At 44.5% G+C, this 72,089-nt stretch overlaps 1 protein-coding gene across 1 annotated transcript; it reads right to left on the reverse strand.

Moving 5' to 3' along the window:
• Positions 1 to 6,365: 6,365 nt before the first annotated feature.
• Positions 6,366 to 14,791, reverse strand: LOC309816115 (protein FAM170A-like; the record flags this gene model as incomplete). The annotated part of the gene is made up of 2 exons (XM_082646784.1): positions 6,366 to 6,953; positions 14,762 to 14,791. Coding segments are annotated over 2 exons (618 nt in total), but the record flags the coding sequence as incomplete, so codon positions are not given.
• Between the last annotated feature and the right edge of the window lie 57,298 nt (positions 14,792 to 72,089).

The following is a 72,089-nucleotide window of genomic DNA, read 5'->3' on the forward strand; positions in this document are numbered from 1 at the left end:
CTCTAGAACAAACAACATTTCCCAGAATATCCCTGAAGATGTCTGACAGTCGAGAAGGGCCAGGCTGCCCGAAGGATTGCTACTTGCTTTTAGCCACCTTCCAACAGGCCGTCTCCAGCCAGCAATTTGAAGCACAGCTGAAATGAGAACTGCCCCAAATGTGAAGATCTTAGGAGCTTCCTAGAAGGTGGGAGGTTAATGATAGGCATCCTGCTGGGATCCCAGGGGAGTCTGAGCTGGCCTGAAGCTCATCTTCCTCCTCCACCTCCCAAGAGAAATGTGGAGGAAAGAAGACTTCAAAAACTGTGAGCAGGCAGAGGGAGAGATATTGGGGGCCGAAGCTGTAACTGAGGTCTTGGAGTGGGCTGTGAGCACGCAGAGCCTCTCGAGAGCCAGGCTCTGCCTTCTGAGGACTTCTCCCCTAAGGCTGCTCATAATTCACGTGATACCAGCCATATAGAGCCGACTTGGCCCACACTGTCACAGAAAGCCTTATCAGAATCTCTTCTTCTTCATACACTCTTGTGTCTGTTACTTGGTTATTGCCTTTGGTACTCCACTGATGTGAACCACAGTCGCCAGGGGATGGAGGACACTAGTGACCCATCTTGCTCTGTGGCCTCAGTCCACAGCTGGAGGGTAAGGGAAGAGGCCAAATGAAGGTCAAGAAGGAAAGATGGAGTTTGAAGAGAAGACCTGAGTTAAGGGTGTCTTCTCAAGTCTTGATGACTGAAATGTAGCTCCAGTACCTGAAGTCCTGCTTGTTCTCAAGGCTGACCACGGGGCTGGGTGCACTCAGTGAAGGAACCGTATACACTTAGTATTTCCTTGCTTGCTCACACTTGCCCTCCTCTGATACACCCTCTGCAAGACTGATCTTCCCCTGAAACAACTTTCCACCTGCTACTGTCATCTCAGGAACATTTGCTTCACCTTCCTAGTGTCCCCCTAGAATGCCATTGCAGCCAATTCATAATTTGATAATCATGCTGCTTACCATATTCTCAGCAACTTCTGAGAAATTTTATTCACTTTATTCCATAGTCTTCACCCATCAATAATCTTCCTTAACTTCCTAGCTGCAGGTTAACCCATTCGGAATCATTTCTTTTTCCTTCTCTTCTTTGGCAAATCCTTTCTATCTTTTAAGGTCTTTTTCTTGTCTCTCTACCATCTTGCCTTCCTGAACTTCTTTTTTTTTTCGTTTAAGTAACCTTTCAATCTCCTTCCGCAATTTCCTCATAAACATTGAGAGTTTATTCCTCACACGTTAGACAGCGGTTTATGAATGGCCAGGCATAATGGACTCAGAATGAGTTGGCACCCCCGAGGTACCTGTCTTGCTGGGGAGCCACAGGTGAAGGGCTGTCTGCTGGACACATGTTTGCATGGAGTCAGGCTGAGTGGCCTCAGGGTGTTTGCTCTGCACTTGTGTGTGTTTCTCCCTAGTTGGTTTCCTTGTCCAGCCACCTGTGACCTCCCTCCATCCAGCCCAGGGAATCCTTCTCATCACAGGGGTAGGATGTTTGTCTCATTTTCCATCACATCCTTTCCCCAAAGTTTGGTTGTGAGTTGTTCCCATTCCAAAGACCTTTCCTCTTTGAAGAGAAAAGAGAAAATCTTGTCTCTCCTTTCCTCTCACTTCACTTCTGCTCTATTATCTCCTCCGTCCAGAATGGCCCACTGACTCACATGGGTGTAGATCCGAAGATGGCAAGAACTGCCAGCAATTCTGAGATAATAATATGGATGGATCAGGAAAACTTGAAAACCTTTATCCCGCCACATTAAAAAAATTTGCACTTCCAGTGTATTCAGAGTCTCAGTGTAGAAACACAAATGATAGAGAAATTGAATTACACTCAAGTTTTTCTTTCCTCCTTTCCTGATTTATTCTAATCCTCCAAGTTAACATGATGAGCTCTTTGTTGTGTAAAGTTTCAGACATTTTCTACCCATGCACACTTTTCTTCTTTTCACATAAGAGTGTGAACTAGGTCACTTTCAACATGCTGTGATTCTGTGATTCACTGTCTCCCACCGAGTCATCCACTGATAAAGTCATCTGTTTCACGGAGAACTATTTCCAATAGCTAATAGCCAATGTCTGTGGAGTGCTTACTCTGTGTCGGTTTCTTGTAACTACTTTACAGATCATTTGTACAGCGTACCCATGGACCAGGTACAATTATGACCCCCAAGTGACAGATAAGTGCAGATAAGTACAAATAAATACAGAGGCCAAGTGACTTGCCCAAGATGCTGGAGCAAATCAAAATCCATGCCTCTGTAATCATTTTGCTCTATTGCCTCTGTCTGGGAGGCTTGATGATTTGGCAACTAAAATCTTAAATATCATGTTCCATTTTTATATCTGTGACACAAGCGTGGGGCTGTGATACGGGGTAAGTAACCTGACTACTTTTGAAAACCCTTATGCACCTGGATGAAAGTAAGCCAGGGACTGCAAGCCATAGATTTAAGGTTTCCTACCAACTTTTAAAAATAGCTTCTTGAATGCAATTTATGTAGTGTCAAGTCTAGGATGTAGCCCAAATAGTAACAGAAAAATGGAGATATGTAGGAAAATACTTAAAGTTGACAAGTATTGGGAGTGTAGTATTTTTGGGGCCAGCGTGTAGACCACAGGAAAACTTGCTGTTTCCATCCCAAAGGGAAGAGCCCTACGTTGCAACTGCCAAGGTCCCTGGGGCAGCAAGTGTGCTCACTGCTTAGTAAAGAAGCATCCTCAGTTTGATAGAATCATATGGGAGCCTTACATTTGGTTAGCAGTTCTACATTCTTGATGTAATAATATTTTCAGGGTGTGGGAGGGTATCAAGCTCTGAAAATACCCTTGGAGAGATCTGCTTATTAAGTTTGGCTATTTCAATCTCCCTACTACTTCTTTAATAAACACCAGGCGGTTTCCTTCACTTTTCAGAACCATGTTGTTTTTCCCTTGTCTAATGAACTTTGAAATACTTTTGGATGAGCTATTAAGTTTGGGGAAAAATAAACATCTCTTTAAAATAAGGAAGATAATAACAATGAGAAGTAGAAAAATCTCTAAAACAGAGAATATCCTCCATTCTAGCCAATGACGGAGTGGAAGGTTCGTGCTCGCTGTCCAGGACGTAGAAATAAAAGCTGAGGAGGCTCTGAGGCGTCTCCTGGATCTCTATGAGCCTCCATCATTTCTGCTGAGTAGGGTGGACAGATAAAATATAGGCTGTTTAGTTAAATATGAATGTTTGAAAAACAACGAGTACATTTTGAAGATAAGTATGCCCCAAATAGTTCATAGGATCTACTTATACTAAAAATAATGACTTATTATTCATGTGAAGTTCAAGGTTAACTGGGTATCCTGTATTTTTATGTACTAAATCTGACAGCCCTACTGATGATCCACAATGAAGGCTGTTGAGGAGCGGTACATGCTGGCTCTCGGACAGTCAGAAATGGCTTCAGCAGATCCAGGTACAGTATGAAATTCTTTTTGGATGTAGCTCAGAAGCCATGGCCAGCCCTTGACTGCAAGTACTGCCTCGGGTTTCCCTGAGGTGGGGTAAACCTTCCTCTTAATGGCCTTTTGGTAAGTCTGGAAGACCATATCCAAGGGGAGCCCCAAAGTCAGTTTCATCCTCACAACCATGTTTCCAATTCCTGGCATTGGCTGCATGTGACTCACAAGAGCTGAGGAGGTTTGTGGAAATTGGGAGTGTCATAGCTTGAACCCTTTGTAGGTAAAGTTTTGCTGTTGTGAGAGTTTTATCAGGAGCAATGTGAAAGACTCCATGTCCCCAGGTAGATAGAAATAATCCTGTTCTACCTGTGTGTATGTGACAAGTCTCTAATAGTTCAGAGAGCAAGTATCTGGTCTTAGAAAGACTGATACAAGCTTGGATGTTTCTGGTGACAAGGCAAGGTCCTGAGTTTCAAGTTCACCTTTTATGGTTGAGGAGACAATAAGGTGGTCAGAAGGGAAATCATGGAGGAGACCTTGGCTTCATCCATCGTGCAGGCTTGTATATGTGGTTCTATGTAGATCGTGTTTCAAAGGTGGAGCTTGTTTACATCTATGAACATTCTCCGATGTGCTTTTTGGACCTTCATTCCCAGAGCGAGAGCAGTGCCGAGGCTCTAGAAATGCCATGGATATTCTGAGCTGTCAGTGGCATTTCCCCGGTACAGTTCCCTTGGTGCCGCTCCTTGAAATGTCCAAAGGGATTATCATGTGTCTTGTGGCGGGTCCTAGCATTGTGAAAGGAAGCTGCTGCACCTGGCTCAGAGGATTTCGGATGTGGTGGGAGGAGGAGTAGTACTACGACTATAAATTGTATCACAGCATATCGATTCCATCTTGAGAGTGGGGTTGGGGGTTTATGAAGGGGGGCTTTTATTGTACTTTTATACATTGTACCCTTGAAACTAATTCAATTTTTTAAAATTAATTTATTTATTTGGGGCTGCATTGGGTCTTTGTTGCTGCTAGCGGGCGTTCTCTAGTTGCAGTGAGCGGGGGCTCCTCTTGGCTGTGGTGCACGGGCTACTCATTGCAGTGGCTTCTCTTGTTGCGGAGCATGGGCTCTAGGCACGCAGGCTTCCGTAGTTGTGGCACGTAGGCTCGGTAGATGTGGCACGGGCTCTAGAGCGCAGGCTCAGTAGTTGTGGCGCGCGGGCTTAGTTACTCCGTGGCACGTGGGATCTTCCCAGACCAGGGCTCGAACCCATGTCCCCTGCATTCGCAGGCATATTCTTAACCACTGCTCCACCAGGGAAGCCCGATAATTCAGTTTTTTATAAAGAGAAGATTCCTAATATTATTCCAAAATTTTAAAAATATGTAGTTGGATAACACTATGAAAAATTAACTGATATATTCTTTTATTATTTCTCTTTGCTCCCTGGATCTTTTTCCCCATCCAGTCAGCTAGGCACTCTGAGTTCACTACATTAGGAAGGTAAAGACTCAGCAGAAATGAGGGAGAAAAAAAGAAAATTCTCAGCTTTGGAATGTTCACAACGGAGGCCACAGTAGAACAGGTGAGAATTCTGTGAACCAAAAATAAATGTCGTCTCAAATGCAAAAAAGTATTCTCTGCACTGGGAGGCAGGAGAGGGAGGGAGGGAAGGACTGAAGGAGAGAGATCAGTGTGGCCAGGGACATGGAGACTGTGCTTGAGGACGATATGCCCAGGAAGAGAATCAGAATCTGGAGAAGATTCAGCCTGCACGTGATCATTGCCTCCAGCCAGCACCCTCATCTCAGACGTTGGGAAATTCAGAGAGAGAGTGGGAGTACGTCAGGAGGGCCACGCGCATAGTCTGTGTGGCAGGGGTTGTGGCCGTTCCCTATTTGTGAGGAGTCCCCAGCAATTTGCAGGCCTCTTCTGGAAAATGCTGGCGGACGTCTCTAGTGCTTATGTGAAAGCTTGTTCACAAACCTTGAAAGATACAGATGTAGATGACAGATAGATGCATAGATAGAAAAATGTCATTAAATAAAAGCTCCAGGAAAGGTTTGGAAAATGCCCTTTATTGCATAGGACGCTTCTATTGTCATATGATGTTAGACTGAGTGCCGGTCCCTTCATCCTCCTTCAGACCACGGCATTCTGTCTGCTACTCTCCCGAGGGTCCTTTCTTCTCCCTGGAAGGGATAAAACAAATGAGGTAGGACAGGAAGAGACAAGAAGCACTCCAAGCTCTGCTGGTCAGGGTTACCCTCCAGCATTGCCTTAATGCTCAGAGCCACACACACCACAGTGAGCTTGGCTCCAGATCAACTACCACGCAACGAAGGTTCTGGAACATTTCCATATCTCGGGGGACCTCATTTCCACGTGACTCTCTTTCATATTCCCCTTTGTCACAGAAGGCTCGGTCCAGTGGTCAGGGTGAGATCTCGGCTCAGGCCCAAGGCTCTCAGACCTCAAAGTTCTGGTCCTGCAAGGGCCCCTGTCCTCTCTTGAGACCACTCCTGGCTCTCTCTGCCGAGAAGGAGCTGCTGGCAGTACGTCCTCTAAGAGTTGAGGTCCATCGTGCAGACCCTGAGAAAACTCCTAGGAAAAGGCTCCACCTTCTTGTTTACGTCAACAGAGGTCAATGCCTTTGTTAGTGCTGGGTGTGTCCCATTTGATGCAACTGCAGAGCCATTAGGTCAACCAGCACATGTGTGCGGCCCCTTCCCTTAGACTCCTCTGGGCCCTCGTGACATAGGCTCAGAAGACTGCCAGCCTCAAGCCTTACCTCTTCCAAGGGACGGCCACACCGTCTTCCAGGATCTTCTGTCCCATGAATCTCAGTTGCTGTTTGGAACTCAAAGGAGAGAAAAGACCCTGCCTGCGGGGTCTCTTTGGGCTGGGGCCTTCCCCCGTGGGCTGCTCTCCCTCATTCTCCTTTTCTTCTTGCTTCTCTTCCTCCTCCTCCTCCTCCTCCTCGTCCTCTTCCTCAGGTGTGCTCTCGGATTCCACATTGCCCATCCACTGGGCCATGTTGAGATGAAAGACACGGCAGCTGAAGCCCTGCAGGATGCCGCCCTTCACGTGCTGCTGGAGGATCTCCAAGGTGGGGAAGACCCGGCAGCAGGCCATGCACCTGAAGCCGGTCTCCATGGTCACCATCCAGTCCGGTGTCTTGGCCCTGGGTCTCTCCTCGACGGCAGGTGACCCTGAAGGGCTGCCTGGCTCTGCCCTTTCCTCATACTCTTTCTCCTCCCCAGTGGGCTCACTGTCAGACAGGAGGCTTTCGGTGGACACATCAGAAGAAGTGTCCGTGGCTACTGTGCACACATCCTCAGGAAGGGTCACTTCTTCTATCGTCAGCTGCTTTTCAGGCAACTCCAAGGGTTTCTTTGTCTTCCAGGAGACAGCGACACCCTTGTTCACTTGTACCTGCATGTAGTATATTTTCATGCCCCTTTCCTCTTTGTCTGGGTGCAGATAGTCCTTACAGGGTGAAGAGAGTGAGGAGGAGACACAGTGTGATGGGGGAGCGGTCTCCCCTTCTTCCTGAACCTGGGCTAGGGGTGCTGTAGGCCAGGCAGTGTCTCGAAATCTCCGCATTGCTGAAAAAGGAAATTAAAACCATAATAACATGCATGGGCCGTGCCGGAAGCTGAGGGAGCAGGTGTGGTAGACGAGAGAGGGACATTTGCATGACGTAGCTATGTCGTGAGCTTGGTGTCTGTTGGCCGTAGGATGGAGCGGTGTATCTGGTGTCATCTGTGGGCTTTTCATGTGTGTGGGGGGGATACTGGAGCGGTGTCTGTATACAGGGGTGTGGAGTATGGTGGTGAGGGCTGTGGTATGTGAGGGATGCGGCTGGATGCGTGTATGACAAGGAGTGTGATTTTGGTAATATCGGTGGTGCATTACATGTGGAATGGGGCTGTGGTGCTTGGGGTTTATGTGTGCTCTGAGAAGGGCTGTGCCTGGAGGGCAGATGTATGTGTGAGCTGTGTGGACCTGAGCTGGATGGTCCTGCTCTCAGTCTGGAGGTGTATGATGCAGAACTCTGTCCTTCTCTGGAAGCAAAGGCAAAGACAAAGCCTACATTTTCCTCTGAAGATGCTTAATCTGGTCCCTCTTCCCTCCACCTCAAGCCCAGACATTTCCGGACCCTGCACCTTGACTTCCCCACCATGGTAGTAGCAGTATTCACACCGCCCCCCCAGACTCAGCTGGCATCCACGCCCTCGGAACAGCTCAGCCATCCTGCCCAGGCTCCTCCACAGAGCCCTCATCACCTCTGATGACCCTGGATTTCCTCTCAGCCTCCCTGGGATCTGTGTGCCTCCTGCCTCACAGCCAAGCACCCCCTCACCTGAGGAGCCCCGCGCCCTTACCAGCGTAGCTGAGCTTGCGTGGAGTAGAAGTACAGAAGAAGTACTTAGGGGCAGAGGAGACCTCCACTGCCCCTGGGCTGCAGCCTTGGGCCACCACAGTGGATCCAAGCCGAGGGGGATCCTCTTGTGACTTCGAGATTCCTGAGGGAGGAATGAAAGGCTCAGGGTGGGTTCATCAGTTCTCTGTCCACAAATATTTACTGAGTGTGTGACACGTGTCAGGTGCAGTGAATACACACAGTTGAGAGTGTGATTCCCAGTGTATACTCCAGGATTTAATTCCAATCAGTACTTACTCTGTCACTGTTTTGTTGGTAATGTAGGCCTCGGTGGTGACTGTGAGTATGTGGGAAGAGTGAGTGATGTGTATCTGTTAAGTCTGTGGTAAGTGTGGGGTTAGCATGGGGAGCACGGTGCAGCTGTGTCTTATCTGTGTCTTTTGCCTTTGTGTGCATGGTTTCTGTTCACAAGTCAGGAATTCTGGGACATGTAACTTTTCCTCATTACATGGTGTGGCTTGTATTTATGGTGTTTGTTCATTCATTCATTCACCAAGATTCAGTAAGCAGCTACTCCTGTGTATCTGGCACTCTTGCATTGTTGTAGTCTCTGGTAATGCTGCACATTCTAGTAGTGGAAGACACAGACTAAACAAAACTACAATAAATATATAATACCTGAGCTGGTGGTAAGTATATAAGGGTTTCCAGACTAAGCGAAGAAAAATACAGGGCACCCAGTTAAATTTCAGTTTCAGATAAAGCCAGAATAATTTTTTAGTGTAAGTATTCCCATGCAGTATTTGGTCTTACTTACTTTTAGTGTAAGTATGGCCCATACAATATGTGGGACATACGGATACTGAAAAATTACTTGTTGCTAATCTGGAATTCAAAATGAACTGGATAGCCCATATTTTCTCTGGCAACCCTGACATGGGTTACTGAGACTGTGGCTTACTCTGGTTTGTACAAAGCGGGTCTGGCATTACTCAAGAATGTGTTATAAGTGTTGTGTGTATGACACGTGACTGGTTCTTATAGAGGTATTTAGCGATGGCTGAAGTTAGCTGTGTTTGTGCGAGAGTTGATCAGATACATATATATATAGTGTGTGTGTGTGTGTGTCCTATATATATAGTGTGTGTGTCTATATACATATTCATCTCCAGCGTTTGGTGTTGGAGGACAGGATTGTGGTACAGATGGGTTGTATGATAACGTAGTACAGGAGGGATGCGTGTATATACCTCCATGTGCTGTGTGTGGTTTACTAAGGAAGTTATATGTGGGGTGTGTGATATTTTTGCTGTATCAGAGTGCACATGGGTGTATGAGTTACTGTCTCATAAAACACCCCTAACAAGAGTTCTGTATACACTCTTACATACAGCGAGTGTCAGCCAGGTCCAGGCAGGGTGACAGGAACTTTACCACGCAGACTTTATATCTGATAAGCACTCTATCCCCATTCATCCTGCTCATCTCTGCACTACAACACACACACACACACAGACACAGTCACACACACACACACACAGGAACATAGAGAAAAATATTCTGAATGGTCAGGGGCAGTCATTGCCTTCCCCAGCCTGTCCCAGCCACTGCCTGAAAATTTACCTGCTGTCTAGACCTCCATTGCCAGGGCCCACCCTACAGTCTCCAGTGTCCTGGGCCTGGTAGGAGCTACTGGGCTCTAATCTGGGGCAGAGACGTCTAGGTGGAACTCTGGTGTGTCCACCCCCGCCCAGGGCAAGCTACTCGCCTACATTTAATGCACGCAGGCACCCCGTGGCCCGTGGCTCTCAGAGCTCCCTGCAGGACCCTGAGGACATTTCTCACCCCCGCCCACGTGGTCTCAGTCTCTGGAAAACCCTTCCCTTCCCTTGATCTCCTTTGGGCAATTCATCCTGTTGAAGGAATAAAACCTCCTTGCTTTCAATATGACACCATCCCTAGACAAACAATCTTCTTTCGAAATGCATTCCACTTGTCAAGATACTTTTCAACAGGGCCTTCAACTCATGGGGCTTCTCTTTCCACTTTGGTAAAAGAGGCCAAGCAACTCATGGGTCTCTCTCAGCATCCTTGCATCCTTCACATCCCCCACCTCATGACCCCAGGGAAAGATCCAAGAGCATAAGAGAGAAATCGGGGACTGAGAAAAGCTGCACCTCTAGGTCTGTGCAAGCAGGATGCAGCCTGCTGTGAGTCCGACAAAGCTCCAGGCCCGGCAGCCCCAGGAGAGAGTCCCCAGACCAGCGGAGCTGACCTCCCATCTCCCAGGGGGCATCTGGCCGTTCTGTGCCATCTCACACCACAGGGACCCTCCGGATGGATACGGCAGCATCAGTGAGACGAGGTCTCTCGCTCCCTGCTTCACAGGTGACACGTTCTCAGTCCCCCACATCCTAGAGAAGGTTTAGTTTGGCAGAAACCCATGTGCCCCAGCAAGTTGCCCCCGACATACCTCCTCCATTCTCGGCAGTTTCCTGGGACTCTTCATTTTCCAGATGTTTCCTCTTTTGTCGCCGTTTCATGGTACCTACTAGAAGTCTCCCTTAGAAGATGCCTCAAGAGATGTCCAACTCCTCCTCTTCCCTACAGGTTGGCCCTTGTTGCCTCTTGGGCAATCTGTTCAAATGATTCAATACAAACAAAAATAGTCAAGTCTCCTAAATGGCTGAAAAACTTGTACCACTTAGTGAACCAGCAGTACTGCCTAGTGCTCACCAGGGCTGTTAAGTTTACAAGGTTGCCAGGCGCACAGCAGGATTCTGTGACCTCAATGATGACATCGGAGCATTCTGTGGACCTAAGTTCAGCACAGTGTCTGCAATAGCACAGGCCCCATTTTCAAGAACAATTCCTGTTTCCCAGCCGAAGCTTTCCCGTGAAAGGGAAAGGTTCATACCATATCTATTATAAGTTGTATGATACCATATCTATTATAAAATGAACCTTTTGATTGGAGATCTTTTAATGCCTTTTCTAGAGAGATTTAATATGAATATTTTAAATGGTCTCCAGTTTCCCTGTGGATTATTGACATTTTAATCTCTGCACTTCAATTTTCCCTCAATACGTGTAATTTTGTCACGGCTATTTCTGTACTTAAAGATGAGTAACTATATAATTGATTTCTTCATTTTTTTCCCATCTCTTTCCAAGGTACTGAATTTGATTGTGTCTTACAAATGAGTGAAAAATGCGAGTCCTTGAGTCAGGACATTGGGCCCTTTACCAAGTAACTCAACCTGTCTGGGCTTCAGCTTCTGTCTGTGCGATCGAGAGGCTTGGCCTAGTTGACTTTTCAAATGCTGTGTTTCTTTGATTCACTCTCACGTACTGATCTGCTACTTAGGAAGAGGGCGTGTTCTCATAAAGTAAGAACAGTCGTTTTCTAATCCTTGGGTTGGGCGCAGTTTAAGTGGTCGTACTCAGTTTGTCAGTTTTATTTACTTTTATGTATGCTTAGTTCTAAGTAATTTATATGGCTCTTGTGACAATTTTTAGATCTTCTTTTTTTCTTATTTTCTTTTACAGTTTCTAATTTGCTATCACCAGTATAGAGGAGCGTGAGTGACTTTTAAAATTTATTGATCTTGTATGTGTGTGCTTTGTTGAACCGTCTTATTAGTTCCTGCTAGTTTATCTGTGGGTTATTTTGAGTTTCCTAGATAAATGAACATATTAAATGTAAATAATGTGTTCATTGGATAAAATTTATTTTCTTGCATCTATATATATAGAAGCAACATGTTGAATTGATTTAAATATTTAAATACTTACATACCTGTTATCATAATCTAAGATTCTTTATCTTATTTTCTTTCAAACAATATTATGTTTTCAAGATTTAGTGACATCCGTCCATATAGATCTAGGTCTTTGATTTTTGACTGTTTGGTATTATTTCGTCACATTCGTATAGCATCATTTATTTTCCATTCAAGCATTATTGGACAATTGGATTGTTTCCCTCCCTTCTCTAAAACAAGCAATGTTTCCCAGAATATCCCTGAAGATGTCTGACAGTCGAGAAGGGCCAGGCTGCCCAAAGGTTCCTACTTGCTTTTGGCCACCTTTCAACAGGCCATCTCCAGCCAGCAATTTGAAGCACTGATGAAATGAAAACTCCCCCAAGTGTGGAGACCTTAGGAGCTTCCTAGAATGTGGGAGGTTAATGATAGGCATCCTGCTGGGATCCCAGGGGAGTCTGAGCTGGCCTGAAGCTCATCTTCCTCCTCCACCTCTCAAGAGAAAAGTGGAGGAAAGAAGACTTCAAAAACTGTGAGTAGGCAGAAGGAGAGAGATTGGGGTCCGAAGCTGCAACTGAGGTCTTGGAGTGGGCTGTGAGGACGCAGAGCCTCTCGAGAGCCAGGCTCTGCCTTCTGAGCACTTCTCCCCTAAGGTTGCTCATCATTCAGGTGATAGCAGGCATATACAGCCAACTCGGCCCACACTGTCACAGAAAGCCTTATCAGAATCTCTTCTTCTTCATACACTCTTGTGTCTGTTACGTGGTTATTGCCTTTGGTACTCCACTGATGTGAAGCACAGTCACCAGGGGATGGAGGACACTAGTGACCCATCTTGCTCTGTGGCCTCAGTACACAGCTTGAGGGTAAGGGAAGAGGCCAATTGAAGGTCAAGAAGGAAAGATGGAGTTTGAAGAGAAGACCTGAGTTAAGGGTGTCTTCTCAAGTCTTGATGACTGAAATGTAGCTCCAGTACCTGAAGTCCTGCTTGTTCTCAAGGCTGACCACGGGGCTGGGTGCACTCAGTGAAGGATTCGTATACACTTAGTATTTCCTTGCTTGCTCACACTTGCCCTCCTCTGATACACACTCTGCACGTCTGATCTTCCCCTGAAACAACTTTCCACCTGCCACTGTCATCTCATGAACATTTGCTTCCCCTTCCTAGTGTCCCCCTAGAATGCTACTGCAGACAATTCATAATTTGATAATCATGCGTCTTACCATAGTCTCAGAAACTTCTGAGAAATTTTATTCACTTTATTCCATAGTCTTCACCCATCAATAATCTTCCTTAACTTCCTAGCTGCAGGTTAACCCATTCGGAATCATTTCTTTTGCTTTCTCTTCTTTGGCAAATCCTTTCTATCTTTTAAGGTCTTTTTCTTGTCTCTCTACCATCCTGCCTTCCTGAACTTCTTTTTTTTCGTTTAAGTAACCTTTCAATCTCCTTCCCCAACTTCCTCATAAACATTTAGAATTTATTCCTCACACGTTAGACAGCGGTTTATGAATGGCCAGGCATAATGGACTCAGAATGAGTTGGCACCCCCGAGGTACCTGTCTTGCTGGGGAGCCACAGGTGAAGGGCTGTCTGCTGGACACATGTTTGTATGGAGTCAGGCTGAGTGGCCTCGGGGTGTTTGCTCTGCACTTGTGTGTGTTTCTCCCTAGTTGGTTTCCTTGTCCATCCACCTGTGACCTCCCTCCATCCAGCCCAGGGAATCCTTCTCATCACAGGGGTAGGATGTTTGTCTCATTTTCCATCACATCCTTTCCCCAAAGTTTGGTTGTGAGTTGTTCCCATTCCAAAGACCTTTCCTCTTTGAAGAGAAAAGAGAAAACCTTGTCTGTCCTTTTCTCTCACTTCACTTCTGCTCTATTATCTCCTCCATCCAGAAGGGCCCACTGACTCAAATGGGTGTAGATCTGAAAATGGCAAGAAATGCCAGCAATTCTGAAATAATAATACGGATGGATCAGGAAAACTTGAAAACCTTTATCCCGCCACATTAAAAAAAATTGCACTTCCAGTGTATTCAGAGTCTCTGTGTAGAAACACAAATGATGTAGAAATTGAATTACACTCAAGTTTTGCTTTCCTCCTTTCCTCATTTATTCTAATCCTCAAAGTTAACATGATGTACTATTTGTTATGTAAAGTTTCAGACATTTTCTACCCATGCACACTTTTCTTTTTTTCACATAAGAGTGTGAACTAGGTCACCTTCAACATGCTGTGATTCTGTGATTCACTGTCTCCCACCGGGTCATCCACTGATAAAGTCATCTGTTTCATGGAGAAATATTTCCAATAGCTAATAGCCAATGTCTGTGGAGTGCTTACTCTGTGTCGGTTTCTTCTAACTACGTTACAGTTAATTTGTACAACATACCAATGGACTAGGTACAATGATAACCCCTAAGTGACAGATAAGTGCAGATAAGTACAAATAAATACAGAGGCCAAGTGACTTTCCCAATACACTGGAGCAAATCAAAATCCATGCCTCTGTACTCATTTTGCTCTATTGCCTCTGTCTGGGAAGCTTGATGATTTGGCAACTAAAACCTTAAATATCATGTTCCATTTTCATATCTGTGACACAAGCGTGGGACTGTGATACGGGGTAACTAACCTGAGTACTTTTGAAAACCCTTATGCACCTGGATGAAAGTAAGCCAGGGACTGCAAGCCATAGATTTAAGATTTCCTACCAACTTTTAAAAATAGCTTCTTGAATGCAATGTATGTAATGTCAAGTCTAGGATGTAGTCCAAATAGTAACAGAAAAATGAAGATATGCAGAAAAATACTTAAAGTTGACAAGAATTGGGAGTGTAGTATTTTTGGGGCCAGTGTGAAGACCACAGGAAAACTTGCTGTTTCCATCCCAAAGGGAAGAGCTCTGTGTTGCAACTGCCAAGGTACCTGGGGCAGCACGTGTGCTCACTGCTTAGTAAAGAAGCATCCTCAGTTTGATAGAATCATATGGGAGCCTTACATTTGGTTAGCAGGTTCTACATTCTTGATGTAATAATATTTTCAGGGTGTGGGAGGGTATCAAGCTCTGAAAATACCCTTGGAGAGATTTGCTTATTAAGTTTGGCTTTTTCAATCTCCCTAATACTTCTTTATTAAGCACCAGGCGGCTTCCTTCGCTTGTCAGAATCATGTTGTTTTTCCCTTGTCGAATGAACTTCCAAATACTTTTGGATGAGCTATTAAGTTTGGAAAAAAACATACATCTCTTTAAAATAAGGAAGATAATTACAATGACAAGTAGAAAAGACTCTAAAATGGAGAATATATGCCATTACAGGCAATTAATGGGAGTGGGAAGCTCGTCCTCACTGTCCAGGACATAGAAATAAAAGCTGAGGATGCTCTGAGGCATCTCTTGGATCTCTATAAGCCTCCATCATTTCTGATGAGTAGGGTTGACAGGTAAAATATAAGCTGTTCAGTTAAATATGAATGTCAGAAAAACAACGAGTACATTTTTAAGATAAGTATGCCCCAAATACTACATAGGATCTACTTATACTAAAAGTGATGACTTACTATTCATGTGAAGTTCAAGTTTAACTGGGTATCCTGTATTTTTATTTAGTAAATCTGACAGCCCTACTGATGATCCACAATGGAGGCAGTTCAGGAATGGTACATGCTGGCTCTCGGACAGTCAGAAATGGCTCCAGCATATCCAGGTACAGTATGAAATTCTTTTTGGATGTAGCTCAGAAGCCATGGCCAGCCCTTGACTGCAAGTACTGCCTCGGGTTTCCCTGAGGTGGGGTAAACCTTCCTCTTAATGGCCTTTTGGTAAGTCTGGAAGACCATATCCAAGGGGAGCCCCAAAGTCAGTTTCATCCTCACAACCATGTTTCCAATTCCTGGAATTGGCTGCATGTGACTCACAAGAGCTGAGGAGGTTTGTGGAAATTGGGAGTGTCATAGCTTGAACCCTTTGTAGGTAAAGTTTTGCTGTTGTGAGAGTTTTAACAGGAGCAATGTGAAAGACTCCAGGTCCTCAGGTAGATAGAAATAATCCTCTTATACTTCTGTGTATGTGACAAGTCTCTAGTAGCTCACAGAACAAATATCTGGTCTTGGAAAGACTGATCCAAGCTTAGATGTTTCTGGTGACAAGGCAAGGTCGTGAGTTTGAAGTTCACCTTTTATGGTTGAGGAGACTATAAGGTTGTCAGAAGGGCAATCATGGAGGAGACGTTGGCTTCATCCATTGTGCAGGCTTGTATATTTGGTTCTATCTAGATTGTGTTTCAAAGGTGGAGCTTGTTTACAATTATGAACATTCTCTGAGATGCTTTTTGGACCTTCATTCCTAGAGCGAGAGCAGTGCCGAGGTTCTAGAAATGCCCTGGATATTCTGAGCTGTCAATGGCCTTTCCCAGGTACTGTTCCCTTGGTGCTGCTCCTTGACATGTGCAAAGGGATTATCATCTGTTTTGTGGTGGGTCCTAGCATTGTGAAAGGAAGCTGCTGCACCTGGCTCAGAGGATTTGGGATGTGGTTGGAGTAGATGGGCCAAATTTGGTAACTGGTGTTACTATAGATAAGGACAACAAATTATTGGAAGTGGCGTTGTCTGGGATGGGAATGATGTTGCAAGTTCACAAATGTTCCAGGACCAAGGAAGACAACCAGAAGTACTGGGATTGTTTTAGGTTGCAGGTAAGAGACAGAGGCATGGACTAGAGATTGAGCTCATACAGCTGGTTAGTGTGTTGTTCATTCGTTCATTCATTCATTTATTCATCCAACACGTATTTACTGAGTTCCTATCATGTGTCAGTTAGTCTGTTAGGTTTTGTGATACGATAGTGAAGGAAACAACTTCTCGGTCTTTAAGGAGTGTATAGTTCAGTCAGAGAGACTGATAAAGAAATAGGTAATTACAACATCGGAAATAAGTCATTTGATAGAGGAAGTAGGTGTTTGTGGGTGTAAACAGGAGGGTAAATTTAACTAAGTCCAGTTGTGGTGGTCGGGAATGGGAGACCCAGAGGGACTTCTTGAACGAAGTGATAGTGGAGATGAGCAGGGTGAGTAGCAATTTTCCAGGACCTTCCCAGGCAAAGATGGAAGGAAGGAAGGAAGTTTCAGGCAGAGGGACCACTCTGTACAAAATCCTTAAGATAAAGAGAATATTGTATGTTCTTCAGCATGGCTGGGGCATGAACTCTGAGAAAGGGGGTTGATAGGAGATATGGCTGGAACGAGAGCCATGGCTCTGTCATTTAGACTTTGTTCTGTAAGCAATGGGGATTCATTGAAGGTGAAGGCAGAGGAGTGCCTCCATCAGACTGTGTCCTAGAAAAGCCACTTAGGTGACTGTGTATAGGGTGGGTTTAACTGAGCACCAGCGTGGACAGTAAGCTCAAATTTTTCTGTGTGGGACCAGTGTCACACATGGGACTATGTAGGGCACCAGATTCAATGGGGCAATGAATGTTTTTTGGTTTTTTCCTCCTTTTTTATATGAGGCTAGGCAGATGATGCCATGCCTTCGTTCCATTAAGAGCAATGTGAAATCAGTGAAATCTCCTAAGATTCTGCAAGGCAGATTTTTCTTTGTATGATTTTAAATTCCCTCAAGACCTGAAAGGGCCATTGCTGTAGAAAAGGGGTCTGGTACATGTAACACCTGGATGGAAATAACAGCTTATGGGAAAACATGGAATTTGAGGAATTCTGGGGCAGGATGCTGGAAGTAGATGACTGCAAAAGGCCTTTCCAAGTCACAGCCTTATAGCTCCTGGTCCTCTTTACCTTCTCCTCTTCCTGACCCCAACCTCATGAGGATGAAAGTGTACTCTAGAGACCTTTGATCAAATCCTGCCCACAACAGTCTGTGGTTTGAAAGTTACAAAATTCCCTGAGAATTGGTAAGCTCTCTATCTTCCTCATTAGTCATTTAGTACCATTTATAATTTCCAAAGAGCTACTGTTTATAGAGCCCTTGCTTTCCATGTCTGAGTGTGTTTTATCATTATTCTTTTTGATCTTGGAAATGTAATCTTTAACAAACCACCAATTAACCATGAAATGTCACTGCAGCAAAACATCAGTATTCTCCATGGGGTTTGTTGTACTTGGATTTGACCTTCATTGTTCATTCTTGGACTGTCTTCCTAGTTTGTGGCTTATTTGGATTCGCATTTCTTCTTTTTGTTGATTACTTGAAAGCTTTTGTGTAGAAATTAAGCTGGTAAAATAACATAGAAGGCTTTTCCCCTATGATAGTCCCTTTCTTTTGATACCAGTAATTAAAAGTGTGCTGTGATAGCATTAGAGGACTTAAAGTTTGAAGGTTTTAAGAATGACTTGGAGACTCAGGAGTGAAAAGGGACTAATACAAGTGAGCATGAATTATTATTTTGCTCAAAATACTATTTAAAAGAGATTAGAATTTAGGTTTATTGAAGAAAATGGTTATATTTGAGCTATTTGAAGTTCTAACAGTCAGATATTCTTTGAAAATCTATTTTAAAGTTCTAACTGGTGATCGTAGAATAAAATTGCCACTTGATGGAATGTGGAATGTGAAGAGGTGAAAGAAAAGTCAGACTGGAATGATGCTACACAAAAAGAAACTTCCCATCATGACCAGGCAGAGCAAATGGAAATCAGGTGGGAAAGGACATAGAAGCAGAGATGGTTTTGTGATTCCTGGAGCCTGCAGCTCTTTGAAAGTGCTAACCACCATGGGGCAGGTGCAGAGCACCAAATGAGAGCCTCTCGTAAAAGTCCACGCGGCAGAGATGACAGGGGCACCAGGTGGGAAGTCTCTCCATGTTTGGTACACAGGCTGGAATTTCCAAGATATGAAGACACAGGTCTTTCTCTGAAAGGGGCGGACTGTGACGTTTTTTAGATAGAATTTCCAGAGCTAATGACATACTCAAGCTAAAGAAAATATATCTGTCCATCTAGGGACGCTGAAAACAGTGGGAGGCAGAAAGAGAAAATATTTTGGCAACTGAGAGACCTGGGCTGGTGTCTGTTACTTCAGTAAATTACTTAATGCCTCTGAGTCCAGCTTCCTCCTCTATAAACTGGTGATGTACTAATAAGATTGTTGTGGGCATTAAATGAGATCATGGACGTTGGGCCATTGGTACAGTACCTGGCACATAAGAACTGTTTAATAAATGGAAACCAGCACTCATTATTCAAATGATAAGAATAGTGCATCTCAGGCTCCTGTTGAGAGAGGTTTCTTATTATCTATTCTAATTGCTAAGATGACTTGTGAAGCCCTCTGAATTTGCATTTGCCGGTTGCCTGCTATTGGCAATTTGTTCAATGTCCCTCCTATATTTCTTAGACCCTACCATTTTGTGCATGTGGCAAACTTTCAATTGCCATTATTTGGCATTTTCCAGCCCAGGAACTTCTGAAGCTGTTGAAGTCTGCTCTGTCTGTATAGATGGCAGGAAGGAAGTGAGGGGAATTAATAGCTTCCCAGCAGCAGTCCTCAACCAAGGACTGATGGGAGTGGGTATCTAAATGCCCCAGCTCCCTGGCCCTTCAAGTTGGAAGCTTGTGTTTCCCAGAGTTTCTCTGTGGATTACCTCCACTTTTCCACACTCTTACCTGGCTATAACACAGTATTTAATGCTTGCCTTCTCTTCCCTATCTCACTTTCCTATTGGCGTTTCTTCCATTTCTCATATTAACTATTTGAACTGGAATGTTTATGACTGGGTTTGATTCTGGGAGAACCCCTAGGAAGTCATTTTCTTGAGAGAAAACAGTTGTCAAGTTGCCTTCTATGAAAAGATATTAAATAATAGAAAAACTTAAGCTTTCTTTATGGTCGATTGATTTTTCCCTATGCACATTAATTGGCTACAGTATTGTTTAAATAATGATATAATATAGAAGTGATACAAAAAGCAAAAGGACACTGCTGATTTTAGAATATTTGTTTTCATGTTAAGCATCTAAGACACATCAGTTATGTGAAATGAAAACATGATGACCCAAAACCTATGGGATGCAGCAACTGCAGTTCTAAGAGGGAAGTTTATAGCAATACAATCCTACCTCAAGAAACAGGAAAAATCTCAAATAAACAACCTAACCTCACACCTAAAGCAATTAGAGAAAGAAAAACAAAAAAGACCCAAAGTTAGCAAAAGGAAAGAAATCATTAAGATCACATCAGAAATAAACAAAAAAGAAATGAAGGAAACAGTAGCAAAGATCAATAAAACTAAAAGCCGGTTCTTTGAGAAGAGAAGCCAAATTGATAAACCATTAGTCAGACTCATCAGGAAAAAAAGGGAGAAGATGCAAATCAACAGTTAGAAATGAAGAAGAAGTAACAACTGACACTGCAGAAATACAAAGGATCGTGAGAGATGACTACAAGCAACTCTATGCCAATAAAATGGACAACCTGGAAGAAATGGACAAATTATTAGAAAAGCATAACCTTCCGAGACCGAACCAGGAAGGAATAGAAAATATAAACAGACCAATCACAAGTGCTGAAATTGAGACTGTGATTAAAAATCTTCCAAGAAACAAAAGCCCAGGACCAGATGGCTTCACAGGCAAATTCTATCAAACATTTAGAGAAGAGCTAACACGTCTCCTTGTCAAGCTCTCCCAAAATGTAGCAGATGGAGCAACACTTCCAAACTCATTCTACAAGGCCACCATCACCCTGATACCAAAACCAGACAAATATGTCACATTGATAGAAAACTACAGGCCAATATCATTGATGAACAGAGATGAAAAAATCCTCAACAAAATACTAGCAAACAGAATCCAGCAGCACATTAAAAGGATCATACACCACGATCAAGTGGGGTTTATCCCAGGATGCAAGGATTCTTTAATATACGCAAATCAATCATTGTGATAAACCATATTAACAAATTGAAGGAGTAAAACAATATGATCATCTCAAGAGATGCAGAAAAAGCTTTTGACAAAATTCAACACCCATTTATGATAAAAAGCATCCAGAAACTAGGCATAGAGGGAACTTACCTCAGTATAATAAAGGCCATGTATGACAAACCCATAGCTAACATCGTTCTCAATGGTGAGAAACTGAAACCCTTTCCTCTAAGATCAGGAACAAGACAAGGTTGTCCACTCTCACCACTATTATTCAACATAGTTTTGGAAGTTTTAGCCGCAGCAATCAGAGGAGAAAAAGAAATAAAAGGAATCCAAATTGGAAAAGAAGTAAAGCTGTCACTGTTTGCAGATGACATGCTACTTTACATAGAGAATCCTAAAGATGCTACCAGAAAACTACTAGAGCTAATCAATGAATTTGGTAAAGTAGCAGGATACAAAATGGGCAGAAACCTCTTGCATTCCTGTACACTAATGATGAAAAATCTGAAAGAGAAATGAAGGAAACACTCCCATTTACCATGGCAACAAAAAGAATAAAATACCTAGGAATAAACCTACCTAAGGAGACAAAAGACCTGTATGCAGAAAAGTGTAAGACACTGATGAAAGAAATGAAAGATGATTCAAATAGATGGAGAGGAATACCATGTTCTTGGATTGGAAGAATCAACATTGTGAAAATGACTATACGACCCAAAGCAATCTACAGATTCAGTGCAATTCCCATCAAACTAACAATGGCATTTTTCACAGAACTAGAACAAAAATTTTCACAATTTGCATGGAAACACAAAAGACCCTGAATAGCCAAAGCAATGTTGAGAAAGAAAAACGAGCTGGAGGAATCAGGCTCCCAGACTTCATACTATACTACAAAGCTACAGTAATCAAGACAGTATGGTACTGGCACAAAAACAGAAATATAGATCAGTGGAACAGGACAGAAAGCCCGGAGATAAAGCCACGCACATTTGGTCACCTTATTTTTGAGAAAGGAGGCAAGAATACACAATGGAAAGAAGAGAGCCTCTTCTATAAGTGGTGCTGAGAAAACTGGACAGCTACATGTTAAAGAATGAAATTAGAACACTCCCTACACCATACGAAAAAGAAAGTTAAAATGGATTAATGACCTAAATATACAGCCAGACACTATAAAACTCTTCAAGGAAAACATAGGCAGAACAGTCTATGACATAAATCACAGCAAGATCCTTTTTGACCCACCTCCTAGAGAAATGGAAATAAAAATAAACAAATGGGACCTAATGAAACGTAAAAGCTTTTGCACATCAAAAGAAACCCTAAACAAGATGAAAAGACCACCCTCAGAATGGGAGGAAATATTTTCAAACGAAGCAACTGACAAAGGATCAATCTCCAAAATTCACAAACATCTCATGCAACTCAATATCAAAAAAACAAAGAACCCAATCCAAAAATGGGCAGAAGGCCTAAATAGACATTTCTCCAAAGAAGATATAGAGATTGCCCACAAACACATGAAAGAATGCTCAACATCACTAATCATTAGAGAAATGCAAATCAAAGCTACAATGAGGTATCACCTCACACCAGTCAGAATGGCCATCATCAAAAAATCTACAAACCGTAAATGCTGCAGAGGCTGTGGAGAAAAGGGAAGCCTCTTGCACTGTTGTTGGGAATGTAACTTGATACAGCCACTATGGAGGTCAGTATGGAGGTTCCTTAAAAAACTAAAAATAGAGCTACCATACGACTCAGCAATCCCACTACTGGGCATATACCCTGAGAAAACCATAATTCAAAAAGAGTCATGTGCCACAATGTTCATTGCAGCTCTATTTACAACAGCCAGGGTATGGAAGCAACCTATGTGTCCATCGATAGATGAATGGATAAAGAAGATGTGGCACATATATACAATGGAATACTACTCAGCCATAAAAAGAAACAAAATTGAGTTATTTGTAGTGAGGTGAATGGAGCTAGAGACTGCTATACAGAGTGAAGTAAGTCTGAAAGAGAAAAATAAATACCCTATGCTAACACGTATATATGGTATCTAAAAAAAAACAAAGGTTCTGAAGAACCTAGGGGCAGGATAGGAATAAAGACACAGGTGTAGAGAATGGACTTGAGGACACGGGGAGTGGGAAGGGTAAGCTGGGATGAAGTGAGAGAGTGGCATGGACATATATACACTACCAAATGTGAAATAGATAGCTAGTGGGAAGCGGCCGCATAGCACAGGGAGATCAGCTCGGTGCTTTGTTACCACCTAGAGGGGTGGGATAGGGAGAGTGGGAGGGAGACACAAGAGGGAGGAGATATGGTGATATATGTATATATATATAGCTGATTCACTTCTTAATAAAGCATGAACTAACACACCATTTTAAAGTAAGTATAACCCAATAAAGATGTTAAAAAAGAAAAGAAAAGAAAAGATTGAATCTGACCAGAACCCATGTGTAATCACAGCTCGGCATTTAACAACTGGTTTAATTCCTTATCATAAATATACAACCAGGCCAGAGGCATCCAATATTTATAATAAATATCAGTGACATGATAGTATCATCATGAGACCTCTGTGTATTCTTTCTGATTCAGATGAAACCCAAATTTTCTGTCTCCCCACAAAACTTACTTTTTCTATTTTCATGCATTGACTGCATAATTGATTTTGGAGAGCTGTTCCATCTGTGTTTTGAGTTGGGCTGAAGTAAGCAGTCTCCCTCTCAGGGGGTATGCCTACTCATAACTCAGACAAAATACAGCATGGAATACACGTTGGATGTTTTGGTTTTATCTATCAGGTTGATTTACAAATGACGCCAGCGGTTGTGTCGTCAAAATATCAGCTTTCAAACTTTTTTCCCCCCAGTGATTGATTCCTTTTACAAATATAATTTTCTCTAGAACTCCAAAGTATAAACTATATTATGAAAATACTGATTTGACAGGCAGGTAGCTGAAAATGGTAATGGACTGCTGTGTGCTCTCAGGACACTCTGCAGTTATTATTTACCCAGAAACCCATGGGAGGTATAGTAAGAAATCCCATTTCAAAATTGCATCACCAACAATGCCTAACTACTGCTTGTATTTTTTTTTTTTTAATTTTTATATTTTGCGGTACACGGGCCTCTCACTGCTGTGGCCTCTCCCTTTGCGGAGCACAGGCTCTGGACGCGCAGGCTCAGCGGCCATGGCTCACGGGCCTAGCCGCTCTGCGGCATGTGGGATCTTCCCAGACCGGGGCACAAATGCGCATCCCCTGCATCGGCAGGTGGACTCTCAACCACTGCGCCACCAGGGAAGCCCTCGTATTTCTTATCATAAGCATCAAAGTCAGGGAAGAAGCACACAAAACTTCTAATAAGTACTAAAAGATTTATAACTAAGTAATATTAAAACATTATCTGTTAGAAATTAGTTATTGAGTAATTGACTATTATGTGATAAGACTGGGTTCCAGGTAGATGAGTCTGAATTTTACATGGTATAGAAATTGGAGGGGCATGTTATTGTAGAAGTGGGTTACTGATAGGGGAAAACGGAATTCTCTTATTATATAAATCTTAGAGAAGGGACAGTTTACCGTGATAAACTTAGATGATATGTACTTAGCCAATTGTACCAATAGGCCAGTCTGTGCGATGTTCAAGGAACATGGATTTTCCATTCTCTGAGGTCCTATCCAGTTGCATGAAACCCAGAATGGTGTCTCATCTAACCCTTTGGGATCCTGAAAACTGTTTGTCACCCTGAAAATCCAGCATGATTCCCCAACATGATTGCAAAATCTGCCATTAATCAAGCAGCCCTTGTAACCTGGCTCTAGCAGTTTCTCACTATACCACTAGCACCATCTTGCCTCATTGCCCAAAGGTTGCATGCTAAGACTAGGTACTGCACATGCCCAATATGGACTGGTTTAGCATGTAGGCTTTGACAAAGGCTTTCACAGACATGAGGACTTGATTACACATGTTTAGAAATGAGAGCAAAGCAGGTACTGCTGTTTTAAAAAAATGACCAGGGCCAATCTACACACTTACTAATAACTAACATATTTAAAGTAAGGTCATTTATATACACAAATTTGGTAGGAGTCTTACACTGAGATTTGCAGACAAGAATGAGTTAACCAGACATGCCTTGCAAGGGGGTTCACCAAAATGTGTTAAAACCTAATATATATCACTTGTGAGTCAGTGACTCCTAGAATATTCCCACAGTGTTAAAATATACATTAAAAATAAAAAATTTGGACTAAATTATTTGTATGTAACACCTGAAACAACTATGCAGAATTTTAGGGCTTCTAGAAACATAGCTTAAAAATAAATCCTAAAATGAGGTCCCTGGCTTGGAGAATTTGGATTATTGCCATTTTACCAATGGAGAAAAAGCAAACAAATCAAAAAATGACTTAGGCATGATTACATAGTAACTCAATGGCAGGCCTGAAGAGTGGAACTCAGGGTTTCTGTGCTGAAATCCAGGAATCCAATGAGCTAAACTTCCAGGAAGTAGAGTATAGCACTGAAGTTCCAGACGACAGCTATATCATTGAGTTTGGTGTAAAATAAAATTCATTTCATTCAAGTGAGAACTGTTAGTTGCTCAAAAATAATATTGGGATATAACCTCCTATTACTTTGACTTTGCTCCTAATCCATGTCTGATGGCTTGGTAATGATAAAAAATCAAAGTGTAAAGTTATGTGCAGGAATACTCATTAGACTTGGAGGACAGAACCAGTAATGGGAAGGAATTGTAGGCTACTGTCTTAGGCTGTGAAGTCATTCATAATAAGCTTCTTATTAGCTTTTGGGCCACCATGTTGTACTGAATATCAAGCGTTAATCACCTCAGCTTGTAGACTGTAAAGTGTCTATAGGAAACAGAGTGTCATTTGATTTTCCCTAAAGTGATGCTGAAGCATATTGGCAATAGATTAACATTTTAAAGGACCATCATTTAAAGAAATGCTTTTCCTCAAAGAGTGAAATTCAGAACAACCTATTGTAGCCTTAAAGTTCGGATGGCTCTTTGTTTGCATCCAACTTCATTCTGATGGGAAATTTTGGACAGTCCCCTTCCCTCATTGTGGAGAGTCAGGGGGAGCTCAGATAAGGTGCTTGCCTTGAAAATGCATGATGAAGTTTGTGTAGTGAAGGAAGATGTAGGGGTGAGTATTCACTAAAGGCATTTAGTTTTCTCATTCAGAAGATAAGTTCAGATTTTCCCAAAAGGTAGGAAAAGATCTAGAAATGGAAGACAAAGCTGAGAGTAGAAGTAGGACAATGTGAGATCAGGTGGGCATGGAGCATGGAAGGATCTCTTTTTCTCTTTGTTGATTTTCAACTGGTTTATTGGCTTTATTGGTGTATTAGTTTTGGAGAGAAGGTGTGAACGTAGGCTTTGTGTATGTACAATCTTCTCGTTTCCTTTTACTGAGAATCTCTGGTACAGGGTGGGATTAGGATCAGTGATAGCGGGTATGAGTCAGCAGAGGAACAGATCTCAAGAAATAGTTCAATTGAAGAATTTTAATAACGAACTAATAATTTCATAAGAAGATAGGGCATGTTTCAGCCCACAAAGGGAATATTTTATTGAAAAATACACTCTCTCCATAGTATGTGCTTGTACCCACTGGGGTAATTCTGGGAGTTAGATAATGCTTTGAAGTTAGTTGGGTGGTTTGAAGGTTTCTACCACTCTGTTCCTGAAAAGGTGTTTTTCATCTTTCTTTTTGATAATAATGCTTACAGGCTTTGTAGAGTAGATACAATGATGCAGAATAAACTCAATAGATAGAACAAATAGGTAGCTAAAATACCTCTCAATGGAAGGGGACCAAATGCATTGTGAATAACCAAGTGTTCATTTTATTCCAAGGAGGGGGGTGGGTAAATGACCCTGGTTCTGTGCCAGATGTTGTTTCAAAACTGGAGCTAGTGGCGATGGAGTCTTGCTGTGTCATTTCAGAAAGGACGTGTTGACTACCATTGTCAGTCTATCTGGTGGCAGTCTTTGTCGTCATTCGCCACAGCCGAGAAGGCAGGCGTCTCACACAAAGTTGTTGAGTTGACAGATGTTTCTTGCGTGGAAGCTCCGAGTTAGCTACCTTTGTAGAGTTTCCTATCCAGCTCAAGCTGGGACTAGAGGAACCATTCAGCAAATGAACACTGACTCTACCAGCTGTTCCATCTACAGCACACGGAGGCTTTTCAGCTTGTCTGAAGCCTGGTACAATTTGTCTGCACAGGTGCTGCAGGTGGAAAGGTATATTAGACTCTCATTAACGCTGGCATTTCACTAGAGGCATTCAAGCCTCCCAGAGCTGGAAAGGGTTGCACTCTTAAATGTTAGGATTCAAAGGACATTCAGATCTTAAGGAGAGAAGCAGGGACATGTAGGCAATGGCCCTCTTTGTTTATAATGTCTCCTTGGTTTCTGAACTCATTCAGTGTTTTGTCCTCCCCTGCTGCTCTGGATGCTGCTGTGCCAGATTCATTAACTGATTAACCCCCCTTTTCATTTTCATGTGAAATGATTCTAACGTTTAAGTAATGAACCCTGGTCTCACTGGTGTGCTGCTGACCTTGGGCTTGTTTTGAATTTGCTAGCTGGCTGCAGTTTACTCTTCAAGCCTTGCCTAAAGTTATCATTCTGTGATGAGATATGAAGAAAATCGGTTAGAAATGGTCCAAAAGACTGAACCAATACAGGAATGGATGATTTTTTTCACCCAAACAGAGATGGAAGAGAGGGAAGTAGGATAACTGCATCTTGGTGGGACATGGCATGTCTGAAGTGAGTGGGAAAGGGAGACGAATATGGAAATTCTTTAGCCCTTGCAGTAGAGACTGGGGGTAGAGGGATAGCTTTAAGTTCCCTTTAGTTTATTTAAGAAATGATTTTATCCTCACATCTGAATGGTCTGAGTACAAATCCAAGTTAATTACAGTGGAACCCGTTGGACTCCTGATGTTATGGTGGGAGTCCTATACCTGCTTTATGAGTTGGCTGCATAAGATGGGTCTTCGATTCTATTCTGTGTTTCTGTTAGAAAGGATGTTAGGATAGTGACGTATCTTAGGGGTATCAGTGCATTGTGCTGTGATACTCCTTCTTTTCTTTCCTTCTCTCCCCACCTTCTTCCTTCTCCTCAGCACATATAGAAGCCAGAAATGTCCTAACCTCTTTTTACCTTCAATTTTTAAAACATTGACCATGCCCCTGGCTCTGTGCCAGGTAATGTTGATTCATTACCCCATTTAATATCCTCAGCAAGCAGCAGAAGTAAGCATTATCAGCACCATGTTACAGACAGAAAATTGAGGCTCAGAGAGGTAACGACACGAATGTCAGGTCATGTAACTAATAAGTGATAAGGCTGAGATTCAGATCCATATCTCACTACAAAAGCCGCCTTTCCCCCACATGACTGATGTGCATTGACTTTCAATCCGTGTTTTCTTTAAAAAAACTTTGGAGAGAGACCAAGTCCTTGACTTGGGTTAGAAAGGAGTTTCATAGACCTGAATCTCAAAATGCTTAAATTACTGAAATAACAAACAGTAAGAAGTCCAGACCTTCTCCACATTTGGAATCGTTGTTCTTCCCATAGTCTTGTGTCTGTTTCATCAAATATGAGTTGATTATGTTTCAATAAAAAAGGCCACTGAAACATAAAGCTGGGTGATTTAAAGTCATCTTTCGAGGCTTGACAGTCAGTGAATGTTTTATTCTCCTCTGTTGCTATGTCACAAGGACAAACGTAGATCTGATTATAAAATGCAATTGTGTTCCTCTCCGTATTCTACACAGAAAGTGTTATTAAGCCGTGGTGACCTTTACTCACAAGAAACGTGGTTGGCGAGTCACAGAAAGTGTGAGCAATTGCTCCCCCATGAAGCCCTGCTCCTGTGAATGGAGAGACGTCTTTTGGTAAAATGTAGCCATCTGGGAGGATTTAGGAAGGTTGAATACTGAGAAGTAAAGTGATGTGGGTCTTATGGATGGTTGTTGTGAAGTAGATCATTTGTCTAAATCCCAAACCCTGAAATGGCTATCTCTATGAAATGGAACATAGCTTTTATGATATGAATATTCAGTGACCTGACATCAATAAAAAGAGGAATAAAAAGAAGAAAAGCACATAGGTCAATTACATTTTTCCCACCTGGAGAGGTCTTTGCCGCTGAAGCTTGGCATGTCTCTGGACGCAGAGCATCCTTCTGGTGTGTGCTTCAGGCATTGTGCGCAGGTGTCTGGTTCCCATTGTGCTGCCAGTGGGCTGGGGGGCCACTTGCTGATGGAGCTCATTGGCAGCTCTTTGTGTATCTTCCTGCTCCCACGAAGCATCATGTCTTTATCTTCTTCCTTCACTGCCTACCTCAGGCACAGCAGGGGGATTGGATCCTCTAACACCACCATGAACTTGAGAGCTTTGCCTCTGCTCTTAAATCTTGCCAAAAGCTTAATTGACACGTTTTCTTGAAAATTCTTTTTTACGTTATAACTCAATCTTTTGGAGCTTTTTCCAGGTTCCTTTGTTGGAGTTTTCTCTTACTTGCTGTGAATTTGCTCTTAGTTCTCAATTCGTGGAAGTATCAAATTTGGTCTGTCTTTTACTCATGGTTAATTTTACGTTATTCATTATCCGTTGATATTGTAACTCCTTGAAGCATATTTAATGGTGGTACACGTCATGCCAAACACGTCTGAGTTTCTCAGATCCATCTGAAGCAGAGAGGATGAAAAAAAAAATCAGCATCTTCACTTTTCCAGAGGAAGGGGGGCCAGACCTTCTAATATTGTAAAATGTGTGAAATCATTGCTGTCTCCAACCGCAAGATTGTTTCAGCATCCATGAGGCAAGTTTATGTGTTTTTGGAATGAGATCCTTTAGTTTCTCTCTGTATTACATTTAGTGTCTGATAAACAATCCCTACTGTCTACACTTTTGTCCTGTTAGTAGTCTAAAGACTTCATTCTCACAAACTGTACCAGTTGACTTTTATCTCCCCTGTTATAATAAGTAGTTTGATGTCTGTTATAAGTAGCCTTGCCAGTAATGTTCGAGAATCATCAGGTTCACTAAAATCCCTTTGGGCTGAAATGTTTTCAGTATTCCTGCTCACCTCATTGTGTTCAACCAGCCCTTCTAAGCTTTCTTTAATGTTTCCATTGATTTCCTTCCTAAGTCACAGTCCCTATGACCAGTCCTGCCATTGCAGGTGCACTCAGAGTTCACCCTGATGGATCACAGCTTCTCATGTCTATCAAATGAAGTGGGATGATATTGTAAAGAAGAAATACGTTAAGTCCGTGTGGCTGGCATCTCATGAAACTCACTTGGCATGTGGGCTAACATGCTTTCATGATTTTATAGTCTTTGTTTTTAAAAAATGTTTGAAAACATTGTGGTAAAATATACATAACATGTAATTTACCATTTTAACCATTTTATAAAAAGGTATACACTTCAGTGGCATTCACACTGTTGTGCAACCATCACTACTGTCCACTTCGAGGACTTTTTTCATCTCGTAAGATGGGAACCCGGTACTCATTAAATAATAACTCCTCTTTCCTCCCTTCCCCCAGCCCCTGGCAACTATCATTCTACTTTCTGTCTCTATGAATTTGACTATTCTAGGTATCGTATATAGGTGAGGTAATATACAGTATTTGTCCTTTTGTGACTGGCTTATTTCACTTCACATACTATCTTCAAGGTTCATCCACGTTGTAGCATGTGTCAGAATTTCTTTCCTTTTTAAGGTTGCATAATACTTCACGCTAGGTGTACACCACATTTTCTTTATCCATGCGTGCGTTGATGCACAATTGGGTTGTTTCCTCCTTTGGGCTATTGTGAATACTACTGCTATGAATGTGGTTGGGCAAATATCTTTTCACATCCTTGCTTTCAATTCTTTTGGGTATATATCCAAAAGTGGAATTGTTGGATCAGATAGTAATCCTATTTTTAATTTTTTGAGGAACTGCCATACTACTTTCCACAGTGTTGCACTGTTTTATATTCCCACCAGCAGCGCACAAGAGTTCCGATTTCTCCGCATCTTCACCAATAGTTATTTTCTGTTTTTTGGATAATAACCATTCTGACGAATGGGAAGTGGTGTCTCACTGTGGTTTTGATTTGTATTTCCCTAATATTAGAGATGTAAAGCCATCTCTTCATGCGCTTATTAGATATTTGTATATTTTCTTTGAAGAAATTCCTATTCAAGTCCTTTGCCCATTTTTAAATTGAGTTGTTTGTTTGTTTTGTTGTTGAGTTGTAGGAGTTCTGTTTATATTCTTGATATTAACCCTTTGTCAGACATATAATTTGCAAATATTTTGTTTCATTCCAAGAGCTGCCTTTTCACTTTGTTGATAGTACAAAAGTTGGATGCATAAAAGTTTTAAATTTTGATATAGTCCAATTTACCTATTTTTTTCTTTGGCTGCTTCTGCAGCCTTTGTCTTTTTAGATTCAATCTTTTACAGTGTTTTTATCTTGAAAGAATAATCTTGGTTATTTTACTCTTTCCTCAAGATTCATGTTATAGACCTTTACTTAACCTCACTGCTAAGCATGCTTTTCACTCTCACAGACACTAAAATCTAGCCTGGAGTGTTGCTCCACGCGGAAGGTGAGTGGGCAGGCTGCAAGGGACCTTACATCCCCATGCTTTTACTTAGGCTTTCTCTAGGTTGAAGTTGTGTTATAAACAATAACGTATGATTTGGTTTGTTGGATAGCCTCAGAATTCCACTTTCTTTTCCATCCATGTATTCACTGTTCATTGGTGCTTGTATTTTCTATTTGTGCAGTTACTTTTCTATTAGTGTTATCTGAAAAATTAATGAGTATTCTAGATAGCCTCATCTAGGTCAGGGTTTTTTTAACTTCTTTCTTTAAAGCACTTGAACCCCTTTTCTAACAAAAGCTTAAGTAGAAGCTCAGTACAGTGGGTAAGAGCAGTGGTTACTCAGGAGCAGGGAATGAAGATGTTCAGCTCACTGCTTTCCCTCCTCCAGCCCTTGAACCTTTCCCTTTGAACCTGGATGGAGGCTCTGTGGAGCCGAGTTTGCTCAGGACAGAAAAGCCTGTTGGGCCTCCCTGGTGGCGCAGTGGTTGAGAGTCCGCCTGCCGATGCAGGGGATACGGGTTCGTGCCCCGGTCTGGGAGGATCCCATATGCCACGGAGCGGCTGGGCCCGTGAGCCATGGCCGCTGGGCCTGCGCGTCCGGAGCCTGTGCTCCGCAACGGGAGAGGCCACAACAGTGAGAGGCCCGCGTACCGCAAAAAGAAAAAAAAAAAAAAAAGAAAAGCCTGTTTATAAGGCAGGAGATGAATTACAGTCATTCACTTCCCACTTCTCCAGTCCTACTTACATGAAAGCAATTCAACTTTTGTATGGTAAGTGTATTTAGGAATCCATGTACTATTCAGCTTAAACTACAGGGTTCTCTCAAACTGGAAATCAAATAAACAAACATCCCCCACCCCCTCAAAAGAACCAGGTTTCTCTGCCTGAAATTGTTGTTCAGAAACCTCCAATCGACTTTACTGACCAAAACGATAACCCACACATGCCAAGGACTTTTAACCATGATACATGATACACTTCTTGGGACACCCCATTATGCATAGTGACCCATTTTATTGATGAGTCTTTCACATAGGAAGATTCAAAAGCCAGAGGAGAGTCCCCTGGTAAGGAGGCCACCTACTGAGACACAGGAAACTTAATTTTGATCCACAGACATTGTAAGCTAGAAAGGAACTTGGAGATCGGTAGCCCAAGAGGCAGCAAGAGTGGTGTGTTTGGTTTGCACAGAATTTAAAAAATTAGTTGCCAGCATTAAAAAAAAAAAAAAACATCAGTGTTTATATAAACATTACAAATAAAGATAAAAATCTTGATTTTAGCCTGTCTTGGAAAAATCATAACATGTGACACTAGGCCCATGGTCCTGTATGGCACTGATGAATTACAGGAGGCCTTTAAAAACTCCCAGTGTCGGGCTTCCTTGGTGGCGCAGTGGTTGAGAGTCCACCTGCCGATGCAGGGGACACGGGTTCGTGCCCCGGTCCGGGAAGATCCCACATGCCATGGAGCGGCTGGGCCCGTGAGCCATGGCCGCTGAGCCTGTGCCTCTGGAGCCTGTGCTCCGCAACGGGAGAGGCCACAACAGCGAGAGGCCCGCGTACCGCAAAAAAAAATTAAAAAAAATAAAATAAAATCCCAGTGTCCAGTCTGCATCCCAGACAAATTAAATGATATTCTCTGTGGTTAGCACTCAGACGTCAGTATATATTTAAAAAATTGTACTAAAAACACATGACAGTGATTATCATCTAAGTCATTTTAAGCATACAGTTTAGTGTTTTAAGTGTATTCACATTGTTGTGCAACAGACTTCTAGAACTTTTTCATCTTGCAGAACTGAAACTCGATACCCATTAAACACTAATTCCCCCACCCTCCTTCTTCCAGCCCTTCCTTGGCAACCACTTTTCTACTTTCTGTTTCTATGATTTTGAGTACTCTACATACTTCATATGAGAGGAATCATACAGTATTTGTCCTTTTGTGACTGGCTTATTTTGCTTAGCATCATGTCCTCAGGATTCATCCATGTTGTAGCATTTGACAGGATTCCCTTCTTTTTTTTAAGGCTGTATAATATTTCATTGTTTGTATGTCCATTCATCTGTGAAGGAATATTTTGTTTGCTTCCACCTCCTGACTATTGTGAATAATGTTGCAGAGTGTGCAGATTTATTTCTGAGATCCTGCTTTGAATTATTTTGCATATAAACCCAGAAGTGGGATTGCTGGATCATATGGTAATTTTATTTTTAATTTTTTGAGGAACTTCTGTACTATTTTCTCTAGTGGCTGCACCATTTCTCATTCCCAGCAAGAGGGCACAGGGTTCTTACCTCTCCGTGTCCTCTCCAACACTTGTTATTTCTGTTCTTTTGACAGTGGCCATCCCAATGGGTGTGAGATAATGTCTCATTGTGGCCTTGATTTGCATTTCTCTTAAGTTTAGTGATGTTGAGCATCTTTTCATGTGCTTGTTGGCCATTTGTATATCTTCACTGGAGACTTGTCTGTTCAAGTTCTTTGCACTTAAAAAATCAGTTATTTGTGGGTTTTTTTGTTGAGTTGTGGAAGTTCCTCAGATATTTTGGATATTAATCCCACATTAGACATAAGATTTTCAAATATTTTTCCCATTCCAATAGGTTGCCTTGTCATTCTGTTGATTGTTTCCTTACCTGCATGGAAGTTTTAAAATTTGATGTAGTCCTATTTGTCTACTTTTGCATTGTTGTATGTGCTTTTAGTATCGTATCCCAGAAATTATTGCCAAATGTAATGTCCTAAAATTTTTACCCTATGCTTGCTTCTAGGAGTTTTATAGTTTTGGTCCTGTACTTCTTTCTTTCTTTTTTTTTTTTTTTTTTTTGCGGTACACGGGCCTCTCATTGTTGTGGCCTGTCCTGTTGTGGAGCACAGGCTCCGCACGCGCAGGCTCAGCGGCCATGGCTCACGGGCCTAGCCGCTCCGTGGCATGTGGGATCGTCCCGGACCAGGGGAACGAACCCATGTCCCCTGCATCGGCAGGTGGACTCTCAACCACTGCACCACAGGGAACCCCTGTACTTCGTTCTTTAATTTATTCTTTTGCAAGTAGATATCCAGTTTTCCAATATCATTTGTTTAAGAGATTGTGTTTTCCCCATTGTGTATTTTTGGCACCTTTGTCAAATATCGTTTGGCCATATAAGCAAGGGTTAATTTCTAGGCTCTCTACTCTGTTAAACTGGTCTAAATGTTTTTCTACAAGTACCATACCACTTTGATTGCTGTTGCTTTGTACTGTGTTGTGAAATCAGGAAGTGTGAGGCTTCTAACTTTGTTCTTTTACAAGATTGTTATGGCTACTTGAGGCTCCATAAGAATCATAAGATATTTTTCTGCTACTGGGATTTTGATCGGAATTGCATTCAATTTGTAGATTTCTTTGGGTAGCGTGGCCATTTTAACGATATTCCAATCCTTGAGCATGGGATGTCTTTCCATTTATATACAAATACAATCTTCCTTGATATCTTTAAGCAGTGTGTTGTAGTTTTCAATGTACAAGTTCTTCACCTTCTTGGCTAATTTTATACCTAAGCATTTTCTCCTTCTTGATGCTGCTGTAAGTGAGATTATTTTCTTAATTCTCTTTCAGATTGATCATTGTTAATGTATAAAAATGCAACTGCATTGTGTTTGTTAATTTTGTATTCTGCAACCTAGCTAAAATTATTTCTTGGGTTCAGCAGGTTTGTTTGTGTGTGTGTGTGTGTGTGTGTGTGTAATCTTTAGGAATTTTTGTGCCTAATATGTCATCTGTAAACAGAGATCATTTTACTTCTTCCTTTCAAATTTGGATGCCTTTTATTTTATTTTTATGTGTGTCTGATTTCTCTGGCTAGGACATTTAGTACTATGTTGAATAGTAGTGATGAGAGTGGATAGTGTCATAGCTTGAACCCTTTGTAGGTAAAGTTTTGCTGTTGTGAGAGTTTTAACAGGAGCAATGTGAAAGACTCCAAGTCCCCAGGTAGATAGAAATAATCCTGTTCTACCTGTGTGTATGTGACAAGTCTCTAATAGTTCAGAGAGCAAGTATCTGGTCTTAGAAAGACTGATCCAAGCTTGGATGTTTCTGGTGACAAGGCAAGGTCCTGAGTTTCAAGTTCACCTTTTATGGTTGAGGAGACAATAAGGTGGTCAGAAGGGAAATCATGGAGGAGACCTTGGCTTCATCCATCGTGCAGGCTTGTATATGTGGTTCTATGTAGATTGTGTTTCAAAGGTGGAGCTTGTTTACAACTATGAACATTCTCCGATGTGCTTTTTGGACCTTCATTCCCAGAGCGAGAGCAGTGCCGAGGCTCTAGAAATGCCATGGATATTCTGAGCTGTCAGTGGCATTTCCCCGGTACTGTTCCCTTGGTGCCGCTCCTTGAAATGTCCAAAGGGATTATCATGTGTCTTGTGGCGGGTCCTAGCATTGTGAAAGGAAGCTGCTGCACCTGGCTCAGAGGATTTCGGATGTGGTGGGAGGAGGAGTAGTACTACGACTATAAATTGTATCACAGCATATCGATTCCATCTTGAGAGTGGGGTTGGGGGGTTATGAAGGGGGGCTTTTATTGTACTTTTATACATTGTACCCTTGAAACTAATTCAATTTTTTAAAATTAATTAATTTATTTGGGGCTGCATTGGGTCTTTGTTGCTGCTAGCGGGCGTTCTCTAGTTGCAGTGAGCGGGGGCTCCTCTTGGCTGTGGTGCACGGGCTTCTCATTGCAGTGGCTTCTCTTGTTGCGGAGCATGGTCTCTAGGCACGCAGGCTTCCGTAGTTGTGGCACGTGGGCTCGGTTGATGTGGCACACGGGCTCTAGAGCGCAGGCTCAGTAGTTGTGGCGCGCGGGCTTAGTTACTCCGTGGCACGTGGGATCTTCCCAGACCAGGGCTCGAACCCATGACCCCTGCATTCGCAGGCATATTCTTAACCACTGCTCCACCAGGGAAGCCCGATAATTCAGTTTTTTATAAAGAGAAGATTCCTAATATTATTCCAAAATTTTAAAAATATGTAGTTGGATAACACTATGAAAAATTAACTGATATATTCTTTTATTATTTCTCTTTGCTCCCTGGATCTTTTTCCCCGTCCAGTCAGCTAGGCACTGTGAGTTCACTGCATTAGGAAGGTAAAGACTCAGCAGAAATGAGGGAGAAAAACAGAAAAGTCTCAGCTTTGGAATGTTCACAACGGAGGCCACAGTAGAACAGGTGAGAATTCTGTGAACCAAAAATAAATGTCGTTTCAAATGCAAAAAAGTATTCTCTGCACTGGGAGGCAGGAGAGGGAGGGAGGGAAGGACTGAAGGAGAGAGATCAGTGTGGCCAGGGACATGGAGACTGTGCTTAAGGACGATATGCCCAGGAAGAGAATCAGAATCTGGAGAAGATTCAGCCTGCACGTGATCATTGCCTCCAGCCAGCACCCTCATCTCAGACGTTGGGAAATTCAGAGAGAGAGTGGGAGTACGTCAGGAGGGCCACGCGCATAGTCTGTGTGGCAGGGGTTGTGGCCGTTCCCTATTTGTGAGGAGTCCCCAGCAATTTGCAGGCCTCTTCTGGAAAATGCTGGCGGACGTCTCTAGTGCTTATGTGAAAGCTTGTTCACAAACCTTGAAAGATACAGATGTAGATGACAGATAGATGCATAGATAGAAAAATGTCATTAAATAAAAGCTCCAGGAAAGGTTTGGAAAATGCCCTTTATTGCATAGGACGCTTCTATTGTCATATGTTATTAGACTGAGTGCCGGTCCCTTCATCCTCCTTCAGACCACGGCATTCTGTCTGCTACTCTCCCGAGGGTCCTTTCTTCTCCCTGGAAGGGATAAAACAAATGAGGTAGAACAGGAAGAGACAAGAAACACTCCAAGCTCTGCTGGTCAGGGTTACCCTCCAGCATTGCCTTAATGCTCAGAGCCACACACACCACAGTGAGCTTGGCTCCAGATCAACTACCACGCAACGAAGGTTCTGGAACATTTCCATATCTCGGGGGACCTCATTTCCACGTGACTCTCTTTCATATTCCCCTTTGTCACAGAAGGCTAGGTCCAGTGGTCCGGGTGAGATCTCGGCTCAGGCCCAAGGCTCTCAGACCTCAAAGTTCTGGTCCTGCAAGGGCCCCTGTCCTCTCTTGAGACCACTCCTGGCTCTCTCTGCCGAGAAGGAGCTGCTGGCAGTACGTCCTCTAAGAGTTGAGGTCCATCGTGCAGACCCTGAGAAAACTCCTAGGAAAAGGCTCCACCTTCTTGTTTACGTCAACAGAGGTCAATGCCTTTGTTAGTGCTGGGTGTGTCCCATTTGATGCAACTGAAGAGCCATTAGGTCAACCAGCACATGTGTGCAGCCCCTTCCCTTAGACTCCTCTGGGCCCTCGTGACATAGGCTCAGAAGACTGCCAGCCTCAAGCCTTACCTCTTCCAAGGGACGGCCACACCGTCTTCCAGGATCTTCTGTCCCATGAATCTCAGTTGCTGTTTGGAACTCAAAGGAGAGAAAAGACCCTGCCTGCGGGGTCTCTTTGGGCTGGGGCCTTCCCCCGTGGGCTGCTCTCCCTCATTCTCCTTTTCTTCTTGCTTCTCTACCTCCTTCTCCTCCTCCTCCTCCTCCTCCTCCTCCTCCTCCTCCTCGTTCTCCTCCTCCTCCTCCTCGTCCTCTTCCTCAGGGGTGCTCTCGGATTCCACATTGCCCATCCGCTGGGCCATGGTGAGATGAAAGGCACGGCAGCTGAAGCCCTGCAGGACGCCGCCCTTCACGTGCTGCTGGAGGATCCCCAAGGTGGGGAAGACACGGCAGCAGGCCATGCACCTGAAGCCGGTCTCCATGGTCAGCATCCAGTCCGCTGTCTTGGCGCTGGGTCTCTCCTCGACGGCAGGTGGCCCTGATGGGCTGCCTGGCTCTGCCCTTTCCTCATACTCTTTCTCCTCCCCAGTGGGCTCACTGTCAGGCAGGAGGCTTTCGGTGGACACATCAGAAGAGGGGTCAGTGGCTACTGCGCACACATCCTCAGGAAGGGTCACTTCTTCTATCCTCAGCTGCTTTTCAGGCAACTCCAAGGGTTTCTTTGTCTTCCAGGAGACAGCGACACCCTTGTTCACTTGTACCTGCATGTAGTATATTTTCATGCCCCTTTCCTCTTTGTCTGGGTGCAGATAGTTCTTACAGGGTGAAGAGGGTGAGGAGGAGACACAGTGTGATGGGGAAGCGGTCTCTCCTTCTTCCTGATCCTGGGCTAGGGGTGGTCTAGGCTGGGCAGTGTCTCGATGAAATCTCCGGATTCCTGAAAAAGGAAGTTAAAATCATAATAACATGCATGGGCCATGCCGGAAGCTGAGGGAGCAGGTGTGGTAGACGAGAGAGGGACATTGGCACGACATAGCAATGTCGTGAGCTTGGTGTCCGTTGGCCGTAGGACGGAGTGGTGTATGTGGTGTCATCTGTGGGCTTTTCATGTGCGTGGGGGGGTATACTGGAGCGGTGTCTGTATACAGGGGTGTGGAGTATGGTGGTGAGGGCTGTAGTATGTGAGGGATGCGGCTGGATGCGTGTACGATGAGGAGTGTGAGTTTGGGAATATCGGTGGTGCATTCCTTGTGGAATGGGGCTGTGGTGCAGGAGAGTACTGTGGAGCACGTGCTTGGGGTTGATGTGCACTGAGAAGGGCTGTGCCTGGAGGGCGCGTGTATGTGTGAGCTGTGTGCACCTGAGCTGGATGGTCCTGCTCTCAGGCTGGAGGTGTATGATGCAGAACTCTGTCCTTCTCTGGAAGCAAAGGCAAAGACAAAGCCTACATTTTCCTCTGAAGATGCTTAATCTGGTCCCTCTTCCCTCCACCTCAAGCCCAGACCTTTCCGGCCCCTGCTCCTTGACTTCCCCACCATGGTAGTAGCAGTATTCACACACACACCCCCAGACTCAGCTGGCATCCACGCCCTCGGAACAGCTCAGCCATCCTGCCCAGGCTCCTCCACAGAGCCCTCATCACCTCTGATGACCCTGGATTTCCTCTCAGCCTCCCTGGGATCTGTGTGCCTCCTGCTTCACAGCCAAGCACCCCGTCACCTGAGGAGCCCCACGCCCTTACCAGCGTAGCTGAGCTTGCGCAGAGTAGAAGTACAGAAGAAGTATTTAGAGGCAGAGGAGACCTCCACTGCCCCTGGGCTGCAGCCTTGGGCCACCACAGTGGATCCAAGCCGAGGGGGATCCTCTTGTGACTTCGAGATTCCTGAGGGAGGAATGAAAGGCTCAGGGTGGGTTCATCAGTCCTCTGTCCACAAATATTTACTGAGTGTGTGACACGTGTCAGGTGCAGTGAATACACACAGCTGAGAGTGTGGTTCCCAGTGGATCCTCCAGGATTTAATTCCAATCAATACTTATTCTCTCACTGTCTAGTTGGTAATGTAGGCCTCGGTGGTGACTGTGAGTGTGTGGGAAGAGTGAGTGATGTGTATCAGTTAAGTCTGTGGTAAGTGTGGGGTTGGCATGGGGAGCACAGTGCAGACGTGTCTATCTGTGTCTGTGGCCTTTGTGTGCATGGTTTCTGTTCACAAGTCAGGAATTCTGGGACATGTAACGTTTCCTCATTACATGGTGTGGCTTGTATTTATGGTGTGTGTTCATTCATTCATTCACCAAGATTCAGTAAGCAGCTACTCCTGTGTATCCGGCACTCTTCCATTGTTGTAGTCTTTGGTAATGCTGCACATTCTAGTAGGGGAAGACACACACTAAACAAAACTACAATAAATATATAATACATCAGCTGGTGGTAAGTATACAAGGGTTGCCAGACTTAGCGAACAAGAATACAAGGCACCCAGTTAAATTTCAGTTTCAGATAAACCCAGAATAATCTTTTAGTGTAAGTATTCCCATGCAGTATTTGGCCTGACTTAGTTTTAGTGTAAGTATAGCCCATACAATATGTGGGACATACGGATACTGAAAAATTACTTGTTCTTTATCTAGAATTCAAATTGAACTGGATAGCCCATATTTTCTCTGGCAATCCTGACATGGGTTACTGAGACTGTGGTTTACTGTGGTTTGTACAAAGCGGGTCTGGCATTACTCAAGAATGTGTTATAAGTGTGGTGTGTATGACACGTGACTGGTTCTTATAGAGGTATTTAGAGATGGCTGAAGTTAGTTGTGTTTGTGCAAGAGTTGAGGAGATACATGTATATAGTGTGTGTGTGTGTGTGTGTGTGTGTCCTATATATATAGTGTGTGTGTCTATATACATATCTCATCTCCAGCGTTTGGTGTTGGAGGAGAGGATTGTGATACAGGTGGGTTGTATGAGAACGTAGTATAGGAGGGATGCGTGTATATACCTCCATGTGCTGTGTGTGGTTTACTAAGGAAGTTATATGTGGGGTGTGTGATATTTTTGCTGCATCAGAGTGTACATGGGTGTATGAGTTACTGTCTCATAAAACAACCCTAACAAGAATTCTGTATACACTCTTACGTACACCGAGTGTCAGCCAGGTCCAGGCAGGGTGACAAGAACTTTACCACGCAGACTTTATATCTGGTAAGCACACTACCCCCATTCATCTCGCTCTTCTCTGCACTACCACACACACACACACACACACACACACACACACTCACTCACACACACACACACAGGAACATAGGGCAAAATATTCTGAATGGTCAGGGGCAGTCATTGCCTTCCCCAGCCTGTCCCAGCCACTGCCTGGAAATCTGCCTGCTGTCTAGAGCTCCATTCCCAGGGCCCATCCTACAGTCTCCAGGGCCCTGGGCCTGGTAGGAGCTACTGGGCTCTAATCTGGGGCAGAGGCCTCTAGCTGGAGCTCTGGGGTGACCACCCCTCTCCCAGGGCAAGCTACTCGCCTCCATTTAATGCACGCAGGCACCACGTGGCCCGTGGCTCTCAGAGCTCCCCGCAGGACCCTGAAGCCATTTCTCACCCCCGCTCACGCGGTCTCAGTTTCTGGAAAACCCTTCCCTTCCCTTGATCTCCTTTGGGAAATTCTTCCTGTTGAAGGAATAAAACCTCCTTGCTTTCAATATGACACCATCCCTAGACAAACAATCTTCTTTCAAAGTGCATTCCACTTGTCAAGATATTTTTCAACAGGGCCTTCAACTCATGGGGCTTCTCTTTCCACTTTGGTAAAAGAGGCCAAGCAACTCATGGGTCTCTCTCAGCATCCTTGCATCCTTCACATCCCCCACCTCATGACCCCTAGGAAAGATCCAAGAGCATAAGAGAGAAATCGGGGACTGAGAAAAGCTGCACCTCTAGGTCTGTGCAAGCAGGATGCAGCCTGCTGTGAGTCCGACAAAGCTCCAGGCCCGGCTGCCCCAGGAGAGAGTCCTCAGACCAGCGGAGCTGACCTCCCATCTCCCAGGGGGCATCTGGCCGTTCTGTGCCGTCTCACACCACAGGGACCCTCCGGATAGATACGGCAGCATCAGTGAGACAAGGTCTCTCGCTCCCTGCTTCACAGGTGACACGTTCTCAGTCCCCCGCTTCCTAGAGAAGCTTCAGTTTGGCAGAAACCCATGTGCCCCAGACAAGTTGCCCCCCACATACCTCCTCCGTTCTCGGCAGTTTCCTGGGACTCTTCATTTTCCAGATGTTTCCTCTTTTGTCGCCGTTCCATCGTACCAACTAGAAGTCTCCCTTAGAAGATGCCTCAAGAGATGTCCAACTCCTCCTCTTCCCTACAGGTTGGCCCTTCTTGGCTCTTGGGCAATTCGTTGAAATGATTCAATACAAACAAAAATAGTCAAGTCTCCTAAATGGCTGAAAACCTTGTACCACTTGGTGAACCAGCAGTAGTGCCTAGTGCTCACCAGGGCTGTTATGTTTGCAAGGTTGCCAGGCTCACAGTGGAATTCTGTGACCTCAGTGATGACATCAGAGCATTCGGTGGACCTAGGTTGAGCACAGTGTCTGCAATAGCACAGGCCCCATTTTCAAGAACAATTCCTTTTTCCCAGCCGAAGCTTTCCCGTGAAAGGGAAAGGTTCCTACCATATCTATTATAAATTGTATCATACCATGTCTATTATACAATTCACATTTTGATTGGAGATCTTTTAATGTCTTTTCTAGAGAGATTTAATATGAATGTTTTAAATGGTCTCCAGTTTCCCTGTGGAGTATTGACATTTTAAACTCTGCACTTCAATTTTCCCTCAATACGTGTAATTTTGTCACGGCTATTTCTGTACTTAAAGATGAGGAACTATATAATTGATTTCTTCATTTTTTCCCCATCTCTTTCCAAGGTACTGCATTTGATTGTGTCTTGCGACTGAGTGAAAAATGCTAGTCCTTGAGTCAGGACATTGGGCCCTTTAGCAAGTAACTCAACCTATCTGGGCTTCAGCTTCTGTATGTGCGATCAAGAGGCTTGGACTAGCTGACTTTTCAAATGCTGTGTTTCTTTGCTTCACTCTCACTTACTGATCTGCTCCTTAAGAAGAGGGTCTGTTCTCATAAAGTAACAACAGTCTCTTCCTAACCTTGGGTTGGGCGGAGTTTAACTGTTCGTACTCAGTTCGTTAGTTATATTGCCTTCTACGTATGCTTAGCTCTAAATAATTTATACGGCTCTTGTGACAATTTTTAGATCTTCTTTTTTTCTTATTTTCTTTTATAGTTTCTAATTTGTTATCGCCAGTGTAGAGGAGCCTGATTGACTTTTAAAATTTATTGATCTTGTATGTGTGTGCCTTGTTGAACCGTCTTATTAGTTCCTGCTAGTTTATCTGTGGGTTCTTTTGGGTCTCCTAGATAAATGAGCATATTAAATGTAAATAATGTGTTCTTTGGATAAAGTTTATTTTCTTGCATCTCTATATATAGAAGCAATATGTTGAATTGATTTAAATATTTAAACACTTACATACCTGTTATCACAATCTAACATTGTTTATCTTATTTTCTTTCAATCAATATTATGTTTTCAATATTTATCCACGTGAATCCATAGAGATCTAGGTCTTTGATTTTTGACTGTTTGATATTATGTGATCACATGCATATAGCATCATTTATTTTCCATTCAAGCATTATTGGACAATTGGATTGTTTCCCTCCCTTCTCTAGAACAAACAACATTTCCCAGAATATCCCTGAAGATGACTGACAGTCGAGAAGGGCCAGGCTGCCCGAAGGATTGCTACTTGCTTTTAGCCACCTTCCAACAGGCCGTCTCCAGCCAGCAATTTGAAGCACAGCTGAAATGAGAACTGCCCCAAATGTGAAAATCTTAGGAGCTTCCTAGAAGGTGGGAGGTTAATGATAGGCATCCTGCTGGGATCCCAGGGGAGTCTGAGCTGGCCTGAAGCTCATCTTCCTCCTCCACCTCTCAAGAGAAATGTGGAGGAAAGAAGACTTCAAAAACTGTGAGCAGGCAGAGGGAGAGATATTGGGGGCCGAAGCTGTAACTGAGGTCTTGGAGTGGGCTGTGAGCACGCAGAGCCTCTCGAGAGCCAGGCTCTGCCTTCTGAGCACTTCTCCCCTAAGGCTGCTCATAATTCACGTGATACCAGCCATATAGAGCCGACTTGGCCCACACTGTCACAGAAAGCCTTATCAGAATCTCTTCTTCTTCATACACTCTTGTGTCTGTTACTTGGTTATTGCCTTTGGTACTCCACTGATGTGAACCACAGTCGCCAGGGGATGGAGGACACTAGTGACCCATCTTGCTCTGTGGCCTCAGTCCACAGCTGGAGGGTAAGGGAAGAGGCCAAATGAAGGTCAAGAAGGAAAGATGGAGTTTGAAGAGAAGACCTGAGTTAAGGGTGTCTTCTCAAGTCTTGATGACTGAAATGTAGCTCCAGTACCTGAAGTCCTGCTTGTTCTCAAGGCTGACCGCGGGGCTGGGTGCACTCAGTGAAGGAACCGTATACACTTAGTATTTCCTTGCTTGCTCACACTTGCCCTCCTCTGATACACCCTCTGCAAGACTGATCTTCCCCTGAAACAACTTTCCACCTGCTACTGTCATCTCAGGAACATTTGCTTCCCCTTCCTAGTGTCCCCCTAGAATGCCATTGCAGCCAATTCATAATTTGATAATCATGCTGCTTACCATATTCTCAGCAACTTCTGAGAAATTTTATTCGCTTTATTCCATAGTCTTCACCCATCAATAATCTTCCTTAACTTCCTAGCTGCAGGTTAACCCATTCGGAATCATTTCTTTTGCTTTCTCTTCTTTGGCAAATCCTTTCTATATTTTAAGGTCTTTTTCTTGTCTCTCTACCATCTTGCCTTCCTGAACTTCCTTTTTTTTCGTTTAAGTAACCTTTCAATCTCCTTCCCCAATTTCCTCATAAACATTGAGAGTTTATTCCTCACACGTTAGACAGCGGTTTATGAATGGCCAGGCATAATGGACTCAGAATGAGTTGGCACCCCCGAGGTACCTGTCTTGCTGGGGAGCCACAGGTGAAGGGCTCTCTGCTGGACACATGTTTGCATGGAGTCAGGCTGAGTGGCCTCAGGGTGTTTGCTCTGCACTTGTGTGTGTTTCTCCCTAGTTGGTTTCCTTGTCCAGCCACCTGTGACCTCCCTCCATCCAGCCCAGGGAATCCTTCTCATCACAGGGGTAGGATGTTTGTCTCATTTTCCATCACATCCTTTCCCCAAAGTTTGGTTGTGAGTTGTTCCCATTCCAAAGACCTTTCCTCTTTGAAGAGAAAAGAGAAAATCTTGTCTCTCCTTTTCTCTCACTTCACTTCTGCTCTATTATCTCCTCCGTCCAGAATGGCCCACTGACTCACATGGGTGTAGATCCAAAGATGGCAAGAAATGCCAGCAATTCTGAGATAATAATACGGATGGATCAGGAAAACTTGAAAACCTTTATCCCGCCACATTAAAAAAAATTGCACTTCCAGTGTATTCAGAGTCTCAGTGTAGAAACACAAATGATAGAGAAATTGAATTACACTCAAGTTTTTCTTTCCTCCTTTCCTGATTTATTCTAATCCTCCAAGTTAACATGATGAACTCTTTGTTGTGTAAAGTTTCAGACATTTTCTACCCATGCACACTTTTCTTCTTTTCACATTAGAGTGTGAACTAGGTCACTTTCAACATGCTGTGATTCTGTGATTCACTGTCTCCCACCGAGTCATCCACGGATAATGTCATCTGTTTCACGGAGAACTATTTCCAATAGCTAATAGCCAATGTCTGTGGAGTGCTTACTCTGTGTCGGTTTCTTGTAACTACTTTACAGATCATTTGTACAGCGTACCCATGGACCAGGTACAATTATGACCCCCAAGTGACAGATAAGTGCAGATAAGTACAAATAAATACAGAGGCCAAGTGACTTGCCCAAGACACTGGAGCAAATCAAAATCCATGCCTCTGTAATCATTTTGCTCTATTGCCTCTGTCTGGGAGGCTTGATGATTTGGCAACTAAAACCTTAAATATCATGTTCCATTTTTATATCTGTGACACAAGCGTGGGGCTGTGATACAGGGTAACTAACCTGACTACTTTTGAAAACCCTTATGCACCTGGATGAAAGTAAGCCAGGGACTGCAAGCCATAGATTTAAGGTTTCCTACCAACTTTTAAAAATAGCTTCTTGAATGCAATTTATGTAGTGTCAAGTCTAGGATGTAGTCCAAATAGTAACAGAAAAATGGAGATATGTAGAAAAATACTTAAAGTTGACAAGTATTGGGAGTGTAGTATTTTTGGGGCCAGCGTGTAGACCACAGGAAAACTTGCTGTTTCCATCCCAAAGGGAAGAGCCCTACGTTGCAACTGCCAAGGTCCCTGGGACAGCAAGTGTGCTCACTGCTTAGTAAAGAAGCATCCTCAGTTTGATAGAATCATATGGGAGCCTTACATTTGGTTAGCAGTTCTACATTCTTGATGTAATAATATTTTCAGGGTGTGGGAGGGTATCAAGCTCTGAAAATACCCTTGGAGAGATCTGCTTATTAAGTTTGGCTTTTTCAGTCTCCCTACTACTTCTTTACTAAACACCAGGCGGTTTCCTTCACTTTTCAGAACCATATTGTTTTTCCCTTCTCTAATGAACTTTGAAATACTTTTGGATGAGCTATTAAGATTGGGAAAAAATAAACATCTCTTTAAAATAAGGAAGATAATAACAATGACAAGTAGAAAAAGCTCTAAAACAGAGAATATCCTCCATTCTAGCCACTGACTGGGAATGGAAGGTTTGTGCTCGCTGTCCAGGACGTAGAAATAAAAGCTGAGGAGGCGCTGAGGCGTCTCCTGGATCTCTATGAGCCTCCATCATTTCTGCTGAGTAGGGTTGACAGATAAAATATAGACTGTTTAGTTATATATGAATGTTTGAAAAACAACGAGTACATTTTGAAGATAAGTATGCCCCAAATAGTTCATAGGATCTACTTATACTAAAAATAATGACTTATTATTCATGTGAAGTTCAAGTTTAACTGGGTATCCTGTATTTTTATGTCCTAAATCTGACAGCCCTACTGATGATCCACAATGGAGGCAGTTGAGGAACGGTACATGCTGGCTCTCGGACAGTCAGAAATGGCTTCAGCAGATCCAGGTACAGTATGAAATTCTTTTTGGATGTAGCTCAGAAGCCATGGCCAGCCCTTGACTGCAAGTACTGCCTCGGGTTTCCCTGAGGTGGGGTAAACCTTCCTCTTAATGGCCTTTTGGTAAGTCTGGAAGACCATATCCAAGGGGAGCCCCAAAGTCAGTTTCATCCTCACAACCATGTTTCCAATTCCTGGAATTGGCTGCATGTGACTCACCAGAGCTGAGGAGGTTTGTGGAAGTTGGGAGTGTCATAGCTTGAACCCTTTGTAGGTAAAGTTTTGCTGTTGTGAGAGTTTTAACAGGAGCAATGTGAAAGACTCCAAGTCCCCAGGTAGATAGAAATAATCCTGTTCTACCTGTGTGTATGTGACAAGTCTCTAATAGTTCAGAGAGCAAGTATCTGGTCTTAGAAAGACTGATCCAAGCTTGGATGTTTCTGGTGACAAGGCAAGGTCCTGAGTTTCAAGTTCACCTTTTATGGTTGAGGAGACAATAAGGTGGTCAGAAGGGAAATCATGGAGGAGACCTTGGCTTCATCCATCGTGCAGGCTTGTATATGTGGTTCTATGTAGATTGTGTTTCAAAGGTGGAGCTTGTTTACAACTATGAACATTCTCCGATGTGCTTTTTGGACCTTCATTCCCAGAGCGAGAGCAGTGCCGAGGCTCTAGAAATGCCATGGATATTCTGAGCTGTCAGTGGCATTTCCCCGGTACTGTTCCCTTGGTGCCGCTCCTTGAAATGTCCAAAGGGATTATCATGTGTCTTGTGGCGGGTCCTAGCATTGTGAAAGGAAGCTGCTGCACCTGGCTCAGAGGATTTCGGATGTGGTGGGAGGAGGAGTAGTACTACGACTATAAATTGTATCACAGCATATCGATTCCATCTTGAGAGTGGGGTTGGGGGGTTATGAAGGGGGGCTTTTATTGTACTTTTATACATTGTACCCTTGAAACTAATTCAATTTTTAAAAATTAATTAATTTATTTGGGGCTGCATTGGGTCTTTGTTGCTGCTAGCGGGTGTTCTCTAGTTGCAGTGAGCGGGGGCTCCTCTTGGCTGTGGTGCACGGGCTTCTCATTGCAGTGGCTTCTCTTGTTGCGGAGCATGGGCTCTAGGCACGCAGGCTTCCATAGTTGTGGCACGTGGGCTCGGTTGATGTGGCACACGGGCTCTAGAGCGCAGGCTCAGTACTTGTGGCACGCGGGCTTAGTTACTCCGTGGCACGTGGGATCTTCCCAGACCAGGGCTCGAACCCATGACCCCTGCATTCGCAGGCATATTCTTAACCACTGCTCCACCAGGGAAGCCCGATAATTCAGTTTTTTATAAAGAGAAGATTCCTAATATTATTCCAAAATTTTAAAAATATGTAGTTGGATAACACTATGAAAAATTAACTGATATATTCTTTTATTATTTCTCTTTGCTCCCTGGATTTTTTTCCCCATCCAGTCAGCTAGGCACTGTGAGTTCACTGCATTAGGAAGGTAAAGACTCAGCAGAAATGAGGGAGAAAAACAGAAAAGTCTCAGCTTTGGAATGTTCACAACGGAGGCCACAGTAGAACAGGTGAGAATTCTGTGAACCAAAAATAAATGTCGTCTCAAATGCAAAAAAGTATTCTCTGCACTGGGAGGCAGGAGAGGGAGGGAGGGAAGGACTGAAGGAGAGAGATCAGTGTGGCCAGGGACATGGAGACTGTGCTTAAGGACGATATGCCCAGGAAGAGAATCAGAATCTGGAGAAGATTCAGCCTGCACGTGATCATTGCCTCCAGTCAGCACCCTCATCTCAGACGTTGGGAAATTCAGAGAGAGAGTGGGAGTACGTCAGGAGGGCCACGCACATAGTCTGTGTGGCAGGGGTTGTGGCCGTTCCCTATTTGTGAGGAGTCCCCAGCAATTTGCAGGCCTCTTCTGGAAAATGCTGGCGGACGTCTCTAGTGCTTATGTGAAAGCTTGTTCACAAACCTTGAAAGATACAGATGTAGATGACAGATAGATGCATAGATAGAAAAATGTCATTAAATAAAAGCTCCAGGAAAGGTTTGGAAAATGCCCTTTATTGCATAGGACGCTTCTATTGTCATATGATGTTAGACTGAGTGCCGGTCCCTTCATCCTCCTTCAGACCACGGCATTCTGTCTGCTACTCTCCCGAGGGTCCTTTCTTCTCCCTGGAAGGGATAAAACAAATGAGGTAGAACAGGAAGAGACAAGAAGCACTCCAAGCTCTGCTGGTCAGGGTTACCCTCCAGCATTGCCTTAATGCTCAGAGCCACACACACCACAGTGAGCTTGGCTCCAGATCAACTACCACGCAACGAAGGTTCTGGAACATTTCCAGATCTCGGGGGACCTCATTTCCACGTGACTCTCTTTCATATTCCCCTTTGTCACAGAAGGCTAGGTCCAGTGGTCCGGGTGAGATCTCGGCTCAGGCCCAAGGCTCTCAGACCTCAAAGTTCTGGTCCTGCAAGGGCCCCTGTCCTCTCTTGAGACCACTCCTGGCTCTCTCTGCCGAGAAGGAGCTGCTGGCAGTACGTCCTCTAAGAGTTGAGGTCCATCGTGCAGACCCTGAGAAAACTCCTAGGAAAAGGCTCCACCTTCTTGTTTACGTCAACAGAGGTCAATGCCTTTGTTAGTGCTGGGTGTGTCCCATTTGATGCAACTGCAGAGCCATTAGGTAAACCAGCACATGTGTGCGGCCCCTTCCCTTAGACTCCTCTGGGCCCTCGTGACATAGGCTCAGAAGACTGCCAGCCTCAAGCCTTACCTCTTCCAAGGGACGGCCACACCGTCTTCCAGGATCTTCTGTCCCATGAATCTCAGTTGCTGTTTGGAACTCAAAGGAGAGAAAAGACCCTGCCTGCGGGGTCTCTTTGGGCTGGGGCCTTCCCCCGTGGGCTGCTCTCCCTCATTCTCCTTTTCTTCTTGCTTCTCTACCTCCTTCTCCTCCTCCTCCTCCTCCTCCTCCTCCTCCTCCTCGTTCTCCTCCTCCTCCTCCTCGTCCTCTTCCTCAGGGGTGCTCTCGGATTCCACATTGCCCATCCGCTGGGCCATGGTGAGATGAAAGGCACGGCAGCTGAAGCCCTGCAGGACGCTGCCCTTCACGTGCTGCTGGAGGATCTCCAAGGTGGGGAAGACCCGGCAGCAGGCCATGCACCTGAAGCCGGTCTCCATGGTCAGCATCCAGTCCGCTGTCTTGGCGCTGGGTCTCTCCTCGACGGCAGGTGGCCCTGATGGGCTGCCTGGCTCTGCCCTTTCCTCATACTCTTTCTCCTCCCCAGTGGGCTCACTGTCAGACAGGAGGCTTTCGGTGGACACATCAGAAGAGGGGTCAGTGGCTACTGCGCACACATCCTCAGGAAGGGTCACTTCTTCTATCCTCAGCTGCTTTTCAGGCAACTCCAAGGGTTTCTTTGTCTTCCAGGAGACAGCGACACCCTTGTTCACTTGTACCTGCATGTAGTATATTTTCATGCCCCTTTCCTCTTTGTCTGGGTGCAGATAGTTCTTACAGGGTGAAGAGGGTGAGGAGGAGACACAGTGTGATGGGGAAGCGGTCTCTCCTTCTTCCTGATCCTGGGCTAGGGGTGGTCTAGGCTGGGCAGTGTCTCGATGAAATCTCCGGATTCCTGAAAAAGGAAGTTAAAATCATAATAACATGCATGGGCCATGCCGGAAACTGAGGGAGCAGGTGTGTTAGACGAGAGAGGGGCATTGGCACGACATAGCAATGTCGTGAGCTTGGTGTCCGTTGGCCGTAGGACGGAGTGGTGTATCTGGTGTCATCTGTGGGCTTTTCATGTGCGTGGGGGGGTATACTGGAGCGGTGTCTGTATACAGGGGTGTGGAGTATGGTGGTGAGGGCTGTAGTATGTGAGGGATGCGGCTGGATGCGTGTACGATGAGGAGTGTGAGTTTGGGAATATCGGTGGTGCATTCCTTGTGGAATGGGGCTGTGGTGCAGGAGAGTACTGTGGAGCACGTGCTTGGGGTTGATGTGCACTGAGAAGGGCTGTGCCTGGAGGGCGCGTGTATGTGTGAGCTGTGTGCACCTGAGCTGGATGGTCCTGCTCTCAGGCTGGAGGTGTATGATGCAGAACTCTGTCCTTCTCTGGAAGCAAAGGCAAAGACAAAGCCTACATTTTCCTCTGAAGATGCTTAATCTGGTCCCTCTTCCCTCCACCTCAAGCCCAGACCTTTCCGGCCCCTGCTCCTTGACTTCCCCACCACGGTAGTAGCAGTATTCACACACACACCCCCAGACTCAGCTGGCATCCACGCCCTCGGAACAGCTCAGCCATCCTGCCCAGGCTCCTCCACAGAGCCCTCATCACCTCTGATGACCCTGGATTTCCTCTCAGCCTCCCTGGGATCTGTGTGCCTCCTGCTTCACAGCCAAGCACCCCGTCACCTGAGGAGCCCCACGCCCTTACCAGCGTAGCTGAGCTTGCGCAGAGTAGAAGTACAGAAGAAGTATTTAGAGGCAGAGGAGACCTCCACTGCCCCTGGGCTGCAGCCTTGGGCCACCACAGTGGATCCAAGCCGAGGGGGATCCTCTTGTGACTTCGAGATTCCTGAGGGAGGAATGAAAGGCTCAGGGTGGGTTCATCAGTCCTCTGTCCACAAATATTTACTGAGTGTGTGACACGTGTCAGGTGCAGTGAATACACACAGCTGAGAGTGTGGTTCCCAGTGGATCCTCCAGGATTTAATTCCAATCAATACTTATTCTCTCACTGTCTAGTTGGTAATGTAGGCCTCGGTGGTGACTGTGAGTGTGTGGGAAGAGTGAGTGATGTGTATCAGTTAAGTCTGTGGTAAGTGTGGGGTTGGCATGGGGAGCACAGTGCAGACGTGTCTATCTGTGTCTGTGGCCTTTGTGTGCATGGTTTCTGTTCACAAGTCAGGAATTCTGGGACATGTAACGTTTCCTCATTACATGGTGTGGCTTGTATTTATGGTGTGTGTTCACTCATTCATTCACCAAGATTCAGTAAGCAGCTACTCCTGTGTATCCGGCACTCTTCCATTGTTGTAGTCTTTGGTAACGCTGCACATTCTAGTAGGGGAAGACACACACTAAACAAAACTACAATAAATATATAATACATCAGCTGGTGGTAAGTATATAAGGGTTGCCAGACTTAGCGAACAAGAATACAAGGCACCCAGTTAAATTTCAGTTTCAGATAAACCCAGAATAATCTTTTAGTGTAAGTATTCCCATGCAGTATTTGGCCTGACTTAGTTTTAGTGTAAGTATAGCCCATACAATATGTGGGACATACGGATACTGAAAAATTACTTGTTCTTTATCTAGAATTCAAATTGAACTGGATAGCCCATATTTTCTCTGGCAATCCTGACATGGGTTACTGAGACTGTGGTTTACTGTGGTTTGTACAAAGCGGGTCTGGCATTACTCAAGAATGTGTTATAAGTGTGGTGTGTATGACACGTGACTGGTTCTTATAGAGGTATTTAGAGATGGCTGAAGTTAGTTGTGTTTGTGCAAGAGTTGAGGAGATACATGTATATAGTGTGTGTGTGTGTGTGTGTGTGTGTGTCCTATATATATAGTGTGTGTGTCTATATACATATCTCATCTCCAGCGTTTGGTGTTGGAGGAGAGGATTGTGATACAGGTGGGTTGTATGAGAACGTAGTATAGGAGGGATGCGTGTATATACCTCCATGTGCTGTGTGTGGTTTACTAAGGAAGTTATATGTGGGGTGTGTGATATTTTTGCTGCATCAGAGTGTACATGGGTGTATGAGTTACTGTCTCATAAAACAACCCTAACAAGAATTCTGTATACACTCTTACGTACACCGAGTGTCAGCCAGGTCCAGGCAGGGTGACAAGAACTTTACCACGCAGACTTATATCTGGTAAGCACTCTACCCCCATTCATCTCGCTCTTCTCTGCACTACCACACACACACACACACACACACACACACACACACACACTCACACACACACACACACAGGAACATAGGGCAAAATATTCTGAATGGTCAGGGGCAGTCATTGACTTCCCCAGCCTGTCCCAGCCACTGCCTGGGAATCTGCCTGCTGTCTAGAGCTCCATTCCCAGGGCCCATCCTACAGTCTCCAGGGCCCTGGGCCTGGTAGGAGCTACTGGGCTCTAATCTGGGGCAGAGGCCTCTAGCTGGAGCTCTGGGGTGACCACCCCTCTCCCAGGGCAAGCTACTCGCCTACATTTAATGCACGCAGGCACCACGTCGCCCGTGGCTCTCAGAGCTCCCCGCAGGACCCTGAGGCCATTTCTCACCCCCGCTCACGTGGTCTCAGTCTCTGGAAAACCCTTCCCTTCCCTTGATCTCCTTTGGGAAATTCTTCCTGTTGAAGGAATAAAACCTCCTTGCTTTCAATATGACACCATCCCTAGACAAACAATCTTCTTTCAAAGTGCATTCCACTTGTCAAGATATTTTTCAACAGGGCCTTCAACTCATGGGGCTTCTCTTTCCACTTTGGTAAAAGAGGCCAAGCAACTCATGGGTCTCTCTCAGCATCCTTGCATCCTTCACATCCCCCACCTCATGACCCCTAGGAAAGATCCAAGAGCATAAGAGAGAAATCGGGGACTGAGAAAAGCTGCACCTCTAGGTCTGTGCAAGCAGGATGCAGCCTGCTGTGAGTCCGACAAAGCTCCAGGCCCGGCTGCCCCAGGAGAGAGTCCTCAGACCAGCGGAGCTGACCTCCCATCTCCGAGGGGGCATCTGGCCGTTCTGTGCCGTCTCACACCACAGGGACGCTCCGGATGGATACGGCAGCATCAGTGAGACAAGGTCTCTCGCTCCCTGCTTCACAGGTGACACGTTCTCAGTCCCCCGCTTCCTAGAGAAGCTTCAGTTTGGCAGAAACCCATGTGCCCCAGACAAGTTGCCCCCCACATACCTCCTCCGTTCTCGGCAGTTTCCTGGGACTCTTCATTTTCCAGATGTTTCCTCTTTTGTCGCCGTTCCATCGTACCAACTAGAAGTCTCCCTTAGAAGATGCCTCAAGAGATGTCCAACTCCTCCTCTTCCCTACAGGTTGGCCCTTCTTGGCTCTTGGGCAATCCGTTGAAATGATTCAATACAAACAAAAATAGTCACGTCTCCTAAATGGCTGAAAAACTTGTACCACTTGGTGAACCAGCAGTAGTGCCTAGTGCTCACCAGGGCTGTTATGTTTGCAAGGTTGCCAGGCTCACAGTGGAATTCTGTGACCTCAGTGATGACATCAGAGCATTCGGTGGACCTAGGTTGAGCACAGTGTCTGCAATAGCACAGGCCCCATTTTCAAGAACAATTCCTTTTTCCCAGCCGAAGCTTTCCCGTGAAAGGGAAAGGTTCCTACCATATCTATTATAAATTGTATCATACCATGTCTATTATAAAATTCACATTTTGATTGGAGATCTTTTAATGTCTTTTCTAGAGAGATTTAATATGAATGTTTTAAATGGTCTCCAGTTTCCCTGTGGATTATTGACATTTTAAACTCTGCACTTCAATTTTCCCTCAATACGTGTAATTTTGTCACGGCTATTTCTGTACTTAAAGATGAGGAACTATATAATTGATTTCTTCATTTTTTCCCCATCTCTTTCCAAGGTACTGCATTTGATTGTGTCTTGCGACTGAGTGAAAAATGCTAGTCCTTGAGTCAGGACATTGGGCCCTTTAGCAAGTAACTCAACCTATCTGGGCTTCAGCTTCTGTATGTGCGATCAAGAGGCTTGGACAAGCTGACTTTTCAAATGCTGTGTTTCTTTGATTCACTCTCACTTACTGATCTGCTCCTTAAGAAGAGGGTCTGTTCTCATAAAGTAACAACAGTCTCTTCCTAACCTTGGGTTGGGCGGAGTTTAACTGTTCGTACTCAGTTCGTTAGTTATATTGCCTTCTACGTATGCTTAGCTCTAAATAATTTATACGGCTCTTGTGACAATTTTTAGATCTTCTTTTTTTCTTATTTTCTTTTATAGTTTCTAATTTGTTATCGCCAGTGTAGAGGAGCCTGATTGACTTTTAAAATTTATTGATCTTGTATGTGTGTGCCTTGTTGAACCGTCTTATTAGTTCCTGCTAGTTTATCTGTGGGTTCTTTTGGGTCTCCTAGATAAATGAGCATATTAAATGTAAATAATGTGTTCTTTGGATAAAGTTTATTTTCTTGCATCTCTATATATAGAAGCAATATGTTGAATTGATTTAAATATTTAAACACTTACATACCTGTTATCACAATCTAACATTGTTTATCTTATTTTCTTTCAATCAATATTATGTTTTCAAGATTTATCCACGTGAATCCATATAGATCTAAGTCATTGATTTTTGACTGTTTGATATTATGTGATCACATGCATATAGCATCATTTATTTTCCATTCAAGCATTATTGGACAATTGGATTGTTTCCCTCCCTTCTCTAGAACAAACAACATTTCCTAGAATATCCCTGAAGATGACTGACAGTCGAGAAGGGCCAGGCTGCCCGAAGGATTGCTACTTGCTTTTAGCCACCTTCCAACAGGCCGTCTCCAGCCAGCAATTTGAAGCACAGCTGAAATGAGAACTGCCTCAAATGTGAAGATCTTAGGAGCTTCCTAGAAGGTGGGAGGTTAATGATAGGCATCCTGCTGGGATCCCAGGGGAGTCTGAGCTGGCCTGAAGCTCATCTTCCTCCTCCACCTCTCAAGAGAAATGTGGAGGAAAGAAGACTTCAAAAACTGTGAGCAGGCAGAGGGAGAGATATTGGGGGCCGAAGCTGTAACTGAGGTCTTGGAGTGGGCTGTGAGCACGCAGAGCCTCTCGAGAGCCAGGCTCTGCCTTCTGAGGACTTCTCCCCTAAGGCTGCTCATAATTCACGTGATACCAGCCATATAGAGCCGACTTGGCCCACACTGTCACAGAAAGCCTTATCAGAATCTCTTCTTCTTCATACACTCTTGTGTCTGTTACTTGGTTATTGCCTTTGGTACTCCACTGATGTGAACCACAGTCGCCAGGGGATGGAGGACACTAGTGACCCATCTTGCTCTGTGGCCTCAGTCCACAGCTGGAGGGTAAGGGAAGAGGCCAAATGAAGGTCAAGAAGGAAAGATGGAGTTTGAAGAGAAGACCTGAGTTAAGGGTGTCTTCTCAAGTCTTGATGACTGAAATGTAGCTCCAGTACCTGAAGTCCTGCTTGTTCTCAAGGCTGACCGCGGGGCTGGGTGCACTCAGTGAAGGAACCGTATACACTTAGTATTTCCTTGCTTGCTCACACTTGCCCTCCTCTGATACACCCTCTGCAAGACTGATCTTCCCCTGAAACAACTTTCCACCTGCTACTGTCATCTCAGGAACATTTGCTTCACCTTCCTAGTGTCCCCCTAGAATCCCATTGCAGCCAATTCATAATTTGATAATCATGCTGCTTACCATATTCTCAGCAACTTCTGAGAAATTTTATTCGCTTTATTCCGTAGTCTTCACCCATCAATAATCTTCCTTAACTTCCTAGCTGCAGGTTAACCCATTCGGAATCATTTCTTTTGCTTTCTCTTCTTTGGCAAATCCTTTCTATCTTTTAAGGTCTTTTTCTTGTCTCTCTACCATCCTGCCTTCCTGAACTTCTTTTTTTTTCGTTTAAGTAACCTTTCAATCTCCTTCCCCAATTTCCTCATAAACATTGAGAGTTTATTCCTCACACGTTAGACAGCGGTTTATGAATGGCCAGGCATAATGGACTCAGAATGAGTTGGCACCCCCGAGGTACCTGTCTTGCTGGGGAGCCACAGGTGAAGGGCTCTCTGCTGGACACATGTTTGCATGGAGTCAGGCTGAGTGGCCTCAGGGTGTTTGCTCTGCACTTGTGTGTGTTTCTCCCTAGTTGGTTTCCTTGTCCAGCCACCTGTGACCTCCCTCCATCCAGCCCAGGGAATCCTTCTCATCACAGGGGTAGGATGTTTGTCTCATTTTCCATCACATCCTTTCCCCAAAGTTTGGTTGTGAGTTGTTCCCATTCCAAAGACCTTTCCTCTTTGAAGAGAAAAGAGAAAATCTTGTCTCTCCTTTTCTCTCACTTCACTTCTGCTCTATTATCTCCTCCGTCCAGAATGGCCCACTGACTCACATGGGTGTAGATCCAAAGATGGCAAGAAATGCCAGCAATTCTGAGATAATAATACGGATGGATCAGGAAAACTTGAAAACCTTTATCCCGCCACATTAAAAAAAATTGCACTTCCAGTGTATTCAGAGTCTCAGTGTAGAAACACAAATGATAGAGAAATTGAATTACACTCAAGTTTTTCTTTCCTCCTTTCCTGATTTATTCTAATCCTCCAAGTTAACATGATGAACTCTTTGTTGTGTAAAGTTTCAGACATTTTCTACCCATGCACACTTTTCTTCTTTTCACATTAGAGTGTGAACTAGGTCACTTTCAACATGCTGTGATTCTGTGATTCACTGTCTCCCACCGAGTCATCCACGGATAATGTCATCTGTTTCACGGAGAACTATTTCCAATAGCTAATAGCCAATGTCTGTGGAGTGCTTACTCTGTGTCGGTTTCTTGTAACTACTTTACAGATCATTTGTACAGCGTACCCATGGACCAGGTACAATTATGACCCCCAAGTGACAGATAAGTGCAGATAAGTACAAATAAATACAGAGGCCAAGTGACTTGCCCAAGACACTGGAGCAAATCAAAATCCATGCCTCTGTAATCATTTTGCTCTATTGCCTCTGTCTGGGAGGCTTGATGATTTGGCAACTAAAACCTTAAATATCATGTTCCATTTTTATATCTGTGACACAAGCGTGGGGCTGTGATACAGGGTAACTAACCTGACTACTTTTGAAAACCCTTATGCACCTGGATGAAAGTAAGCCAGGGACTGCAAGCCATAGATTTAAGGTTTCCTACCAACTTTTAAAAATAGCTTCTTGAATGCAATTTATGTAGTGTCAAGTCTAGGATGTAGTCCAAATAGTAACAGAAAAATGGAGATATGTAGGAAAATACTTAAAGTTGACAAGTATTGGGAGTGTAGTATTTTGGGGGCCAGCGTGTAGACCACAGGAAAACTTGCTGTTTCCATCCCAAAGGGAAGAGCCCTACGTTGCAACTGCCAAGGTCCCTGGGACAGCAAGTGTGCTCACTGCTTAGTAAAGAAGCATCCTCAGTTTGATAGAATCATATGGGAGCCTTACATTTGGTTAGCAGTTCTACATTCTTGATGTAATAATATTTTCAGGGTGTGGGAGGGTATCAAGCTCTGAAAATACCCTTGGAGAGATCTGCTTATTAAGTTTGGCTTTTTCAGTCTCCCTACTACTTCTTTACTAAACACCAGGCGGTTTCCTTCACTTTTCAGAACCATATTGTTTTTCCCTTCTCTAATGAACTTTGAAATACTTTTGGATGAGCTATTAAGATTGGGAAAAAATAAACATCTCTTTAAAATAAGGAAGATAATAACAATGACAAGTAGAAAAAGCTCTAAAACAGAGAATATCCTCCATTCTAGCCACTGACTGGGAGTGGAAGGTTCGTGCTCGCTGTCCAGGACGTAGAAATAAAAGCTGAGGAGGTGCTGAGGCGTCTCCTGGATTTCTATGAGCCTCCATCATTTCTGCTGAGTAGGGTTGACAGATAAAATATAGACTGTTTAGTTAAATATGAATGTTTGAAAAACAACGAGTACATTTTGAAGATAAGTATGCCCCAAATAGTTCATAGGATCTACTTATACTAAAAATAATGACATTATTCATGTGAAGTTCAAGTTTAACTGGGTATCCTGTATTTTTATGTCCTAAATCTGACAGCCCTACTGATGATCCACAATGGAGGCAGTTGAGGAGTGGTACATGCTGGCTCTCGGACAGTCAGAAATGGCTTCAGCAGATCCAGGTACAGTATGAAATTCTTTTTGGATGTAGCTCAGAAGCCATGGCCAGCCCTTGACTGCAAGTACTGCCTCGGGTTTCCCTGAGGTGGGGTAAACCTTCCTCTTAATGGCCTTTTGGTAAGTCTGGAAGACCATATCCAAGGGGAGCCCCAAAGTCAGTTTCATCCTCACAACCATGTTTCCAATTCCTGGAATTGGCTGCATGTGACTCACCAGAGCTGAGGAGGTTTGTGGAAGTTGGGAGTGTCATAGCTTGAACCCTTTGTAGGTAAAGTTTTGCTGTTGTGAGAGTTTTAACAGGAGCAATGTGAAAGACTCCAAGTCCCCAGGTAGATAGAAATAATCCTGTTCTACCTGTGTGTATGTGACAAGTCTCTAATAGTTCAGAGAGCAAGTATCTGGTCTTAGAAAGACTGATCCAAGCTTGGATGTTTCTGGTGACAAGGCAAGGTCCTGAGTTTCAAGTTCACCTTTTATGGTTGAGGAGACAATAAGGTGGTCAGAAGGGAAATCATGGAGGAGACCTTGGCTTCATCCATCGTGCAGGCTTGTATATGTGGTTCTATGTAGATTGTGTTTCAAAGGTGGAGCTTGTTTACAACTATGAACATTCTCCGATGTGCTTTTTGGACCTTCATTCCCAGAGCGAGAGCAGTGCCGAGGCTCTAGAAATGCCATGGATATTCTGAGCTGTCAGTGGCATTTCCCCGGTACTGTTCCCTTGGTGCCGCTCCTTGAAATGTCCAAAGGGATTATCATGTGTCTTGTGGCGGGTCCTAGCATTGTGAAAGGAAGCTGCTGCACCTGGCTCAGAGGATTTCGGATGTGGTGGGAGGAGGAGTAGTACTACGACTATAAATTGTATCACAGCATATCGATTCCATCTTGAGAGTGGGGTTGGGGGGTTATGAAGGGGGGCTTTTATTGTACTTTTATACATTGTACCCTTGAAACTAATTCAATTTTTTAAAATTTATTAATTTATTTGGGGCTGCATTGGGTCTTTGTTGCTGCTAGCGGGTGTTCTCTAGTTGCAGTGAGCGGGGGCTCCTCTTGGCTGTGGTGCACGGGCTTCTCATTGCAGTGGCTTCTCTTGTTGCGGAGCATGGTCTCTAGGCACGCAGGCTTCCGTAGTTGTGGCACGTGGGCTCGGTTGATGTGGCACACGGGCTCTAGAGCGCAGGCTCAGTAGTTGTGGCACGCGGGCTTAGTTACTCCGTGGCACGTGGGATCTTCCCAGACCAGGGCTCGAACCCATGACCCCTGCATTCGCAGGCATATTCTTAACCACTGCTCCACCAGGGAAGCCCGATAATTCAGTTTTTTATAAAGAGAAGATTCCTAATATTATTCCAAAATTTTAAAAATATGTAGTTGGATAACACTATGAAAAATTAACTGATATATTCTTTTATTATTTCTCTTTGCTCCCTGGATTTTTTTCCCCATCCAGTCAGCTAGGCACTGTGAGTTCACTGCATTAGGAAGGTAAAGACTCAGCAGAAATGAGGGAGAAAAACAGAAAAGTCTCAGCTTTGGAATGTTCACAACGGAGGCCACAGTAGAACAGGTGAGAATTCTGTGAACCAAAAATAAATGTCGTCTCAAATGCAAAAAAGTATTCTCTGCACTGGGAGGCAGGAGAGGGAGGGAGGGAAGGACTGAAGGAGAGAGATCAGTGTGGCCAGGGACATGGAGACTGTGCTTAAGGACGATATGCCCAGGAAGAGAATCAGAATCTGGAGAAGATTCAGCCTGCACGTGATCATTGCCTCCAGTCAGCACCCTCATCTCAGACGTTGGGAAATTCAGAGAGAGAGTGGGAGTACGTCAGGAGGGCCACGCACATAGTCTGTGTGGCAGGGGTTGTGGCCGTTCCCTATTTGTGAGGAGTCCCCAGCAATTTGCAGGCCTCTTCTGGAAAATGCTGGCGGACGTCTCTAGTGCTTATGTGAAAGCTTGTTCACAAACCTTGAAAGATACAGATGTAGATGACAGATAGATGCATAGATAGAAAAATGTCATTAAATAAAAGCTCCAGGAAAGGTTTGGAAAATGCCCTTTATTGCATAGGACGCTTCTATTGTCATATGATGTTAGACTGAGTGCCGGTCCCTTCATCCTCCTTCAGACCACGGCATTCTGTCTGCTACTCTCCCGAGGGTCCTTTCTTCTCCCTGGAAGGGATAAAACAAATGAGGTAGAACAGGAAGAGACAAGAAGCACTCCAAGCTCTGCTGGTCAGGGTTACCCTCCAGCATTGCCTTAATGCTCAGAGCCACACACACCACAGTGAGCTTGGCTCCAGATCAACTACCACGCAACGAAGGTTCTGGAACATTTCCAGATCTCGGGGGACCTCATTTCCACGTGACTCTCTTTCATATTCCCCTTTGTCACAGAAGGCTAGGTCCAGTGGTCCGGGTGAGATCTCGGCTCAGGCCCAAGGCTCTCAGACCTCAAAGTTCTGGTCCTGCAAGGGCCCCTGTCCTCTCTTGAGACCACTCCTGGCTCTCTCTGCCGAGAAGGAGCTGCTGGCAGTACGTCCTCTAAGAGTTGAGGTCCATCGTGCAGACCCTGAGAAAACTCCTAGGAAAAGGCTCCACCTTCTTGTTTACGTCAACAGAGGTCAATGCCTTTCTTAGTGCTGGGTGTGTCCCATTTGATGCAACTGCAGAGCCATTAGGTAAACCAGCACATGTGTGCGGCCCCTTCCCTTAGACTCCTCTGGGCCCTCGTGACATAGGCTCAGAAGACTGCCAGCCTCAAGCCTTACCTCTTCCAAGGGACGGCCACACCGTCTTCCAGGATCTTCTGTCCCATGAATCTCAGTTGCTGTTTGGAACTCAAAGGAGAGAAAAGACCCTGCCTGCGGGGTCTCTTTGGGCTGGGGCCTTCCCCCGTGGGCTGCTCTCCCTCATTCTCCTTTTCTTCTTGCTTCTCTACCTCCTTCTCCTCCTCCTCCTCCTCCTCCTCCTCCTCCTCCTCCTCGTTCTCCTCCTCCTCCTCCTCGTCCTCTTCCTCAGGGGTGCTCTCGGATTCCACATTGCCCATCCGCTGGGCCATGGTGAGATGAAAGGCACGGCAGCTGAAGCCCTGCAGGACGCCGCCCTTCACGTGCTGCTGGAGGATCTCCAAGGTGGGGAAGACCCGGCAGCAGGTCATGCACCTGAAGCCGGTCTCCATGGTCAGCATCCAGTCCGCTGTCTTGGCGCTGGGTCTCTCCTCGACGGCAGGTGGCCCTGATGGGCTGCCTGGCTCTGCCCTTTCCTCATACTCTTTCTCCTCCCCAGTGGGCTCACTGTCAGACAGGAGGCTTTCGGTGCACACATCAGAAGAGGGGTCAGTGGCTACTGCGCACACATCCTCAGGAAGGGTCACTTCTTCTATCGTCAGCTGCTTTTCAGGCAACTCCAAGGGTTTCTTTGTCTTCCAGGAGACAGCGACACCCTTGTTCACTTGTACCTGCATGTAGTGTATTTTCATGCCCCTTTCCTCTTTGTCTGGGTGCAGATAGTTCTTACAGGGTGAAGAGGGTGAGGAGGAGACACAGTGTGATGGGGAAGCGGTCTCTCCTTCTTCCTGATCCTGGGCTAGGGGTGGTCTAGGCTGGGCAGTGTCTCGATGAAATCTCCGGATTCCTGAAAAAGGAAATTAAAATCATAATAACATGCATGGGCCATGCCGGAAGCTGAGGGAGCAGGTGTGGTAGACGAGAGAGGGACATTGGCACGACATAGCAATGTCGTGAGCTTGGTGTCCGTTGGCCGTAGGATGGAGTGGTGTATGTGGTGTCATCTGTGGGCTTTTCATGTGCGTGGGGGGGTATACTGGAGCGGTGTCTGTATACAGGGGTGTGGAGTATGGTGGTGAGGGCTGTAGTATGTGAGGGATGCGGCTGGATGCGTGTACGATGAGGAGTGTGAGTTTGGGAATATCGGTGGTGCATTCCTTGTGGAATGGGGCTGTGGTGCAGGAGAGTACTGTGGAGCACGTGCTTGGGGTTGATGTGCACTGAGAAGGGCTGTGCCTGGAGGGCGCGTGTATGTGTGAGCTGTGTGCACCTGAGCTGGATGGTCCTGCTCTCAGGCTGGAGGTGTATGATGCAGAACTCTGTCCTTCTCTGGAAGCAAAGGCAAAGACAAAGCCTACATTTTCCTCTGAAGATGCTTAATCTGGTCCCTCTTCCCTCCACCTCAAGCCCAGACCTTTCCGGCCCCTGCTCCTTGACTTCCCCACCATGGTAGTAGCAGTATTCACACACACACCCCCAGACTCAGCTGGCATCCACGCCCTCGGAACAGCTCAGCCATCCTGCCCAGGCTCCTCCACAGAGCCCTCATCACCTCTGATGACCCTGGATTTCCTCTCAGCCTCCCTGGGATCTGTGTGCCTCCTGCTTCACAGCCAAGCACCCCGTCACCTGAGGAGCCCCACGCCCTTACCAGCGTAGCTGAGCTTGCGCAGAGTAGAAGTACAGAAGAAGTATTTAGAGGCAGAGGAGACCTCCACTGCCCCTGGGCTGCAGCCTTGGGCCACCACAGTGGATCCAAGCCGAGGGGGATCCTCTTGTGACTTCGAGATTCCTGAGGGAGGAATGAAAGGCTCAGGGTGGGTTCATCAGTCCTCTGTCCACAAATATTTACTGAGTGTGTGACACGTGTCAGGTGCAGTGAATACACACAGCTGAGAGTGTGGTTCCCAGTGGATCCTCCAGGATTTAATTCCAATCAATACTTATTCTCTCACTGTCTAGTTGGTAATGTAGGCCTCGGTGGTGACTGTGAGTGTGTGGGAAGAGTGAGTGATGTGTATCAGTTAAGTCTGTGGTAAGTGTGGGGTTGGCATGGGGAGCACAGTGCAGACGTGTCTATCTGTGTCTGTGGCCTTTGTGTGCATGGTTTCTGTTCACAAGTCAGGAATTCTGGGACATGTAACGTTTCCTCATTACATGGTGTGGCTTGTATTTATGGTGTGTGTTCATTCATTCATTCACCAAGATTCAGTAAGCAGCTACTCCTGTGTATCCGGCACTCTTCCATTGTTGTAGTCTTTGGTAACGCTGCACATTCTAGTAGGGGAAGACACACACTAAACAAAACTACAATAAATATATAATACATCAGCTGGTGGCAAGTATATAAGGGTTGCCAGACTTAGCGAACAAGAATACAAGGCACCCAGTTAAATTTCAGTTTCAGATAAACCCAGAATAATCTTTTAGTGTAAGTATTCCCATGCAGTATTTGGCCTGACTTAGTTTTAGTGTAAGTATAGCCCATACAATATGTGGGACATACGGATACTGAAAAATTACTTGTTCTTTATCTAGAATTCAAATTGAACTGGATAGCCCATATTTTCTCTGGCAATCCTGACATGGGTTACTGAGACTGTGGTTTACTGTGGTTTGTACAAAGCGGGTCTGGCATTACTCAAGAATGTGTTATAAGTGTGGTGTGTATGACACGTGACTGGTTCTTATAGAGGTATTTAGAGATGGCTGAAGTTAGTTGTGTTTGTGCAAGAGTTGAGGAGATACATGTATATAGTGTGTGTGTGTGTGTGTGTGTGTGTCCTATATATATAGTGTGTGTGTCTATATACATATCTCATCTCCAGCGTTTGGTGTTGGAGGAGAGGATTGTGATACAGGTGGGTTGTATGAGAACGTAGTATAGGAGGGATGCGTGTATATACCTCCATGTGCTGTGTGTGGTTTACTAAGGAAGTTATATGTGGGGTGTGTGATATTTTTGCTGCATCAGAGTGTACATGGGTGTATGAGTTACTGTCTCATAAAACACCCCTAACAAGAATTCTGTATACACTCTTACGTACACCGAGTGTCAGCCAGGTCCAGGCAGGGTGACAAGAACTTTACCACGCAGACTTTATATCTGGTAAGCACTCTACCCCCATTCATCTCGCTCTTCTCTGCACTACCACACACACACACACACACACACACACACACACACTCACACACACACACACAGGAACATAGGGCAAAATATTCTGAATGGTCAGGGGCAGTCATTGCCTTCACCAGCCTGTCCCAGCCACTGCCTGGAAATCTGCCTGCTGTCTAGAGCTCCATTCCCAGGGCCCATCCTACAGTCTCCAGGGCCCTGGGCCTGGTAGGAGCTACTGGGCTCTAATCTGGGGCAGAGGCCTCTAGCTGGAGCTCTGGGGTGACCACCCCTCTCCCAGGGCAAGCTACTCGCCTACATTTAATGCACGCAGGCACCACGTGGCCCGTGGCTCTCAGAGCTCCCCGCAGGACCCTGAGGCCATTTCTCACCCCCGCTCACGCGGTCTCAGTCTCTGGAAACCCCTTCCCTTCCCTTGATCTCCCTTGGGAAATTCTTCCTGTTGAAGGAATAAAACCTCCTTGCTTTCAATATGACACCATCCCTAGACAAACAATCTTCTTTCAAAGTGCATTCCACTTGTCAAGATATTTTTCAACAGGGCCTTCAACTCATGGGGCTTCTCTTTCCACTTTGGTAAAAGAGGCCAAGCAACTCATGGGTCTCTCTCAGCATCCTTGCATCCTTCACATCCCCCACCTCATGACCCCTAGGAAAGATCCAAGAGCATAAGGGAGAAATCGGGGACTGAGGAAAGCTGCACCTCTAGGTCTGTGCAAGCAGGATGCAGCCTGCTGTGAGTCCGACAAAGCTCCAGGCCCGGCTGCCCCAGGAGAGAGTCCTCAGACCAGCGGAGCTGACCTCCCATCTCCCAGGGGGCATCTGGCCGTTCTGTGCCGTCTCACACCACAGGGACCCTCCGGATAGATACGGCAGCATCAGTGAGACAAGGTCTCTCGCTCCCTGCTTCACAGGTGACACGTTCTCAGTTCCCCGCTTCCTAGAGAAGCTTCAGTTTGCCAGAAACCCATGTGCCCCAGACAAGTTGCCCCCCACATACCTCCTCCGTTCTCGGCAGTTTCCTGGGACTCTTCATTTTCCAGATGTTTCCTCTTTTGTCGCCGTTCCATCGTACCAACTAGAAGTCTCCCTTAGAAGATGCCTCAAGAGATGTCCAACTCCTCCTCTTCCCTACAGGTTGGCCCTTCTTGGCTCTTGGGCAATCCGTTGAAATGATTCAATACAAACAAAAATAGTCAAGTCTCCTAAATGGCTGAAAAACTTGTACCACTTGGTGAACCAGCAGTAGTGCCTAGTGCTCACCAGGGCTGTTATGTTTGCAAGGTTGCCAGGCTCACAGTGGAATTCTGTGACCTCAGTGATGACATCAGAGCATTCGGTGGACCTAGGTTGAGCACAGTGTCTGCAATAGCACAGGCCCCATTTTCAAGAACAATTCCTTTTTCCCAGCCGAAGCTTTCCCGTGAAAGGGAAAGGTTCCTACCATATCTATTATAAATTGTATCATACCATGTCTATTATACAATTCACATTTGATTGGAGATCTTTTAATGTCTTTTCTAGAGAGATTTAATATGAATGTTTTAAATGGTCTCCAGTTTCCCTGTGGATTATTGACATTTTAAACTCTGCACTTCAATTTTCCCTCAATACGTGTAATTTTGTCACGGCTATTTCTGTACTTAAAGATGAGGAACTATATAATTGATTTCTTCATTTTTTCCCCATCTCTTTCCAAGGTACTGCATTTGATTGTGTCTTGCGACTGAGTGAAAAATGCTAGTCCTTGAGTCAGGACATTGGGCCCTTTAGCAAGTAACTCAACCTATCTGGGCTTCAGCTTCTGTATGTGCGATCAAGAGGCTTGGACTAGCTGACTTTTCAAATGCTGTGTTTCTTTGATTCACTCTCACTTACTGATCTGCTCCTTAAGAAGAGGGTCTGTTCTCATAAAGTAACAACAGTCTCTTCCTAACCTTGGGTTGGGCGGAGTTTAACTGTTCGTATTCAGTTCGTTAGTTATATTGCCTTCTACGTATGCTTAGCTCTAAATAATTTATACGGCTCTTGTGACAATTTTTAGATCTTCTTTTTTTCTTATTTTCTTTTATAGTTTCTAATTTGTTATCGCCAGTGTAGAGGAGCCTGATTGACTTTTAAAATTTATTGATCTTGTATGTGTGTGCCTTGTTGAACCGTCTTATTAGTTCCTGCTAGTTTATCTGTGGGTTCTTTTGGGTCTCCTAGATAAATGAGCATATTAAATGTAAATAATGTGTTCTTTGGATAAAGTTTATTTTCTTGCATCTGTATATATAGAAGCAATATGTTGAATTGATTTAAATATTTAAACACTTACATACCTGTTATCACAATCTAACATTGTTTATCTTATTTTCTTTCAATCAATATTATGTTTTCAAGATTTATCCACGTGAATCCACATAGATCTAGGTCTTTGATTTTTGACTGTTTGATATTATTTGATCACATGCATATAGCATCATTTATTTTCCATTCAAGCATTATTGGACAATTGGATTGTTTCCCTCCCTTCTCTAGAACAAACAACATTTCCCAGAATATCCCTGAAGATGACTGACAGTCGAGAAGGGCCAGGCTGCCCGAAGGATTGCTACTTGCTTTTAGCCACCTTCCAACAGGCCGTCTCCAGCCAGCAATTTGAAGCACAGCTGAAATGAGAACTGCCCCAAATGTGAAGATCTTAGGAGCTTCCTAGAAGGTGGGAGGTTAATGATAGGCATCCTGCTGGGATCCCAGGGGAGTCTGAGCTGGCCTGAAGCTCATCTTCCTCCTCCACCTCTCAAGAGAAATGTGGAGGAAAGAAGACTTCAAAAACTGTGAGCAGGCAGAGGGAGAGATATTGGGGGCCGAAGCTGTAACTGAGGTCTTGGAGTGGGCTGTGAGCACGCAGAGCCTCTCGAGAGCCAGGCTCTGCCTTCTGAGGACTTCTCCCCTAAGGCTGCTCATAATTCACGTGATACCAGCCATATAGAGCCGACTTGGCCCACACTGTCACAGAAAGCCTTATCAGAATCTCTTCTTCTTCATACACTCTTGTGTCTGTTACTTGGTTATTGCCTTTGGTACTCCACTGATGTGAACCACAGTCGCCAGGGGATGGAGGACACTAGTGACCCATCTTGCTCTGTGGCCTCAGTCCACAGCTGGAGGGTAAGGGAAGAGGCCAAATGAAGGTCAAGAAGGAAAGATGGAGTTTGAAGAGAAGACCTGAGTTAAGGGTGTCTTCTCAAGTCTTGATGACTGAAATGTAGCTCCAGTACCTGAAGTCCTGCTTGTTCTCAAGGCTGACCGCGGGGCTGGGTGCACTCAGTGAAGGAACCGTATACACTTAGTATTTCCTTGCTTGCTCACACTTGCCCTCCTCTGATACACCCTCTGCAAGACTGATCTTCCCCTGAAACAACTTTCCACCTGCTACTGTCATCTCAGGAACATTTGCTTCACCTTCCTAGTGTCCCCCTAGAATCCCATTGCAGCCAATTCATAATTTGATAATCATGCTGCTTACCATATTCTCAGCAACTTCTGAGAAATTTTATTCGCTTTATTCCGTAGTCTTCACCCATCAATAATCTTCCTTAACTTCCTAGCTGCAGGTTAACCCATTCGGAATCATTTCTTTTGCTTTCTCTTCTTTGGCAAATCCTTTCTATCTTTTAAGGTCTTTTTCTTGTCTCTCTACCATCCTGCCTTCCTGAACTTCTTTTTTTTTCGTTTAAGTAACCTTTCAATCTCCTTCCCCAATTTCCTCATAAACATTGAGAGTTTATTCCTCACACGTTAGACAGCGGTTTATGAATGGCCAGGCATAATGGACTCAGAATGAGTTGGCACCCCCGAGGTACCTGTCTTGCTGGGGAGCCACAGGTGAAGGGCTCTCTGCTGGACACATGTTTGCATGGAGTCAGGCTGAGTGGCCTCAGGGTGTTTGCTCTGCACTTGTGTGTGTTTCTCCCTAGTTGGTTTCCTTGTCCAGCCACCTGTGACCTCCCTCCATCCAGCCCAGGGAATCCTTCTCATCACAGGGGTAGGATGTTTGTCTCATTTTCCATCACATCCTTTCCCCAAAGTTTGGTTGTGAGTTGTTCCCATTCCAAAGACCTTTCCTCTTTGAAGAGAAAAGAGAAAATCTTGTCTCTCCTTTTCTCTCACTTCACTTCTGCTCTATTATCTCCTCCATCCAGAAGGGCCCACTGACTCAAATGGGTGTAGATCTGAAGATGGCAAGAAATGCCAGCAATTCTGAAATAATAATACGGATGGATCAGGAAAACTTGAAAACCTTTATCCCGCCACATTAAAAAAAATTGCACTTCCAGTGTATTCAGAGTCTCAGTGTAGAAACACAAATGATAGAGAAATTGAATTACACTCAAGTTTTTCTTTCCTCCTTTCCTGATTTATTCTAATCCTCCAAGTTAACATGATGAACTCTTTGTTGTGTAAAGTTTCAGACATTTTCTACCCATGCACACTTTTCTTCTTTTCACATTAGAGTGTGAACTAGGTCACTTTCAACATGCTGTGATTCTGTGATTCACTGTCTCCCACCGAGTCATCCACGGATAATGCCATCTGTTTCACGGAGAACTATTTCCAATAGCTAATAGCCAATGTCTGTGGAGTGCTTACTCTGTGTCGGTTTCTTGTAACTACTTTACAGATCATTTGTACAGCGTACCCATGGACCAGGTACAATTATGACCCCCAAGTGACAGATAAGTGCAGATAAGTACAAATAAATACAGAGGCCAAGTGACTTGCCCAAGACACTGGAGCAAATCAAAATCCATGCCTCTGTAATCATTTTGCTCTATTGCCTCTGTCTGGGAGGCTTGATGATTTGGCAACTAAAACCTTAAATATCATGTTCCATTTTTATATCTGTGACACAAGCGTGGGGCTGTGATACAGGGTAACTAACCTGACTACTTTTGAAAACCCTTATGCACCTGGATGAAAGTAAGCCAGGGACTGCAAGCCATAGATTTAAGGTTTCCTACCAACTTTTAAAAATAGCTTCTTGAATGCAATTTATGTAGTGTCAAGTCTAGGATGTAGTCCAAATAGTAACAGAAAAATGGAGATATGTAGGAAAATACTTAAAGTTGACAAGTATTGGGAGTGTAGTATTTTTGGGGCCAGCGTGTAGACCACAGGAAAACTTGCTGTTTCCATCCCAAAGGGAAGAGCCCTACGTTGCAACTGCCAAGGTCCCTGGGACAGCAAGTGTGCTCACTGCTTAGTAAAGAAGCATCCTCAGTTTGATAGAATCATATGGGAGCCTTACATTTGGTTAGCAGTTCTACATTCTTGATGTAATAATATTTTCAGGGTGTGGGAGGGTATCAAGCTCTGAAAATACCCTTGGAGAGATCTGCTTATTAAGTTTGGCTTTTTCAGTCTCCCTACTACTTCTTTACTAAACACCAGGCGGTTTCCTTCACTTTTCAGAACCATATTGTTTTTCCCTTCTCTAATGAACTTTGAAATACTTTTGGATGAGCTATTAAGATTGGGAAAAAATAAACATCTCTTTAAAATAAGGAAGATAATAACAATGACAAGTAGAAAAAGCTCTAAAACAGAGAATATCCTCCATTCTAGCCACTGACTGGGAGTGGAAGGTTCGTGCTCGCTGTCCAGGACGTAGAAATAAAAGCTGAGGAGGTGCTGAGGCGTCTCCTGGATCTCTATGAGCCTCCATCATTTCTGCTGAGTAGGGTTGACAGATAAAATATAGACTGTTTAGTTAAATATGAATGTTTGAAAAACAACGAGTACATTTTGAAGATAAGTATGCCCCAAATAGTTCATAGGATCTACTTATACTAAAAATAATGACTTATTATTCATGTGAAGTTCAAGTTTAACTGGGTATCCTGTATTTTTATGTCCTAAATCTGACAGCCCTACTGATGATCCACAATGGAGGCAGTTGAGGAGTGGTACATGCTGGCTCTCGGACAGTCAGAAATGGCTTCAGCAGATCCAGGTACAGTATGAAATTCTTTTTGGATGTAGCTCAGAAGCCATGGCCAGCCCTTGACTGCAAGTACTGCCTCGGGTTTCCCTGAGGTGGGGTAAACCTTCCTCTTAATGGCCTTTTGGTAAGTCTGGAAGACCATATCCAAGGGGAGCCCCAAAGTCAGTTTCATCCTCACAACCATGTTTCCAATTCCTGGAATTGGCTGCATGTGACTCACCAGAGCTGAGGAGGTTTGTGGAAGTTGGGAGTGTCATAGCTTGAACCCTTTGTAGGTAAAGTTTTGCTGTTGTGAGAGTTTTAACAGGAGCAATGTGAAAGACTCCAAGTCCCCAGGTAGATAGAAATAATCCTGTTCTACCTGTGTGTATGTGACAAGTCTCTAATAGTTCAGAGAGCAAGTATCTGGTCTTAGAAAGACTGATCCAAGCTTGGATGTTTCTGGTGACAAGGCAAGGTCCTGAGTTTCAAGTTCACCTTTTATGGTTGAGGAGACAATAAGGTGGTCAGAAGGGAAATCATGGAGGAGACCTTGGCTTCATCCATCGTGCAGGCTTGTATATGTGGTTCTATGTAGATTGTGTTTCAAAGGTGGAGCTTGTTTACAACTATGAACATTCTCCGATGTGCTTTTTGGACCTTCATTCCCAGAGCGAGAGCAGTGCCGAGGCTCTAGAAATGCCATGGATATTCTGAGCTGTCAGTGGCATTTACCCGGTACTGTTCCCTTGGTGCCGCTCCTTGAAATGTCCAAAGGGATTATCATGTGTCTTGTGGCGGGTCCTAGCATTGTGAAAGGAAGCTGCTGCACCTGGCTCAGAGGATTTCGGATGTGGTGGGAGGAGGAGTAGTACTACGACTATAAATTGTATCACAGCATATCGATTCCATCTTGAGAGTGGGGTTGGGGGGTTATGAAGGGGGGCTTTTATTGTACTTTTATACATTGTACCCTTGAAACTAATTCAATTTTTAAAAATTAATTAATTTATTTGGGGCTGCATTGGGTCTTTGTTGCTGCTAGCGGGTGTTCTCTAGTTGCAGTGAGCGGGGGCTCCTCTTGGCTGTGGTGCACGGGCTTCTCATTGCAGTGGCTTCTCTTGTTGCGGAGCATGGTCTCTAGGCACGCAGGCTTCCGTAGTTGTGGCACGTGGGCTCGGTTGATGTGGCACACGGGCTCTAGAGCGCAGGCTCAGTAGTTGTGGCCCGCGGGCTTAGTTACTCCGTGGCACGTGGGATCTTCCCAGACCAGGGCTCGAACCCATGACCCCTGCATTCGCAGGCATATTCTTAACCACTGCTCCACCAGGGAAGCCCGATAATTCAGTTTTTTATAAAGAGAAGATTCCTAATATTATTCCAAAATTTTAAAAATATGTAGTTGGATAACACTATGAAAAATTAACTGATATATTCTTTTATTATTTCTCTTTGCTCCCTGGATT

The sequence above is a fragment of the Mesoplodon mirus genome (assembly GCF_964341445.2).
Source record: "Mesoplodon mirus genome assembly, contig: SUPER_14_unloc_1, whole genome shotgun sequence".
Classification (NCBI taxonomy): Eukaryota; Metazoa; Chordata; class Mammalia; order Artiodactyla; family Ziphiidae; genus Mesoplodon; species Mesoplodon mirus.